Genomic DNA, 72,089 nt, shown 5'->3' on the forward strand with positions numbered 1-72,089 from the left:
TCTTTTATATGAAATAATTTACCCATTCTATTTCTCTCTTTCTCTGAGTACATTCCTCCCTTACTCCTTAATTTTATATTTTTTATATATCACTCCTTCATATTCAACTCATACCTGTGCCCTTCTAACTAACTTAATAATGAGAAAGTTCTTATGAGTTACAAAAATCATTTCTCATATAGTAATGGATGCAGTTTAAACTTAGTCCCTTATGTTTTCCCATTCCTGTTTACCTTTTTATACTTCTTTTCAGTCTTGTATTTGAAAGTCAAATTTTCTATTCAGCTCTGGTCTTTTCATCAAGGATGCTTGAAAGTCCAACATCTCATTGAATATCCATTTCTGCCCGAAGGATTATATTCAGTTTTTTGGGGTAGGTAATTCTTGGTTATAACGCTAGATCCTTTGCCCTCTGAAATAATATATTCCAAGCCTTTAGATACTTTCATGCAGCATATGCTAAATGTTGTGTTATACTGAGGAGGGCTCCATCATACTTGAATTATTTCTTTCTGGCTGTTTTAGATATTTTCTTCATGACCTGGGAACTCTAGAATTTGACTATGATATTTTTGGCAGTTTTCATTTTGGGATCTCTTTCAGTAAATGCTTGGTGGATTATTTTCATTTCTATTTTACCCTCTGGTTCTAGGACCTCAGGGTAGCTTTCCTTCAGAGTTTCTTGAAAGATGACGTCTAGGCTCTTTTCTTTATCATGGCTTTCAGGTAGTACAATAATTTTAAAATGATCTCTCCCAGATCTATTTTCCAGGTCAGTTGTTTTTCCAATAAGATATTTTATACTGTCTCCTATTTTTTCATTATTTTGGTTTTGTGTTATTGTTTCTTGATTTCTCATAAAGTCATTAGCTTCCATTTGCTCCATTCAAATTTTTAAGGAATTATTTTGTTTAGTGAGCTTTTGGTCCTCCTTTTCCATTTGGCCATTTCTGCTTTTTAAGTCATTCTTCTCCTCGTTGGACCTTTTTTACCATTTGGCCTAATCTGTTTTTTAAGGTGTCATTTTCTTCAGTATTGTTTTGTGTCTCCTTTACCATACTTTTGACTCATCTCATGATTTTCTTGCAGTCTTCTCATTTCCATCCCAGTTTTCCCTCTACCTTCTTATTTGATTTTCAGAAACCTTTTTGAACTCTTTTCTGGCCTCAGCCCAATTCATACAGTTCTTGGAGGCTTTGGATGTAGGAGCTTTGACTTTATTATTTTCAGAGTGTATTTTTTTATTTTCCTTGTTACTGTGGAAACTTTCCATTGCCGGAGATTTCCCCCCATTGTTTTCTCATTTTCCCAGCCTATTACTTGAGTTATAATTCTGTGTTAAAGTAGGGCTCTGCTTCCAGGGCCAAGGGTACACTGTCCCAAGCTTCAGGGGTTTTGTTGAGTTGTTTTCAGAGATACTTCTACAGACTCATACATTTTCAGTTCTTCCAAGGTAGCATTTTCTAAGATGAGGGATTTACTATTTTCCTGGCCTGTGGTCTTATCTGTGAATGACCACAAGCACTCTTTCCTGCCTTGGGATCATGAGGGGGGTACCACCTCCACTGCTGCTACAATCTCTGCTACACTAGTGCTCCTCCTTGCCCTGGGACTGCCACCCAGGACTGTGACCCAGAAAAGACATCTGTAATCTCCTTCTTACCAGTTGTTTGACCCCTTTACCATCTGTGGGCTCAGAGTTCCAGAAACAGACACTGCTGCCACTACTGATTCAGTCACTTCAGACTTGCTCCTGGTTTGGTGTGGCCCAGGATGTGCTGGCATGGCCTGTGCTGGACTGTACTCCCCTCTCATCTAGGTGTGACAGACATTGCCTGCTGAACTTCTAAGTTATCTTGTGCTGGAAATTTGTTTCAATCCATCGTTTGTGGGTTCTATTGCCCTAGAATTTGTTTAGAGTTATTTTTAAAGGTATTTGGATGAGTTTAGGGGAGAGCTTACATGAGTCCCTGCCTTTACTCCATCATCTTGGATCCACCTCTAAATTATCTTTAATTTGATGGCATGGAAAAGGGGATAGAGAGTTGATCTCACAGTTGCACAGGGTCTGGCTTCATATGTCATCTCAAGAAAGTTTTGATGATGTAGGTTTGGATGATGTAGTATGTGGGATAAAATTCAAGGTAGGATACACTGAAACACCAAATCTGTGAAAATGGAAGCAAAGGAGAAAATATCTGAAGTCAGATTAGTGAGGAAAGGAGAAAGGAGAACATACAAGCAAATGATTTAGAGTTAGATTGCTGCATGACTGCAGCTGACCTCTTTTCATTAGGAGTTTGTCAGGAATCTGTTAATCTCTGATGTTATTCTTTTGCACAAGATGGGAAGAAATGATTTAGCCAACAGAGAAGAAGCTATTACAAAGTAGACAAAAAGGTAATCAGGCATCAAGAAGACCTAGGTCCAGATCCCCACTCTGACTATGTGAGTGACCATGGAAAAATCACAACTTCTCTGAACCTCAATTTTCCTAGTTATAACATGAAGGTAAAAATATACTATCTACTTCCCAGTGTTGTTGGAACTCAAATGACCTTGTAAAATGCTTTATGAACCAGAGAGCATTATATAATTTTCAGATAGTATTGGTAGTACAATAGGTGAATTTTAAAATGATAGCATTAATGGAACAAAATTACTGGAGCTATGTCAAATTTGGTTGGGATCACTAAAGGAGTACCTTAGTGACCTATCCTTGGCTATTTGCTATTCAACATTTTTATCAATGACTTGGAAGAAGGAATGAGTTATATACAAGTGACATGTACCTAAAAGGAATAGCTAAAATGAGAGATAGAGCCCAGGTCTAAAAAGATCTTGATAGTCTGAATTAATGGGATGAATCCGAAAAAGATAAAATTTTAATATGGGTAATTATAAAGCTCTATGCATGTGTCTAAAGAAATGAGTTGTACAAGTACAAAAATTGTAGAGATCTTGCTAGATAGAATTTTATTTTTAGAAATCATTTCAGTTGTTGTGAATTGAAAGTGTAGCATGAGTCAACAATGTGGCATGGCATCCAAAACAGAAAAGAAAATAAAAACTCCATGTGCATTGATAGAGGCAGAGTGTTCACAATGAAGATGGTGATTAAATCCCTCTGTCCTATGCCATGATTAGATACATCTGCAGTACTGTAATGAATTCTAACAATCATGTTTTAGCAAGGAAATTGACAAACTGAAGACAGGAGGAGTGCAATTAGGATAGTGGAGAGACAACAGGACAAAACGAAATGGGCTACGACTGGAGTAATGGATTCTCTCCCTCTTATCGAAGGTCAACAAATATAGGCAAGATGACAACTTATTGTGTATGTGTGTGTGGTGTAGCAGTGGGGATTATTTTTTTGGATATAGATGGGACCAGAGACAGCTAAGGTTATTTCTACCTCCAAATCCTTTTGACGATCTCCTAGACTCAAATGTGGGACTTGATTTCTTTCCTTCCACATGAAAACTGCTAGGAGATAGAGGTTTCACAATCTGCAACAACTTCAGGGTGGGATGAACTATGAAGAGCCCAGAGAGATCATCATTTCATCCTTTTCTCTAATGAGCAGCCATATGATAATCAGGCCCCAAAGGCCCTGGAAGCCAATAAATATTCCAGACTGTATACACAGGAAGACTGTTCAGCTGTAAACATTAAGGATCCAGTATTCTGCTCCTTAATAACGTTTCTCCTCTCCTTCATGGATGGATCTTCAGCTGAATTTTCTCCAAATGAATTTCCAGTCATCCAAATGTTGAAGTAATAGAGTCAATATACAGCTGAGATTGTCCTGAGTATCTAGGTTAGGGCTAAGGATAGTAATGTGAGTCATGCTCAGTGACAAATATATTCCTTCACATACCCCACTAGTACTTGTTCTAATTCCAGCTTAGACTAAGATGTGTAATATCTGTCAGAAAGTAATTAGTGAAATCAGTTACCTGCTTGAGGAAGGGACATGCCTTCTGTGTAAGGGGTGAGTTAAGACCTCAGGAGCCTTCCCCTTTGGAAGGGGGTCTGCAGGACTTGAAATGCTGGAATGTGAGCTCTGGAAGGAAGCATAGAGCATAGAATATTGGCACACAAAACTTCATTTTGAAAAGTCAAGAGAAAACAGAGAATAGGAGGCCATAAGCTTTGCAGAAAATCTCTAACATACTTTCTCTTAAATAACCTCATCATGAGTTAAAGAAATGTTTTTCTGTCCCACAGTTTACACAAGAACAACCCCTGTAATGGTGAGTAACTTGTCTTCATTTGCCCTTCCCATCTACTCCCTCCCACCCCATTCCCAAGGTGTACCAAGAACATGGAAGTAGAAAACCAGACCGTTGTCTCTGAATTTCTTCTCTTGGGACTCTCTGAACAACCAGAGCAACAACTAATTCTTTTTGGGCTGTTCCTGGTCATGTACCTGGTCACTGTGATAGGAAATCTTTCCATCATCTTGGCAATTGGCTCAGACTCACATCTGCATAGTCCTATGTATTTTTTTGTGGCAAACCTGTCCTTTGCTGACATCTGTTTTATCTCCACCACTGTCCCCAAGATGCTGGCAAACATCTGGACCCAGAGTCAGACAATATCCTATGAAGGCTGTCTAACTCAGATGCATTTCTTCATGACATTTGGGGCCCTTGATGATTTTCTTCTGGGAGTAATGGCATATGATCGCTATGTAGCCATCTGTCAGCCCCTCCACTATGCCATGGTCATGAACTCTGGAATTTGTGTTCTACTGATAGCTGTGTGTTGGTTTCTCACCAACTCTGCTGCCTTTTTACATACATTCCTCATGGCTGGCTTGACTTTCTGTGCAGAGAATAGCATTCCCCACTTCTTTTGCGACCTGATCCCTTTGCTCTCCCTCTCCTGCTCAGATACCAACACTAACCAGCTGATGTTGTTTTTTGTTGGATCATTAGTTCTCACTGCTCCCCTGACTCTCATTGTTATCTCCTATGTCCTCATTGTCTCTGCCATTCTAAGAATACCATCAACTTCTGGAAGGTGGAAAGCCTTTTCTACTTGTGGTTCACATCTCACTGTGGTTTCCCTATTCTATGGGGCAGCTATTGGGGTCTATCTGTGTCCACCGTCCACACATTCTGCTGGGAAAGACAGAATTGCTGCTGTTCTCTACACTGTGGTCACTCCTATGTTGAACCCTTTCATATATAGCCTGAGGAACAGGGACATCAAGGGAGCTTTGGGGAAACTCTTTCTTAGTAGGAAAACACTATCTTATTGGAACAGCTAGCTTATCATGAACAGATTATACAAGAACGAACTCATTTTCTTTGTTGACAGCATCACTAGGCTGAATCACATTTTCACCTATATGAGGCAACCTCTACTGGATTCCACCTGAACTTGTTTTCATTAAAGGTTGTGTGAAGAAATAACTTCCCTTAGGATTGATGGAAATTGTATCTGAGCAAGGCATGATCTAGTGCTACTAAATCTCAGAAACAGTGTAGGGTAGTAAAGTGTCCTGGAATTAGATTCAGGAGACATCTTTGAATCTTATCTTTTCTTACATAATAGGTCTGTGAACTTGTCTTTAGCCCCTTTCTGTGCCTCATTTTCCCCATCTATAAAATAAGAGTTGTTTTAAGTCAGAAATTCCTGGCAATCTGATTAAGCCTATGGATCCCTTCTCAGATTAATGATTTTTTAATGCATAAAGTAAAATAATACAATTGCAAAATTATATTCAAATATAGTTGTCAAAATATTAAAAGACAAATTCTCAGACCCTATATTAAGAACCACTAGTACAGATTATTACAAATGCCTAATTCTTTCTGTAACATGCTATAATTCTATGAATTTATGTAATGTAGTGCAATATTTCACAAAGAAGTGATTTCACTAATATGGAAGCTCATGGTATGGGAATACTTTCCATTTATATCAATCAATAAACATTTATTAAGTGATTACTATGTGCCGGACACTTTGCTAAACTCTGGGGATACAAAAAAGTCAAGATAGTCTCTGCCCTCAAGGAACTTACAATCTAATAGGTAAAACAACATGCGAACAAATATATCTAAAACAATCTTCATAGAGGATAAATAGTAAATTGTAACAGAGGAAAGACACTATGATTTTAAAAAGTTAGGAAAAACTTCCAATAAAAGATGGAATTTTAGTCGGAACTTAAAGAAAGCCAGGAAATCAGTAGACAGAATTTGGGAGGAAGAGCATTCCAGGGATGGGAGACAACTAGATAAAATTTCCAGAGAAAAGAGACAGAGTAACTTGTTCATGGAAAAGCCAGAAGGCCAGTGTCACTGAATTAAAGAGCATATGTCAAGGAGTAAGATGTAAGAAGATTGGAAAGCTTCAAGGGGACTAGGATGAAGGACTTTGTATGCCAAACAGAGCATTTTGTATTTGGTTCTGGAGGCAATAGAGAGTAGCCTGAAGCTGTTGAATGTTGTGTGTGTGTACGCATGTATGTGTGCACACATGTGCATGCATGTATATGTGTGAAATGATTGAACCTGCACTTTAGGGAAATCACTTTAGTGACTGAATGGAGGATGGATTGAAGTGGGGAGAGACTTCAGACATGCAGGCTATTTCAGTAATCAAGGTATGAGATGATGATCACCTGTATTAGAATGGTGGATGTGTTAGAGGAGAGAAGGGGATGTATTGGAGAGATGCTACAAAAGTGAAATAGACAGACTTTGACAACAAAATTTGATATGGGGGGCGGGGATGAGAGAGCAAGATGAATCCAAGATAACTCCTAGCCTGTGAACCTGAGGGACTCAGACGATGGCTCAGCAGTAATAGAGATACAGGTCATGATCCATCCATGACTCTGTAATGAAGTTCTAGGGAATTGCCTGAAGTACTAAAGTAGCAGAATTTTAAAAAATTCACAGAAATGATCAGTATGCCTAAAAAGTGGTAACAAAAATGAAGAAGAAAAGATGGAGAAATTCCATTGCATTCAATAGAATATAATTACAGAATGTATGAAATATATCTGGGAGTCAAGACATGGTCAAAACTTATCCAAATAAGTTTGTAAAATGTTCTTTATAGAGGCATAGAAGATTTCTTTATATGGAGGGATGTTCATTGTTAAATGATGAGAAGAGGAAAAAATATTATAGAACAATTCTACATTCCCCCCCCCACCACACACACTGAATGCTAGAAAAAGGTTTCCTTTTTCTTTCTTCTCCCTTCTTGATGTTTCTTCTCCTTGGAAAGGGTATATTTATAGGACTTTTTTCTTTCTCTCTCTGTGTTGGAAAGAGCAGACAGGACTATGTTATTCTTATGCTCAAACACCTTCAATATTTAGAGATATTAAAAATCTCTAGGCTGATTACCTTTCAGTATTCTGCATTTCAACGCATGTCATTTCCTGCTCTCTATACTTTTCTGTGACTCTTCAGGTCTAAAGATCTCTCCTGCCTCACCTCCCCATCTTGAAACTTCACTTTAAGGTTCAGCTCAAATGCCAGTTCTTACATAAGGTCTTCTTCAATTCCCAAGTTATTGGTTCTCTCCCTGAAATTGTTTTGTATTTCTTTTCTATTTGCTTCTCTGTGTTCATGTTGCTTTCCTAAATTGAGAGTTAAATGTCCTAGAGATAGGAATCATTTTGGTTCTCTGTTTTTGTATTCCCCTTGTCTATTACAATGCCTGACTTGGGGTAGGAATCTAATAAATTCTTTTGAAAATTGAAATGCTGAGATGAGTTCAGATGGAGCTTTTTCTTCCCCCTCTTCTTACTCACAAGAGCTCTCTCACTTTATCGGAGAACTTAAAGGCTCAAATAGGCTTGCGTTGGAAAGGGAGTCAGATAATTCTAAATTCAAATGCACCGCACAATGAATTGTCCAATGTGACTTCAGGAAAAGTACCTATTGCTATGTTATATCTTCTTGTAAGTACTTCCACTGAATATTTCCCTCTTTATTTCTTTTTTCTAATAAACTATCTATTCGTGTGAGCATGTCTTCTCCCCCCTACATCTGTGTGTCTTTTCTGCATGAATGTGAAGTAGTAGTTTAGTTAGTACATATATATACATACATACATACATACATACATACATACATACATACATATATGCTGGTTATTTTCCTTCATCTTAGAAAAGGACCAAAATGATATCACCATTGTAAAGTGAAATTTCAGTGTGTCCGACTGTGACTGATCAGACCAATACAAGCTCAGAATGCTCTACCGCAGGTTGGGCACAGATAGTCCATATGAACACTTGGGGTAGATATCCCAAATGTGTGCATCCTGCACTTACTTTATGCTGTCTCAATTCTGCTTTGCTCAAAGAGCACAGCACCTTTTTTTATGTGGGTATGTCATGCTGAGCGGTCCTGTGCCAACGTTTCCCATGTTGCACAGTCAAATCCAAAGTTCTTGAGAAAGACCTTGAGGGTGTCTTTGTATCGTTTCTTCTGAACACCATGTGATTGCCTGTCCCATGCAAGTTCTCCATAAAATAGTCTTTTTGGCAAGCGGACATTTTGTATTCGAACAAAGTGGCCAGCCCATTGGAGTTGTGCTCTCGGAAGCATAGTTTGAATACTCGCCAGTTCAGCTCGAGCAAGGACTTCAGTGTCTTGTACCTTATCCTGCCAGGTTATTCTCAGAATTAAACGAAATAAATATTGTTCTTTGTCAAAGGATTATTTTTCTGCATCTACTAGCACAATCACTTGAAGCAACGAATATATATGGCATACATATAATTAGGCGTTCTTTACACTTCTTGAGCAGTTGAGAGTCATGGTCAGAACTGTATTAAAATCCTACATCCTATGTCCTTTGTTCAGCAAAGTGATTTTCCTAAAGCTCAGTTCTGATCATGTCACCCCACCCCCTAAAATCCTACATACACACACACACACACACCATATTGGTGCCATTTTAGTTCACAATTAATGTGAAATTCATTTTTCATCAAAGAAAGATTTGATTCAAGTAGATAATTAATTTGAATTAAGAAACTAGTTTTACGAACTAAGCTACTAGATCACGTTTATGCAGAAAAGAAACAGATGAGAGATGCATAGGGCTCAGCTCATTGGGAGGGGAGAGCAAAGTGGTGCAATTCCTTGAAATTAGAAAAATGAGAATGGAGTGTCCCATCCCCACCTCCCTGTGTCTGTATTCAATCAAAGGAACAAAAAAATAGTAATTGAATGACAAGTACCAGGACAGTTTTCAGATAAGACATATGGGTTGCTTGAAATGTGTAGTTGTGAGAAAACTCCTTGCATCAGTCTTTGAATATAACTGGGTTTCTGCTTAGCATAAATTAGGTCCTTAGTTAAGGGTCCTTAAGCGCAGGTAGAAGTGGTCCAGCTTTTCAGCTATGCAAGTTTGGTTCAAACAATGTAATAAAATTTTTCTCACAATTCCCATAATTGTATAAAACTTTCTCACAAGACAGAAATTGGACTAGATCCATAACTGAATAAAAAAGAAGCTGAAGTAGATCTAGAATTGAATCACAACACAGAGTCAGTGTGACTCACTGTTTCCACAATTCCCAACACTGTTTGAAGTGAGGAAAGACTAGAAGTTTTCCCAATAAAATACAAGAGTAAAATAATTTCCCTTTTATTTTTTTCAATTTCTAGGGATGTTAGGAATAATTGAAAGGACATTCAATGCTCATGTCTGGGCCATGTCATTATAATAAAATTACAATTTTATTTAATTTAACTTATTTAGTTCTGTACTAATCAAACCATAAAGGGAATACTTTAATGAAATAGCCAAAATAGTAACAAGATTAATTGGGAAGAACAAAAGGTCTAGACTCTCAAGTACATCTAAAAAAATTGAAATGAATTGTTAGATGTGCATGTTGTATTGGATTAATGGCAACCTCAAATAGAAACAGGGCCACAAAATCATATTAAGGACCCCTGAAAAGCTGCATATTGATTTAGGAAGCCGCATGTTCTTGTCTACTTTAAAATATTTAGTTAAATATTTCCCAATTATGTTTTAATCTGGTTCAGGGGCATTTGGAGTCATTGCAATGCAGCCCCTGATGATCAATTAAGTGCCCCCTCTACCACAGGATTCAACATATAAATAGATAAGTATAAATGAGACAATTCAAAAAGGGAAGGAGAACACTGACTAGTGGGATTAAAAGTATGAAGAGGTTTTGCTTGAACTGAACTTCATTGAAGAAATCCAAATATTTCAAGAGTCAGAGATGATGAGGAAAACATTTTAGTCATATTCTAACAGTCTATATTTCAAGAGATCTTACATATTTGACATTTTATGTCACATCTAGCTCTCTATCCTGTAAGTCCATGGAGAGATGATTTAGTGAGCCATTTTCTCTTATTTACCCCAATGCCCTTTCTCTTGAGCCATAGGAAGAAAGATAAAGATAGAGTAAAATCCTTTAGGGAGACATAACAAAAGTTGAGGACAACAAAAAAATAGATCCCTCATATAGGTCTCTCACCAGATCTCTCACATAAATCACAGTAACTATCTGAAAAGCATCCAGAAAGATGAAAAGAAATGAAAGTAAGTTCCTCTCTCCAATTTAGAAAGATGGGCAGAAACTAGCAGATACAGATAGAGGAGCCCCACCAGGGAGGTTAGTATGAGCTCCAAAAAATCAGCTTAATGTCTGCAGGGGTGGGGAAAGGTCAGTCAAGTGTACTTATTAAGTGTTTACTATGTGATGGCCACTGGCATATAGTAAAGTGAGTGATAGGTGTAAAAAAAAAAAAGGCCAAAATAGTACCTACTTATATTGTAATGGAGGGTAGTGTTAAAATGTAAATAAATACATGAGATTTAAACTAAGTAAATAGAAGACAATCTGAAAGGGGAATGTATTAACAATTGTGGGGATCAGGATAGTCTCCCTGCAAAAGATAGAATTTTTAAGTTGAATTTTTATTTTGACGAAATGGCATTTAAGTGCTTAGTAGATGTCAAACCCTATACAAAGTGTGGAGGATACAAATACAAAAGCAGTCTCTGCCCTCAAGGAACACATATTTTTACTCTAGTAGGGAGAAACATCACACATAGGGTAGAAAGGGAATGTAGAGAGGTTCCTTGGTCCAGAATGTAACTGAGAATAAATACTTCTTCCAAGAACAACAGCAGAGTTGATTCGATTATGTTTCCAGAACTAGAGAGGGTATAGAGGAGGCTTTGGTGGCAAGACTGCTAGTGAGTCTGGTAAGAGAAAAAAGGACCAAGCAGTGGCAGATGAAGTGAAGCATAGCTTATGTCTGCCTGAGAAATAATGGGCCAGGAGAGGGAGGTAGTCACCTGCCAGGGCAGCATGGATCTAGGAAGGACACAAGTTCCATAAAAAAAAGAGGTTAAAAATTTCTAGGGCATGATTTCTGGACAGGTGCTGTCAGGAAGATGAATACCACATGGAGATCTGTATCTCAGAAATTAGGAGAAGGGAAGAGTTAGTCTAGGTCATCAATGTGATACAACAGCCCCCAAAATAGAAAGAGGCATAATATGCCAAGTAATGGGTGAAAGTCCCACTGTCCTTTGTCATGGCTAGCCCCATCTGGGATACTATATTCAGTTTAACTTGAATCTTGAAAAAATCCATGGAAACTAAAAGACAGAGATGAGGGGATAGAAAATACATAGCATGGGGGACAGATCATATTTAAAGGCATGAAGAGGGTAACTGGAATGTCATATATGAAGCACTGCATGCGGGGTAGCATTCTATTACAGAAAAGATCCCAAATGGATGAGAGGGCACCCATAGTTCTAAACAGATTTATAAGCCAGCATAGACTCTAGTAATTGGAGATCTAGCAATCTCATCCCTGACCCTGGCCTGTCTGATTACAAATAGGGAAAGAACCAGCCCACAACAAAGAGGTAGGGCATTTCTTGTAGTACTGGAAATGTCAGTAGGAGACAGAGCTATTCAGTCTTGAACACCAGGCCCATGGCATCTGGGAAGGGAATCTGAGACTATAGTGTTAACCAACATTTCATAGGGAATACCATAAAAAACCTATACAGGTTTTCAGAGCCACAGCAAAGGACAGAAATAACTCCTGAATTGAGACTATACCAGGACAAAAAAACCCAAAACATAGTCTTGTCAAGGTCAGAACCCAGAGTGGACTATTGGAAACTCAACTTAACCAAGTATTATAGAGGAGGACTGACCTAAGCACTAAGTTCCAAGGTTAGGAATTAGGCTAAACAATGTGAGTAGGGGCCTTAATTTTTGGAAGGAAGTTTGTGTGGCAGATGAGACTCTGGGAAGCCAATAAGCAGCCCCTTGGGTTTGAAAACCCAGATGTTGGTGTTTCTTTCTCTGATAAAGATTTACCTTTCCTTTTAGAGAAGCAGATCAAAGACCTGTGGCAGCAGGTCCCCCTGTGTATGTTGGGATGCTTACTGATATATTATAGTGATGAGGAAGGGATCTGCATAAATTAAAAGGAAAGTATGGAGACTGGGATAATTGTCTGTCGTTTCCAAGTTGTAGTGGCTATGATTCTGTGGAGCCCCAGGAGGTGGGGGTGGCCAAAGCCAGGGTTCAAGTGGATTAGCCTGGCTCCTGAATATAACAGAGGACTGAAGTCCCTGAAAGTGTATTGCATGTCACAAATCAGAGCACAGCAATGAGAGCTTCGAATGGAGCCCTGAAACCCAAGTGGAAAACTGCCTGCCAAATGACCCAACAGAAGTGGATAATGGCCGGTGTGCTGACCTTGGTGAGGTGAGAGGAATGGGAGCGGAAGTTGAAGTAGAGAGCTGCCTTCATGCAGACCCAGGTGGGAGCTGGGAGCAGCTGGCTCCTGCTGGAGGAGGAGTAGCCCAGGAATTCAAGAGTTCAGTCCTGGGGCAAGATGGACACTGTACGCAAAGCACTGAGTATGCTTTTTTGCAGTGTTCCCCTGGAATAGTTTGGGAACCAAGGGTGGAGTTGCTTATGGTGGGTGGGGGGAAACTGCCATGTACCCCCACAGACCCCACCCTGATGGCTTTGTAGTCCAACCACCATTCAGACCTGGAAGTGGAGGCTGAAGCATTGTAAAGAAGGATTTGACTCATTAGAGTCTGCACCTGAGAATGCAGGGTGAGGAGGACACACTTCCAAAAGGAGTTTGCTTGTACATTTCTGTTTTTGACTGTGAAAGGAGGAATGGGTTGCTCTCCCCTCAAAGAATGCCATGTGGCTATCCTGGTAATAAGGAGTTATGTTATATAGACTGCAAATGTAAATTAATTTGCATTTACTTAAGAAATGTTATTGCCTATTTTTTCCAGGATCCATGGCCATTTGGATTGTAAGGTCAAGGATTCAGAGTGGGTGGAATGTGAGGCCAAGCAAAGTAGGATCTTTTGATGTTTTTGTTTTAGTATAATCAAGAAGTATAATGCCTCTATTTGAATGTGATTAAAGAAGATCCTCCCCACCCACTGGTGAGCCTACCCATTGATGGAAGTTTGATTAGGGGATTTGTTCTGTAGAAGGGTCCCAAGTACCTTTTGTTTTTTTCTATTGAGGCACTGGGTCAGAGGGTCATACCCTCAGGTTCTGAAAAGGGGTCAGAGGGTCATACCCTCAGGTTCTGAAAAGTGTGAAATACTCTGAGGGTGAGGTTTTACTTTGGGGCTTAGTTTGAAAACCCGGTTGTTTGTGCTTCCCTCTCTGGGAAAGATTTGCCTTTCCTTTTAGCGAAGCAGATAAAAAAATCTGTGGTGGCAAGCCCCTTGTGTACGTTGGGGTGCTTACTGATACATATGAATACAGAGTTATGACCAAGATGCTGATTGGATTAAATGTCTTTCCACAGAAAGAAAGACAAGGAAGTCCTTTCATATCTGACAGAGATCTGAGTCATACTAGAAGGAAATAGCCAGAGTTATTTTGAGTTTAATTAAAAAGAAGGGAAAAGACAATATAAAGGTTCTGACAGTTATTTTTAACAAAAAATCTAAGCTTGACTTGAGGAATTGGGGATTCTTAATGCAATAAAAAGGGTGAGAACAAAAACTTGAGAATATAAAGACTTTTTAAAGTCTTTAGGTCCTGTACATGTAAAGTGTTGGTGAAAATCTAGTTCAAGGGGAACAATAAAAATGACTTGAAAAAAAATGTGAGTAGAAAGAAGAAAATACTAAACACAATAAAGAAATGGTGTTAAGAGAAGACTAAGAAGTAAAACCAGAAGAGTGTTGCCCTACAATAACCCCAAAGAGAGCCTAAAAAAGGTAGAATTTTCCCACACAGATTAAAATAGTGGATGGAAGAAATGAACCAAGAGATAAAGAGGAAAATCATAAATGAAGTGAGAGTTTGAGAGGAAAATAATTGGAAGAAGTAATAAACCAGAAGATGGAAAATATTAACAAAGTAGTTGACTAATCAAAACTCAATGACATCATCAGATAACAAGAAATATTAGAACAAAGCTGAAAGATTAAGAAAATATAAGGTATTTACTGCTTTTAAAAAATTGACCTGAAAGAAAGAGGAGATAATTTATGAATCGGACTTCCTGAAAACCATGATCTGACAGAACAAGACCAAACCAAACCAAATCTGGACAACATATTTTAAATCACCATTTATAAAATCCTGGGTCTATTAGAACTAAAAAATAAAATGAAAATAGATTTATCAATGACTACCTGAATGAAGCTTCACAATGAAAATGCATAGGAATGTCATACTCAAAATCCAAAACTTCCACATAAGAGAAAAGATTCTGTAAGCACCAGAAAGATAAAGTCTAAACGCTAAAAAAATTAGTCATGATTACAAAACAGATATAAGCAGCTACTATAGAAAAGGGGAAAAAATTCATTATATTGCAAAACGCAAAATATAAAGGCTTATTATGACTGAGAATAGCTTACATTGCAACATTGAATATTATCCAAAGAAAAAAACAGATTATTAATAGATTAGATTATTTTCAAGAATTTCTGATGAAAAAATTAGAACTGAGTAGAAACTTTGAAATGAAAATACAAAAATTAAGAGAAGATTCAAGTCAATTCACTTGGGAAATTATAAGGGGCTAAATAATGTTGAGAAGGAAATGGCAAACCACTCTAGTATCTCTGCCAACAGATAGGATGATAGGGTTCACAGAGTCACAGAGTCAAACATAACTGAATGAGTGAACAATAACAGTAACAAAATAACGATGAGGTGTTCATTTTCAAATAATGGGAGAAAAGGTGATTTTTCAGAATATTAATTTTTTAACAGTCTCAGAGGGCATTACATAAGATAAATTGAGAGTAGATTAATTCTTTTGGTGGTGGTGGGTTTGAACATAGGAAAGAAAAATGAAGGGAAAATAGTAAAATATAGAATAAATATGGAAGAAACCAGAACTTAATATTTTGAACAAATGGGTGTACTTAAGTATATAAGCATGAAGGAAGGTGTGCGGGGAGTGTATCTCATTTATATATTAACCAAAAAGAAACAGCTGGACACATTAATTTTTTTTCTTTGAATATGTTAAATTGAGCAGGGAAATATAAGGGGAAATAAAAAGGGAAGAGTAGAGTTGGGGATGGAATAAATATAAGCAAAATACATAAAAGGATTATTAAATGAAAAAGTTGGTATAGGAACCAGAGATTGGGTCTGTGTTTGGAAGAGGAACAGAAAAGGAAAGAGACACTTCTTCAATTATTGGTTTCCAATGCCGATCATATTCCTTCTTTCTCACAATTTTGTCTTCTATGTAAAGAGGACAGAATTAAAATAGGAAAAACTATGAAAAGTTACGATTGAGGGAAATACATGATTAATAATTCATGCCAGTCAATGGGAATGGGATGAAATCAATCAGAAAATCAAGATAAATAGTAGAACAGATTAACAGAATCCAACAAAAATTGTTTATAAGATACACATTTGAAATATAAAAGTTCACATACCATCAAAATGAAGGGATAGAACAGAATTTAATACGCTTCAGATGAATTTTTAAAAAGCAGGAGTGGCAATCCTGAACCCAGACAAAGCAATAGTACAAGCAGATATTGTTAAAAAAGATGATCAATGGAATTTTATTATGCTTTAAGGCATCATAGACAATGAACTATTATTATCTAATATATGCAGAGCATCTAAGTATTGAAGGAAAGGGTAACTGAATTACAGGGAGAAATGGATACTAAAACCCTAATAATTTGGAACTACAATTTGTCCATTTTATACCCAGACAAATATTATAAAACGATAAAGAAGAAATTAGATTCGACTCAAGTTTTAAAAAGTAGTTCTGGAGATTACTTAGTGGAAATAAAAAATACATATTTTCAGCTACACATAGCAACTTTACACAAATCAGCCATATATTAGTGCATAAAAACCTTTTAAACCAGGCTGGGCAGGCTGAAGGAATAAAAATCTAGGGACCAGGAAGCCCATAATCAAGGAAGAGACAGGGCCAAGTCAACAGCCAGGCAGCCCCACTTGAGCCATAGCAACAAGACCAAAGCAACATCAAGAGGCTGATGCCTAAACTGTAGAAGATGTGCCTAACATCCTTGACAAGATCATAAAGAAACTGGACCAGCCCAGAACCCAAGAAGTTGTTATCTAGATAGCTGATACCTAAATCCTATCTGTAGAAAGAGCCAGGACAGCATTCAAGAAAGAAAGTACTTATTGACATCTTGCAGGTGATTAGCTACTTGTGCAATTTGCAATTTAACTGGGATCTTCCCAAGTCACAGCAAGAGGTAGAGTCAGTTCCAAGTTCAGGATAGTCCATGGAAAAGGAGATAGAGGAGATATTGAAGTTTAAACCTAAATCAAGCAAACAGGAGACTAAGCCCAAATTGAGGAATTTTTCCAGAGGGTGAAACCTAGTCTTTATCACTTCTGGGAAAAAGTAGGGCTAGTCCATACCATCCAAGAAAAGAAGAGCAGACTATAATGAAAGCATGAAGTCTCAATCTATAAACTGAGGCTATCAATAAGAGTAAACAAAAGAAATGATGAAATATAAATTAAGTGAAAGTCAAGGAGTAAGCTTGGAATGAGAATAACTCTACAAAAAGTCTCAAAAAGGAGTCTTGGAGAAAGGAATATTTTGGTTAAATTTTTTTGTTAGTCTTCCAGAACTAAAAGAATACATGGAAGCAGTGAAGAAAGAGATTCAAAAGGTAATGTTCATTGAAATGAAAATAGGAAAAAATGGGAAGAAGAATTAATAGCTTAGACCATAAGGTAACAAAACTTTCCCAAGAAAAAGATTCCCCCATAATGAGAATGGACCAAATAGGAGGCAGTAATTACATGATATAAGAAATATTAAAAGAAAATTAAATTATTAAAGCAAATAGAAGAAAATGTAAACAGTAGTATTAAAAAAACTGGCCTTGGAAACCGATCAAAGAAATATAATATTCAATCATTGGACTGCCTAAATACCATAATGCTCCCTGCACCAAACAAGTAAACTATATTTCAATAAATAATAAACAAAATACCATCCAGAATCATTAGAACCAGAGGGCAAAAGGAAAATAAAAAGAATCAAACAATTTCGTCTTGAATCAAACACTATCCTGAACTAACATAATTGAAACTCAAAACTTTTGGGTCAGAGAACAAATACTGTAATCATGAAGAAAGAAGAGAATTAAAGAATTAAGGAACCATAATCAGGATCACACCAGACTTGACAGCTACCATTTAAGTTGAGAGATCTTGGAATGATATTCCTAAAAGCAAAAGATAAATCCTTATAACCAAGAATAATTTGCCTTAAAAAACTGAATATAATTTAGCAAGGGGAAATGGAAATTTAATGGAATAGAGGACTTCAAGAGGACTTGATGAAAAGATCAAAGCTGTGTAGAAGCTTTGAAATGCTGTCTTGGAAGTCAGTGAAAATTAAAAAATATATGAAAGTAGTGATATGATGAAGTACTGATTTTTTTTTACTTACTTCAAAGTCTTTTAATTGATTATGATTTTATTCAGTTGTCAATAAACAATGTGGCTAATGTCCAAAAAAGCAAAATGAATGAATGAACAAATAGTTTTGACCTTATTCGGAAGGAGGAAATTCTCTTACTGAAAATGTTGAATACCATTGAAATCACAGGTCTGATTAAAATACAAAAAACTAGAATTGCCCCACACTTCTCATAGGTAAAGTTATAGTTGGAACTAGACAGCTGTGAATAGCAGTTAAAGTAGCACAATTGAGCACAGTTTTCATTACTTCATATTGTGAAGGTGATCATGCTACCATGTCACCTGTGTCCCTGAGGAGCAACACTACCAGTCATGTCAACTGCAAACATGAAGGTTAGCAATATCTATCTATATCTATCTACATCCATATTCACCTATTGGGAAGACATAGAAACAGGGCTAAATATTCAATATAAGTCCAAAAACATTTTTTTGAAACTGTACATAGGAAGAAGGGCAACTAGAAGAAAATGTACTATGTCTGATTATAGGTAAGTGCTTACATTTTAAGAAAAGAAACAAATGTCATTTTAGAGCACTAATGTCTTCAAGGGTTGTCAAAGAAGCCATGTAAAACAAACAAAAGTCTTGGGAGTAGTTTTACTCAATTTTTATTGTCTTTCCGAAGAAAGTAAAGAGCACAAACGTGAATGAAGCAGTGGGATAATGAGTATCACATGAAACTAACTTTCATTTGAGACAAAAGTGGCTCAAACAGCATACATAAAGAATTTAGTGTAAAAACACAATAAGATTAGTAGATGGGAATGAAAAATAGAAATAACAGAGAAATAAGATGTAAGAGAAAAATAGAATTAGAAATGCAGTAGTCACAAGCAAAACAAACTTCAATTTCAGAAGATGGATTTTGAAGAGAGGAAATTTAAAAGGAAGGAAGGAGGAAGGAGGGACAGAGGAAAAGAAAGAAGAAAGGAAAAATAAAGAAAGTAATGAGAAAGTAAGAAAAATTAAAAATCTTCAATCAGAGATGGAGTGAGGGGAATAGAAGGTCAGTGAAGTAGAAACAAATCATTTCAATTATACAGTCTAGAACTCCCCTATTGGGAGGAGGAAATGGTTTACCTGTTGGATCTACGAATAAAGGAAAAATTTAGAACCAAGCAGGAGACAAAGAGCATTATAGGATGTAAATTGAATAATTTTGATTACATTAAATTGGAAAGGTTTTGCAAAAAAACAAAAAACAATAACTGCCAAGTTTAGAAGAAAGAAGCAAACTGGGAGGAAATTATTTTTAGTAAATTTCTCTGAAAAAGCCTCATTTTTCAAATATATAGTGAACTGAGTCAAATTTATAACAAGAATGACTCCTCAATTGATAATGATAAAAGGATATGAACAGGCAGTTTTCAGAAGAAATAAAAGCTATCTATAGTCATATGAAAAAATGCCTTAAATCACCATTGATTAGAGAAATGCAAATTAAACTCTGAGGTACCATCTCATATCTATCACATTGGCTAATATGAAAGAAAAGGAAAATGAAACATGTTGAAGGAGATATAGGAAAGCTGGGACACTAATACACTGTTAGTAGAGTTACGAACTAATCCAACTATTCTGGAAAGTGATTTGCCACTTTTGTAATCAAAGTCTACAAAACTGCGCATACCCTTTGACCCAGCAAAACTACTACAAGGTCTGTATCCCAAAGAAATTTTTAGAAAGGGAAAGAACTTATATGTACAAAAGTATTTATAGCAGCTCTTTTTGTAGTGGCAATGAATTGAAAATCAAAGGAATGTCCATCAACTGGGAAACATCTGAACCATTTGTGGTATATGAATGTGATGGAATACTATTGTGCTATAAGAAATGATAAGGAAGATGCTTTCAGAAAAACATGGAAAGACTTACGTGAACTGATGCAAAACAAATTTAAAAGAACCAGGAGAACATTGTTCACAATTATGGTAATATTGTACAATGATCAAATATGAATGGCTCAGCTATTGCTAGCAACACAAAAGATCCAAGACAATTTTCGAGGACCTATCATGAAAGATGCTATCCAGTTTCAGAGAAACAATTGATGGAATCTGATAAAAATAATATCGTTATTTTACTTTATTTATTTTTCTTGTTTTTGTCAGTTTCTTTTACAACATGACTAATATAGAAATACACTTTCCACGATTGCATATGTATAACTTTTAGTAAATTTTTGGCTTCTCAATGTGGGGGAGAGGAGTGAGGGGGAGAGAGAATTTTGAACTCAATATTGCAAAAAACAAAGGTTAAAATTGTTTTTACATGTAATTGGGAAAATAAAATATTAAAATTTATCTTTAATGATCTCTTATAAAAGAATAGGATGTAGGGAAATAGTGAATGTGAATGAATTCACCCATAAAACAGAAGATTATATAAACATGGATTAGAAAGCGAAAGCCAATAATACATTTTTTATTTGCAAGAAATGTACTCAAAACAGAGACCCATAAAGTTTAGTCAGATTTAAGACAGCAAGAATAGCTGTCAGACAGTTTCTGAGACAAGGAAACAAAAGTAGCAATCATGTTTAAAGAAGTAAAAATGGAAATTGTATTACACTTATAGGTACACTTATAGGTATACTTATAGGTATAGATAATAAATCAGTCTCCATATTGACCATCTATATGCTGAATGGCATAACATCTAAACAACTAATAGCTGTTCAGATAATAGTTGTTTAATAATATCTTGTGCTTGAACAGAGGCCACAGTGGAGCTCCTTTGGAGCCCAAGAAAATACTTCACTCCAGCCTTGCCTCCCCTCCAAAGGGAACCAGATGAAAGATTACCCTTGAGTTGCCTAAGAGTCCCTTGGGATCCAACCAGGGCTAGCTGAAGTTGAAGATGAAGAATTACTATTTGTCCTTAATGAGGAGTTTAGAGGATTGTGCTCCAAGGAGACATTATAATCCAGAGAGACATTCCTAATTTGAACTACACTGTGATTTAGGGTTTGCTCCAAAAGGAAGCCTGTGTGTTCATATTCCACACCCACAACCCATCCCCTCTGTGGCTACACAAGAGATTCTGTGGATCTTCATTGTGAGTTTACCATTATCTAGAGGAGCTATATGGAAGTGACTGAAGCAGTCCCTTCTGTGAGAGCTCATGTAGACCAGCCAGGTAATTGATGGGGGAGAGAGGAAGAATGGTGAAAGTTCAAAGATAAATGAAGGTTTTTATCCCTTTTTCTATTCAGATAGTTAAGGAGTGAGAAAGGGCATTGGAAAGAGGCTCATTTACACAATGAGATTTCTATCTCTCCTTTCCACTAGCACAACCCCAGACTAGCAATTTCTTAAGGCTGCTGTGAGAAATGTCTCTCAGGCCATCCAACCCAATCCAGTGGGTAATAACTAGGTCATAGAGAACTCTGAAAAGACTAGAAACTAAGAGCTCTAAGACCCTAATCCCTTTGTTTCCTTCTAGTGATGAGTTGCTTCTGGCTATTCTAATGTCATACTATTATTTCTTTTCCCTTTCAAAGGAAGTGAAAATCCAAAAAGTCTCTGGGTAATGGGATAATAGTATCACTGGTCAAGGAGATAGGGTGAGAAACTTGGGGAAAGGCCAATAGAAAGGAAAAAAACGGGACCAAAAATAGAGGAATCATAAAATAGTGGAGTGAAGGGGATGGGGGGGGGGGGAATTATATCTTTATTTTCACTAACTTTTATTTGAAATTTAACACTGCTTTCCATTATGAATATAAGTAATAAAAATCATTCTTAGAAGTGGTCCATATGTTTATCCAGACTGTCAAAGGGTGCATGATACAAAAAAAGCAAGAACTCTTTAGATAGATAGATAGATAGATAGATAGATAGATAGATAGATAGATAGATAGATAGACAGACAGACAGACAGACAGACAGACAGATAGATAGATAGATAGACAGACAGACAGACAGACAGACAGACAGACAGATAGATAGATAGATAGACAGACAGATATAGATAGAGTCAAGGGTGTGATTGAGCCAGATTATATGGGCATGTGAGAGTCAATTTTTGAATTTTCATTTACACCTCAGAAATGTTTTATGTCTTGATTTATTGTTTTGTTGATTATCTAGACCAAGAAAGTGATAGAGAAAGGGTTAGTAATACAAATTAAACTTAGAAATTTGTCTTCTGTACATTTTTTTCAGGGAAGTTGCTGTTAAACATTTACTGGAACATTGCTGGATGTATAGACCTCCCCTAACATGTGCTGCCATGCTCTTAAAATATATTTCAAAGAAAAAAATCATAGTCCTATAGAACCAGAAGAGACTTTCTTCCATTTCCTCATTCCTCCATCTGCCTTAATAGAAGGCTTTCCTAAGCTGCTATAGACAAAACAAAACACAACTCTTCCTCCTTTGGTTATCCTTTCACTGATAATACTCTAGCTCACATAATGGGGCTGGCCCTCAAACAACAGACAGAGGATTCAGTGGTGCATTTATATGCAAAGTTTCACTAGTCTGACCAAGTCCTCCCAGAGTTTATTCCCTGCTGTCACAACCTTCTAAAGTCCAACTTCACACGTCCTAATGAAGAATCAAAGGACAACTTTAATAGAAGTATAGAACAAATATTAATTACTCCCTACAACCCCATTTTGGACAAAGAATATTCATAGACCGTAGACCTTTAGAACTGAGACTTTCCAAGTTATCTAGCACAACCTATTTATTTTGCTGATTAGGAAATGGAGGTCAACAAGATTAAGTGACTTGCCTAAAAATCACTGAGCTAATGTAGATGGAACTGGAAATCAAGTCGTCTGAAACCCATGGTACATAGCACTTACCTATAGGTGGGGAAGAGGTTAACAGAGATGTATAACATAGATAAATGCATTACTCATTTGCTCTTTCACACTATTCAATCTCTCCTTCAGTGGCATCTTAATCAGTTTTAAAGCTTGGAAATCCCACTATTATGAGAGATCAACCACACCTGTCTCCTTTTCTGGTCCTTGACTCCCCAGAATCCTATAGCTTTGAGCATGAGCTACAAGAAGGAAATGGATCCTCAACACAGCCCAGAGTGCAACATATCTGGGGAGTTCAGGATGGGAAATTTTCTCCTATAACATACTCTCAAAATTTTTTTCTAGCCTCAGAGTTGCAGGGGATGGGTAGCAATTTGAATGATTTTGTGATTAATTCCTACCTCTAAGGGACTCAAGAGAGGAATAAACTGAAATCTGCCTGTTTTATAGCACCAATAGTGAGGGCAACCCCACCGTAATTCCCAGGACACACACACACACACACACACACACACACACACACACACACACACATGTAGAGGAGTGCACAAAAACACAATCATGGAGGCTAGCATGGAAGCTACAGTTGCTTTTTTTGACTGTTATTGCTTAGTTAAGCTTAAGCTATGCTTCTAGTATATTTTAACTTCCTTTTTAAAAATTATTTTAAAATTAATCTTCTTCCAATTAATAAGATTTTGTTTTCTATCTTTTCTCCTGAACAAAAGAACAAAACTCTTGTAATAATTTTAATGTCCAAATATAGGCTATACTCAGGTTTTATGATCAGAATAACTACCTTAGAAAAGTGTGCTAATTCATCACAACAATCCCATTAAATGAGCAGAACAAGGATATTAATAATTCATTGATAAGAAAGCTGAGGCCCAGAGAGGTAAGATGATTTTTCCAGGGTCACACAGTCAGGATCTTGAGTCTTAAATACCATACTGTCTACAACATGAGATGTGGGGTGGCAGAGAATGGCCTATATTTATACCAACTAAACAATAATCCATTCATTCCTGACCTGGTGAAACTAATCAATTAAATACTCTCCATCCGTTTGATCCCAGTCCAAGTACTTCTTCCTCTTGAAAGCCTGCCTTGTTCTTCCAGATTTCACTGATTTCTCCTTTCTCTGAGCAACCCCATTTAGACTGTACCAACCAACCTAGCACTTGCTTAAAAACAGTCCTAAATTGTTCACAGTCCTAAAAATCTAATCATGTGTATTAGTTTCAGCTCCTCTACTTTTAATCATACCTCACATTTTTAGAGTGCTTTACTCACAAAAACTTCAAAGTTTAGATTACAAATTTGGAGTTCCATTTGCTGATGAGGAAACTGAGTCATAGAGAGGAGAAACAGCTTTTCCCTGGTCACACCACTAGGTATCAACTTCAGTAAGGTTGAAACCCAATCCAAGACAGAGATCATGCCCCTTCCTTCTTTTAACTGAAGACCATAGCAAAAGAGTAGATACAAACAGGAACTCAGTAAGAATTGATTTATAGAGTATTTTCATTTTCACAGACAATGAGAGACACATGGGACAGGAAAACAGAACAAGCATCACTGAATTTATCCTCTTGGGATTCTCTGAATGGCCAGATCAGCAGAGACTGCTTTTTGGACTTTTCCTGGTCATGTACCTGATCACGGTGGTGGGGAACCTTCTTATCATATTAGCCATTAGCTCTGACTCCCACCTCCAAAGTCCTATGTATTTCTTCTTAGCCAACCTGTCCTTTGCAGACATCTGTTTTACATCAACTTCCATCCCCAAGATGCTGGTGAACATTGAGACCCAACATCAGACCATCTCCTATGTTGGATGTATCACCCAGTTATATTTCCTTCTTGCATTTGGGTGTCTTGACAACCTCCTCCTGGTTGCAATGGCCTATGACCGCTATGTCGCTATTTGTCATCCCCTTCACTATGCCTCAGTCATGAGCCCCCAGCACTGTGTGCTGATGCTGAGTGTGTGCTGGGCTCTGACCAATATTCCTGCCCTGACACATAGCATTCTACTGGCCCACCTGGACTTCTGTACCCATCACGTCATCCCCCACTTCTTCTGTGATATTAGTCCCCTGCTAAAGTTGGCATGCTCAGATACCCACATAAATGAACTGATGATAATCATCTTGGGAGCAATATTCCTCATTGTTCCCCTTGCCCTTATTGTCCTCTCCTATGCACAAATCACCTCTGCTATCCTTGGTTTCTCTTCTGAAGGAAGATGGAAAGCCTTCTCCACCTGTGGGTCCCACCTCACTGTTGTCTTACTTTTCTATGGTTCCCTAATGGGTGTGTATTTATTCCCATCATCTAGCTATTCCATTCAAAGGAAGAATGCAGCTGCTCTCCTCTACATGGTGGTGACCCCCATGATGAACCCATTCATCTATAGCCTGAGGAACAGAGACATGAAAGGGGCACTAGGGAAGCTTCTTGGCAATGGAAAAACTCTTTCCTCTCCATAAAAGCAATGCTGCTCCTTATGATAACTTCACCCTACTTCAGTTCACCCAAGTCTATCCCACTCCACTCCATCTTCTCTTGTCCTGAGATTTCCAGCACCATTACCTTGGGCTATTAGGAGAGAGCTATCTGAGAAGTCTGTCCTGGGTGAAGCTTGGACTTGCCAAACCCTACATGGGGAATTGGAAGGAGATTTCCTTCATTTCCCTTTCCTTCATTTATTTATTCAATGAATGTGTATCTATTAGGCACCTATCACATGCACTGGTGATTATATAAAGTTTGGATAAATCATGGTACCTGATCTCATGGTATTTACAGTGTGGTCCCACTATTGTTCCACAAAACAGTACCATTTTATCAGTGCATCAGAGCCACATAGGGAGAAGATCTAGTGCTTTTTCCCTGCCAATATGCTATCAGCCCAGATCTAAAAAACCCCTGGGCTGCTAGATCCCTAGGGTATTCAAGGGGAACAGATTTTAAAGGTGTTTTGAATAGAAAGATTTTGAGTTACTACAGTAGAAGAGTAAAATAAGGCAGAAAAAAAGGTAGTGAGGTGGTAGAGAAGGGGATGGGTGTAGAATAGGGAGGGAGGGGTTGCATTCTTACAAAAATCTTCCCCCTTTAACCTTTTGTTGCCATTGTTCTGAAGTTTTGTGTCTGTCAATTGAATTTATTTTTGCTACCAGTCATGTTTCTAGTGTTTTTAATAAACAAGGGACTATTTTTTTATTTAAAAAAAAGGTGAAGTTAGATGTGTTCACACTCCAAAAGGAATTTGAATTTCATATCTGGAGAAGCAAGGTGAATATTCTGATTTCAGTGTGTGAATAATAAAAGCTATTATGACAGTTTGCTACCAGTTAAAGATATGTGGGAAAAGTTATCAAATTTTATAGTATTGTTTCTTTCAAGAGTGTCTCTTATTGTAAGAAGCTTTTTCCAGTACTCCTTAATCTTAACACTATCTCTCTGCCACTACCCTACCCCCCACATTTATCCTGCATATATCTTATTTGTACATACTTGTTCACATGTTATCTTCCACATTAAATTTTTTATGGACTTCTTGAGAGCAGGGACTGTCTTTTCCCTTTCTTTGCATCCCTAGCATTTAGCTCAGTGTGTGGCACATAGTAGATGTCTAATACAGTAGATGACTGTGATCAACTTTCCTGCTTCAGTCATGAGTTGAACTGTTTTAATAAAGGGTACAATTTTTGTAAGAAAATATGCCTAAGAAAAGTATGCTTTCTCTTCCTTCTATAACCTCACCAAGTAAAATTTTTGAGTAAAATTTTTGCCTATTGACTTTTTCAGTTCAATGCTTGATTCTACGCTCTGGGATTCAGTTTTCTCTGTAAATTAAAGGGGTTGCATCCAAGAACTCCAAGGTTCATTCCAGTAGTAACACCGTGTTCCAACATTGTATGTATTAAAGCCTTTTTAAGTCTAGCAGTCTGAGGTCCCTTTCAGCTCTGACATTCTATTCTCTCAAGCAAGACACATGTAAGTAACAGCTGCAGGATATCACGTAGTAACCTCATGGAAGAAAAGTCTAATTCACTTTTCGAAAGTGAATTGATTTCTATAGGCTTACAGAATCTAGGGCTAGAAAAGACTTTGGGGTTTAATGGTTCCTCCTTCTTTTAGCATATTAATTTCACAGTTCCCCATATGACAGATGTTTTACTTTTAGTATCTACTGATTAAGAAAATGCATGATTTCATGAATTTTTCACACCACTTTCAGATTGATTTATATTTTATTACTCATAAAAGCATTTACATACAGTTGAAAATATTTATAGACATCTGGGGAAGTATATTATTCATTAATTTTTCAGAGGAAAAGTTTGTATACTTATTATAATGAGTTATTTTATGAAATTGCCTACTTGAGGAAACTTCATGGTGCAGCAAGGGTCCACAACTTGGAGTGTGCTAAAACTCACCCAAATTTGCCATTAATAGTTCCTTGTTAAATTTTCTGTGTGAGCATTTAAATCTCAGAAATCAGAAAATTCTCCAAATCAAGGCTTGATCTATTGTTTTGTTAATTGTCTAGACTTAAGAAAGTGATGGAGAAATTTTTAATAATGCAAATTCAACTTAAAAGTGTTTCATGCATACATTTTTTCCCAGAGAGCTCAATGTTATATATTTACCAGTACCCCCCTGTGAACACAGCTACCAGATTAGAAATCACTGATCTAATCCAACACTCTCACTTTACAGATGAGGAAAATGTAAGCCAAAGAAATTTCTTTTTCCCCCAAAGTCCCACAGCTGGTAAGGGGTGGAGATAACTATCAAACCTCTATTTCCTTGTTGAAGGTTCACTGCAAACTGTTGACAACTTGATCTGACCTACATAACATCACAGAGGAGAATATGAAGGTAGGGGATAAAGGTAGGCAATAACCATGACCAGGGGAAGATGGATAGAGACAGGGCCACTGTTGAGGGAGAAGTAATAGTAAGTCCTGAACCAAGCATAGAAGAACGTCCCGTCTTAAAGCACTCTTCCTTGAAAAGATTAGCCAACCACATGTAGTCAGAATTCTTTTTCCTGACATATAATAGGAGCTATTGAAATTATCCTAACATCCATTATTATTCATATATCTCATTTAGGATATTTGCCTTGCCTTTCCTAATATGAAATCCATTCAATAAGATTTGTTAAATGCCTACTAGGTGCAAAGCTCAAGATGATGACTGACATTTATAAATCTCTCTAATTGGCAAAGTGCTTTTACATCCATGATCTTATTTAAACTTTATGATGAGCCTGTTACCTAGGTGCTATTAATCAGCAAGAAGCATTTACCAAGTGTTTACTTTGTGCGAGGCATTTTACTAGGGCCTAGAGATGGAAATATAAAGGCAAAGCAGCTCCTACCCTCTGGAGATTTGCATTTTACTAGGGGAATATAGCATGTTCATAGGTGAGTAAATACTGGTTTTCAGAACATACAAAATTTTACATACAGGCTATATTTGTCATATAGGAATGTTGAAAGTTTTCTTTACATGTAATTGGAAAAAACAAAATACTATTAAAAAAAGAAGGTGGCATGAGCCAAGTCTCAAAAGAAAAGAAGGGGATTAAGAGGTATGGTTGAGGAGGGTGAGCCTTTCAGGCATGGGGGACAGTGTGTGCACAAGTATGGAGGCTAACAGTGGATTTTGCAAGTTCCAAGGTTTGGTAAATGAGATGAAATGTCTTGTATTGGAGAATGGCAAGTAGACCAGACTGGCTAAAACATACAGTGTAAAGTGGCAGTAATGTGCAATTAGTCTAGGGGTAGTGACTGTGTTAGGAGAAAAAAATGAACAGACTTGAGATATTTGGAGGAAGTGCAACTGATAAGACATAGAAATATATAGGCTATGGGTTTGAGGGAGAACAAAGAGTTAGAGAGGACTCCTAGACTCTGAAATTGGGTGATTGGAAGGTTATTGCCCTCTATAGGAATAGGAAAGTTAGAAGGATAGGTAAGTTCAGGAGGAAAGGTAATAATTAGTTTTGCTTTGTATATAATTAGTTTGAAATACTTGTGGAACATCCAAATGGAGATAACAAATGGGAAGCAAGAAGTATGGAGCTAAATTCAGGAGAGAGATAAGAATTGGCTATGTTTACTTGGAAGTTATCTTCACAGAGACTGCATTGTATAAACTGAGAATTAATGAGATTATTGAGAGAGCATAGATAAAGAAGAGGAGAGGTCCCTGTACGGAACCTTCCATATATGTGGATGTTTCTTCTTTTTAGCTCTTACCAAATGGCTGTACTTTTTTTAAAGTTACATCATATTCACATCTACCCCAATATTTCTTACAAACTACCTAATTACTAATAACAATATTAGATATATGCTTTACATTTTACCTACATAAAAAGTAAACAGTCTGTAATTAGTCTTTGGGATGTACCTTATATTTCCCTTGGTTCTTGTATGTCAAATCTAGTAAGTTAAGATAGGTTGGGTTTTTTTTAAAACAAAGTTCTGAAAGTCTGACAATTCATTTAATGTCCCTTTTTTCGTTCAAGATTATGCTTAACTTTATTGGATATGATATCTTCTGCTGAAACTCCAGTTCTTTGCTCTTCCTCTTCCATATAGGGTGTTCCATGACCTGAGGTCTTTTAGGTAGGTGCTGCTAGGTCTTGTGTTATTCCAATTGTTGTACCATCATATTTGATTTTTTTTCTTGTTGCTTTCAATATTTTATCTTTGATCTGGGGATTTCAGAATTTGACTATAATATTCCTATGGAATTTCCTCATAGGGTCTCTTTCAGGTGGTAATTGGTGGAGTTTTCTATTTCTTCTTTCCCCTGTTGTTCTAATGCTTCAGGGCAATTCTCTTTATTTCGAGTATTATTATAAAAATATTATTTTTTTGATTATAGCTTTCAGGTAGTCTGATTATTCTTAAGTTTTTGTCTTCTTGATGTGTTCTCCAAATCAGTTATTTTTTTATGAGATGTTTCACATTCTATTCTATTTTTTAATTCTTTATATTTTTTTTTATTATTTCTTGGTCTCATAACTTTGCTGGCTTCCACATACCCAATTCTGATTTTCAAGGAGTTGTTTTCTTCCTTAAGATTCTGAATCTCTTTTTCTTATTGGTTGACTTTCTTTTCATAATCTTCTTGTTTTTTTCTTGGATTGTTTTTTTTCAAAATTTTTCCTTACTCTCTCTCATTTGATTTTTAAAGTCTTTTTAAACTTCTTTGGCAGTATGGAGCCAAGATGGCAGTGTAGCAACATGGACCCGCTTGAGTTCTCCCCACAAAGCCCTTAAAATACCTGTAAAAAAAAGACTCAAAACAAATTCTAAAGCAGCAGAAACCACAAAAATGACAGAGTGAAACAGATTTCCAGCCTAAGGCAGCCTGGAAAGCTGACAAGAAGGTTCCATTGCACTGGACTAGACCACAGCCCAGTCCAGCATGGACTATGCCAGCACAGACAGGATTGGAGCAGGCTTCAGGGCACTGAATCATGGGAAGCTACTGAGATCTCCAGATTTCTCAACCCACAAACACCAAAAACATCTTCAAAGGTCAATGAGAAACTCTTCCCTGGGGGAGAGGGGAATGTGGTCCAGCCTCAGCCCGAGCATGGTGGCAGCCAGTGCTGTAGCAGCAGCCACATCTGCAGCTCTAGGCATACAGACAGTGGGGAAATAAAGGAGCTAATCTGGGTCTAAGTCCTGAGTGGCAGTTCTGGTGTGAGAAGGAGCTCTGGCATGGAGAAGCTGTTGGCAGCCATAGAGAGGGAATCCTACTTGCAGTTCCAGGTCATAAAAGACAGCTTGTGGTTGCTCACAGAGCAGAGCACATGCCAGAAGAGGAGGAAACACCTCTCCCTTGACTATGCCACTTTGGAAGAATTGAGAACTTACAGGTTGCTAGAGATATCTCAGAGAATAGCTGCACAAAACCTCTAAAGCCTGGGGTCGTATTCCCTCCACTTAACAAAAGGCTCAAAAATCAAGTAATTGACTGGGAAAATGACCAAAAGGGGGGAAAATAAGACTACAGAGGGTTACTTTTTAGTGAAAGGGTATTTTTCTGCCATCCTTTCAGATGAGGAAGATCAAAGCATGCAACCAGAGTAAGACCAAAGCATACAAATCGAAGAAGAAAACAAGGCCAAGACTCCTATGTCCAGAACCTCCAAAAAAATATGAAATGGTCTCAGCACATGGAAGTACTCAAAAAAGATTTTGAAAATCAAGTAAGAGAGGTGGAGGAAAAATTGGGAAGAGAAATAAGAACAATGCAAGAAAATCATGAAAAATGAGTCAACAGCTTGCTAAAGGAGACCCAAAAAAATGCTGAATAAAATTAACACCTTTGGGGGCTTACTGATTGCAAGTGTTTGTTTGGCCAGAGGAGACTCTGAGCAGCAGAGGCTAAGGAGCCCCCCAGGAATTGAAAACCCAGAAGCTGGTTCTTCTCTCTCTGGCAACTATATTTGAAAGTATATGTGGGGGTGGAACCAAGATGGCGAAGTAGAAAGACGCACATACACATAGCTCCGAACCCACAAACCACAGAACGGCAGAGGGGACTAACCCAGGGCGAATTCTGCACCCAGAGACCACGGAATATTGGAGCGAGGGAGATTTCTGTTCCAGAGAAACCTGCAAACCTCTCACGGGGGGTCCTTCGGCTGTGGACTGGGCGCCAGGGCGGGTAGCAGAGAGCAACCATACCGCAGCAGCGACACTGTGAGAAAAAGATCCATATTTTTTCCAATTTTCACTGACACCGGGACAGGATCTCCAGCGGCCACGCGGGTCCCCCCACCCACAAAGGGACCAGCAAACCTCTCGCAAAAGGTCCGTCGCGCTGCAGACGCGGTGCCCAGCCCGGACCTGCGGCAGCGGCGGCGGCCATGGCTCCGAGAGGCACAGATCTGAAAGGGCTCCGGAGGCGGGATCTTCAGCGTCAGCACGGGCCCCCCCACCAACAGGTGACTGACGGGGGTAGGTGAGAGAGTCTCTTTGGAGGGTTGAGAGGGGAGTGAGGTGCCCCCAAGGCTCAGGCCCCCCTGGGAGGTGGGGGCTGAGAGGCGGCTGTGGACAGGGGCTTCCCAAGTGAGCGGGAGCCTGGATCCATTGTGGAAGGTCTGTGCATAAACCCCCTGAGGGAATTGAGCCAGAGAGGCGGCCCTGCCCCTGACCTCAGCACCTGAGCCTAATTTAACACTGAATAACAGCCCTGCCCCCGCCAAAAATCCTAAGGCGGGAAGCAGCATTTGAATCTCAGTCCCCAAACGCTGGCTGGGAGGACCAGGAGGCGAGGTGGGTGTGAGGAGAACATTCAGAGGTCAGGCCACTAGGTGGAGAAAATGCCAAGAACAGGGAAAAGAAATAAAACTATTGAAGGGTACTTTATCGGAGAAAAAACACTTCCTCCCTTCCTTTCTGATGGGGAGGAACAAGGCTTGCCATCAGGCAAAGACACAGAAATCAAGGACTCTGTGTCCCAGCCCACCCAATGGGCTCGGGCCATGGAAGAGCTCAAGAGGAATTTTGAAAATCAAGTTAGAGAGGTGGAGGAAAGCTGGGAAGGGAAATGAGAGGGATAAGGGAGAAGCATGAAAAACAGATCAGCTCCCTGCTAAAGGAGAACCAAAAAAATCTTGAAGAAATTGGCACCTTGAGAACTAGCCTAACTCAGCTTGCTAGGGAGGTGCAAGGGGCCAATGAGGAGAAGAATGCTTTCAAAAGCAGAATTAACCAAATGGAAAAGGAGATTCAAAAGCTCACTGAAGAAAATAGATCTTTCAAACCTGGAATGGTACAGATGGAAGCTTTGGACTTTTCAAGAAAGACAGATATCTCAGAACATACTGCGCAGATTCGAAAAATGGAAGATAATGTGAAATATCTTATTGGAAAAACAACTGACCTGGAAAATAGAATCAGGAGAGACAATGTAAAAATTCTGGGACTACCTGAAAACCATGATCAAAAGAAGAGCCTAGACATCATCTTCCATGAAATTATCAAGGAAAACTGCCCTGAGATTCTAGAACCAGAAGGCAAAATAAATATTCAAGGAATCCGCAGAACACCGCATGAAAGAGATCCAAAAAGAGAAACTCCTAGGAGCATTGTGGCCAAATTCCAGAATTCCCAGGTGAAAGAGAAAATATTGCAAGCAGCTAGAAAGAAACAATTCAAGTATTGTGGAAATACAATCAGGATAGTACAAGACCTGGCACCTTCTACATTGAGGGATAGAAGGGAATGGAATAGGATATTCCAGAAGTCAAAGGAACTAGGACTGAAGCCAAGAATCACCAACCCAGCAAAACTAAGTATAATACTTCAGGAGAAAAAATGGTCTTTCAAAGAAATAGAAGACTTTCAAATTTTCCTGATGAAAAGACCAGAGCTGGAAAGAAAATTTGACTTTCTAACACAAGAATGAAGAGAACCATGAAAAGGCGAACAGCAAAGAGAAATCATAAGGGACTTACTAAAGTTGAACTGTTTACATTCCTACATGGAAAGACAATATTTATAACTCTTGAAACATTTCAGTATCTGGGCACTGGGTGGGAGTACACACACACACACATGCACACACGTACACATACATAGAGACAGAGTGCACAGAGTGAATTGAAGAGGATGGGATCATATCTTAAAAAAAAAATGAAATCAAGCAGTGAGAGAGAAATATTGGGAGGAGAAAGGGAGAAGTTATATGGGGCAAATTATCTCTCATAAAAGAGGCAAGCAAAAGACTTATTAGCGGTGGGATAAAGAGGGGAGGCAAGAGAAAAACACGAGGTCTACTCTCATCACATTCCACTAAAGGAAAGAATATAATGCACACTCATTTTGATAGGAAAACCTATCTCATAATACAGGAGAGTGGGGGACAGGGGCACAAGCAGGATGGGGGGGAGGATAGAGGGGAGGGCATGGGGAGGAGAATGCAATACAAGGTCGACACTCATGGGGAGGGAAAGGACCATAAGAAAATAGAAGTAATGGGGGACAGGACAGGACGGAGGGAAATATAGTTAGGCCTATACAACACAACTAGTATGGAAATCATTTGCAAAACTAAACAGATATGGCCTATATTGAACTGCCTGTCTTCCAAGGGGAAGGGGTAGAGAGGGAGGGAGCTAAAGAAGTCGGAACTCAAAGTGTTAGGACCAAATGTAATGTTCTTACCACTGGGTAACAAGAAATACAGGTTAAGGGGTCAAGAAAGCTATCCGGCCCTACAGGACAAAAGAGAAGACGGAGACAAGGGCAGGGAGGGAGGATAGAGGAGAGAGCAGATAGGTCACAGGGGCAATTAGAAAGCTTGGGTCTGGGGGGGGAGGGAAAAAAAGGGGAGAAAATTTGTAACCCAAAATTGTGTGAAAATAAAAGTTAAAAGTTTAATAAAAAAAAAAACACACACACAAAAAAATTAACACCTTTAAGAATAGACTAACCCAAAGGATAAAAGAGGTGCAAAAAGCCAATGAGGAGTAGAATGACTTAAGAAGCAGAATTGGCCAAATGGAAAAGGAGGTGCAAAAGTTCACTGAAGAAAATGGTTCTTTAAAAGTTAGAATGGAGTAGATAGAAGCTAATGAGTTTATGAGAAATCAAGAAATTTTAAAACAAAACCAAAAGAATTAAAAAAAATAGAAGAGAATGTGAAATATCTCATTGGAAAAGCAACTGAACTGAAAAATAGATTCAGGAGAAATAATTTAAAGATTATTTGTCTACCTGGAAATCATGATCAAAAAAAGAACCTAGACATCACCTTTCAAGAAATTATCAAGAAAAACTGCCCTGATAGTCTAGAACCAGAAGGTAAAATAGAAATGGAAAGAATTCTTGGAAACAGTGGATCACCTCCTGATATAGAACCCAAAAGAAATACTCTTAGGAATATTGTAGCCAAATTCCAGAGTTCCCAGGGCAAGGAGAAAATATTACAAATAGTCAGAAAGAAATGATTCAAGTATTGTGGAAATACAAACAAGATAATATAGTATTTAGCAGCTTCTATATTAAGGGATCAAAGAACTTAGAATATGATATTCCAGAGATCAAAGGAGGTAGGATTAAAACCAAGAATCAAGAATTAAAACCAGAAAAACTGAATATAATATTTCAGGGGAAAAATGGAATTTCAACGAAATACAGGACTTCCAAGCATAATTGTTGAAAAGACCAAAGCTGAATAGAATATTTGACTTTAAAATACAAGCATCAAGAGAAACCTGACAAGGTAAACAGGAAAGAGAAGCCATAAAGAACTCATAAAAGCTGAACTACTTACCTTCCTACGTGGAAAGATGACATTTGTAATTCATGAGACCTTTTTCAGTATTAGGGTAGAGGGAATACACAGATGCACACACACACACACACACACACAAGTGTGTGTATGTATATGTGTAGAAATATATATGTATATGGGTGTATATGTGTATTACTTGCATATATATATATATATGTATACATAAATATATATATCTACATATACATACATATATACATATACACATAGATATAGATATAGATAGACAACAGGCACAAGGTGACCTGCATATGAAGGGAGAATACCTAAAAAATAAAATTTACTGTTGAGTGGAATGTACTAGGAGAAAGAGAAAAGGACAGGTAGAGCATATAGCAAATCATCTCACATAAAAGAGACAAGAAAGAGGTTTTACAATGTAGGGGGAAAGGGAGGAGATGAAGGGGAAAAAGTAAACATTACTCTCATGGGATTTGGCTTAAGGAGAAATAACAAACTCAGTTGGGTATGGAAATCTATTTTACCCTACAGGAAGGCAGGGGGGATTGGGATAGGAGAGGGAAGTTAATAGAAGGGACAGGAAATTGGGGAAAGGGATAATCAGAAGCAAACACTATTGTGGGGGGACAGGTCAAGGGAGAGAATGTAATAAATGAAAGGCAGGACAGGACAGAGGGAAATGTGGTTAGTCTTTCATAAAATGAGTGTTATGGAAGTGTTTTGCATTGTGTTTGTCCTTTGTTGCCAAAAAAGACAATGCCATCAGAGAAATTATGACATGACTTGCACTTGACTTTGTTTTGAGGGAAGGAGGGCTGTGCAGATCCCCAGCCTCACTTCTCCTCCAGAGTCATCTGAATGCTGTGACCAGATATTCATCAGGATGACAGGAGATAACCCAGGATGCACTGGGAGACCTTGGGCCCTTTAGGTCAAGGTCTTTGCAGGTACTCACTTAGGGTGAGATAACATCCATTCATTGAATAGGACTGTTTATGCAGTAGCCAGGGCATGGCCCCTTTAATGAGGCCAAAAAAAAAAAAAAAAAAGACAGGCTGGGAGAGAAACAGCCACAGTTACTACTGATAATCACTCTAAAACTAGGAGGGCCCAGAAGAGCCCTTAGGCAAGGGCCCATTGGCATCCTGGTTTCACAGTGTAGTAAGTTTATGATTTTGGTAAAGGAAAGACAAGAAAGAAAAGGACAGGAAAGGACAGGAAGGGAAGGGAAGGGAAGGGAAGGGAAGGGAAGGGAAGGGAAGGGAAGGGAAGGGAAGGGAAGGGAAGGGAAGGGAAGAGAAGGGAAGGGAAGGGATGGGAAGGGAAGGGAAGGGAAGAAAACTGGTCAGTAAAACCCAAGTCAACTGGACATCTTTTGGCCATCCAAATTTACCTTCCTTTGGAGAAAAGGAAGGGGAGGAGGAGTCAGACAGGAGAGGAGGAGCTGAATTACCCAGCTAGCTGGGTCCCTATTCAGCCAGCTGCTTCTACTCACAGGATTGTGTTCATCCTTCATTGCCAAAGAAGACCATGCCATCAGAGAAATTACTACATGACTTGCACTTGACTTTGTTTTGAGGGAGGGAGTGCTGGGCAAGTCACCAGCCTCACTTCTCCTCCAGAGCCATCTGAATCTAGTGACCAGATATTCATTAGGATGACTAGAGATGACCCATGGAAGTATTTTGCATAGCTACATATGTATGACCTGTATCAAATTGCTTTCTTTCTCCATGAGGGTGGGTGGGGAGGGAGAAAGGGAAAGAATATGGAACTCAGAGCTTTAAAAATGAATGTTAAAAAGTGTTTTTTCATGCACTGGGAAATAAGATGTGCAGGTGATAGGATATAGAAATCTATTTTGCCCTACAGCAAAATAGAGGGAAGGGACATGGAAGAAGTGGGTTGATAGAAAGGAGGACAGACTGGGGCAAGGAGTGAATGGGGTGCATGCTGTCCTGGGGTGGGAGTGAGGAGAGATGGAGAGAAAATTTAGAATTCAAATTCTTATGGAAGTGAATGTTGAAAACTGAAAAATAAATAAATAATATATTTTTAAAAATAAATAAACTTCTATGAATTCTTTGTGAGCAGGTGACCATTGGATGTTACTCTTTAGAGGAGATGAGGGTTTCTTTGCTTCAGTATCCTCCTCTGAAGACAAACCCTAGTCTTCTCTGTTCCCAGACACCCAACCCCCCTCATTATCCTAAGGGTAAAAATTCCTGCAGCTGAGACTGAAACACCCTCCCAATCCAGATAATCCCCTGGCTTGTTGCTTAAGTGGACCTAGGACCTAACCAGGAAGCACCCAAAACTTACATTTACCTAAAACTAGGTCTCAAAACAGCAAGGCAAAAAAGCCTGAAGTTTGGCAAAGTGCCTCCCCACCCCCTAGATGTGTAGAGCCCAGCCTCAATATAGTGTTCAAAGTCAACAAAAAGCTGGAAAAATGAGCAAACAATAAAAAATCATGACAATAAAAATTTATGATGGTGGTAGAGAAAAGCAAGATATAAACTCAAAGGAAGACAGCAATGTTTTTTTTTTTAAAAGCTACAAACAAATCCTCAAAGAAAAAAGCTAATTGGACTCAAGTACAGCAAGAATTCCTGAAAGAGTTTTTAAAAAGAGAAAGGATTGTGAGAGGAAAAGTTAAGATAAGAAATGAGAGTGATGCAATAAAATTATGAGAGAATTAAAATCTGGATAAAATAAGCTAAAAAATATGAAAGAAAATACCTCAAAAAATTGGCCTAATGATCAAAGAAACATAAAAGTTCATTGAAGAACTCCTTAAAATCAGAATTGACCAAATGAAAAAAAGAGGTAACTCCATGACACATCAAGAAATAATCAAAGTTGAAAGAATGAAAAATTAGAAAAAAATGTGAAATATCTTATTGAAAAAACCAATTAAGCAGATCCAGGAGAAGTAATTAAGAATTATTTGACTACCTGAAAACCATGATCAAAAAATAGCTTAGATATCATACTTCAAAAAATTATCAAGGAAAACTTCTTTATATCTTAGATGTAGAAGGAAAAGTTTAAAGAGTCTACCAATCACCTCTTAAAAGAGATCCTAAGATGAAAATTTCCAGGAATATTAGAGTCAAATTCCAGAGCTTCCAGGTCAAGGAGAAAATACTTCAAGCAGCCAGAAAGAAACTATTATCCTTCAGTTGAAGTGGATTTATTTAAAGCATTTGAAACTAAGATATTTAAATAACTTGAAACAGATGACTAGAAAAGAAAACATTTATCTCTAGAAAAATTTAATGATCCTTAATGGAAGAGATAATGCATCATAGGGAAGAGTTATAGACCTGGTTTCAGGAAAACCTTGGTTGAAATAGTGCCACTGTCCCACCTGTATGACATTTGGAAAATTATTTAGCTTCTTTTCATCTGTTTTCCTCATGTGTAAAATGCAAAGAATATTGCCTACTGTATCTAACATTTAAGGTTATTGTAAGGATTAAATTATTTCAGATCTATAAAAATCTTGGCTTAAAGTACCTTTAAGTACCTTAAAGCACTGCCTTAGTTTCAGCTGTTATTACATTCTAAGGTTGTCATGAAGTTCAGATGTTATAGAGATTCCAGTTTAAAATAAGGGAAAACTTTCTATGAATGAGACCTTTCCTCAAGTGGAAAGAACTGCCTTTCAAGAAATAACTTCCCCATCACTGGAGGTCTTTGATCAGGTAGTACTTGTTCTATATGTTATAAGAAGGTATTCCTTTTAAGAGACAGACTAAAGTCAATGACTCTTAAGTTCCCTGTCAGCATCAGGATTTTATTGTTCTGGATGCTAGAAATAGTAGCTCTGAACTTGGGCACGAAGAGAACATGGCAGTCATGTACAAGCATTCAAAGGACTGTTTTGTGGAGGAGTAAACTGAGTTACTTTATTGGGTCTAAAAGGTAAGAACCAGAGACAAGGAATGGAAGTCATAAAGAAGCATACATATAATTGATGTCAGAAAAAAGCTTTCTGATACTTAAATCTCTCCAAAAGTGGAATGGGTTGTTTCCTTGAAGATTATCATGCTGAGGTTGTATATCTTGTTGGAAGCTATGTTACAGTGGGAATGCCTTGAATACGTGGATTGAAGTAGATGTTTGTTAAGTCCACACTCAACTCTCTAAATCTATGATTGTGTGAATATTGGGAACCACATCTCTGATACTCACATTTAAGTTTTGTTTGAAGAGTAGAGGGTGAAGCACCAATAGGAGGTTCTAGAAAAGCTCACTTCAGGCCTCTGGGTAATGGGACTTATTCCCAAATCTTCCTGCAGAAAAGGAATCTCCACCTGAAAGAAACAGTATTGCCCCAGGGACTCAGAGGCAATTACTCCATTTTTGTCTTTAAGGAGGAGCTCAGGGCGTCTGAAGCCAGTAAATATTCCTTGTGTAGAACCATCAGGTTGTCTGCATCATAGTAGTCTCAGGTAGCTCCTCTCTGGGAACTCCTCTACTCCAGAAGAAGACATTCCCTAAGCAACACTGTCAGACATTGCCTCAGCCCAGCTTGGTAAGTCCTGGATAATGCTCATCTCATTTTAATCTCCTACCATCTAAAGAGGCATGAAGAGACATTCAATTGTCCATAAAGAACACAAGACAGTCCTGCTGTCCTCTGTCTTAATCAGACCACATCTGAAGCACTACATTCATTTCTGGGTTCCACATTTTAGGCAGGACACAGACAACCTGCAGTGTGCTGTCTAGAGGAGGGTGACCAAGCTGATGTGGGAACATATCACAACATATGGTTGAACCATTGAAGAAAGGGAGGATGAAAAATCGGAAATGGGGGAAATAACTCTCTTCAAGTATGGACAGAGTTTTATTGTGGGGATGGATTCAATTGATACTTATTGTACTCAAAGGAAAGACATGAGAACAGTGTTTCAGGGGAGCATATTTTGGTTCAGTGTAATTAAAACTTAAAGAAAATAACTTGGAAATTTCTAACAAACAGAGCTGTCTAAAAGTGAAATGGTCTGCTTTTGGAAGTCTTTTAACAGAGTCTAGAACCCTCTAGATGGCCACCTATCAGAGACAGTGTAAAGAAAATAATGCAATTTTTTTGAGCAGGTGGAAAGCATAATAGTGGGAATTTGCTTAGCACCTAGATTTCAAAGCACTTCATACACATTATTTCATTTAATTCTCATTGAAAAACCCTGTTAGGTATTAGAGAAAATGCTTATATCTCCATGTTATGGATAAGAAAATGAGTTCCCCAAAGAGGAGATTCCTTAGCCAAGGTAAATGGTGGAGACAAAATTCAAACCCAAGTATTACGATTCAAATGAAATAAGTGCCAGAAACCTGTACATCCGATAGACATGTCTCAGGGCAGGCATGATTCTGTGATCCCATGTTCATTTACTATTTTTACTTCTTTAAAAACTAAAGACATTAATTAAAAAAATTATTGTGTGTAGTATGTGCAGAGTACTGTCTAAAGTGGGCAAAGAAAAATACAGATTGAATGGAGCCCTTGAATAGGTTGTCCACAGTCTACACTTGGAATGAATTCCTTCCTCATCTCCATCTCTTAGAATTTCTGAGTTTTCTTCAAAGCCCAGATTAAATACTACTTCCAAATTTCCCCTTGCCTAGCTGTTAGCTCCTCCTCATTTACCTTGGATTTATTTTATATTTGCATATGCATATACAACGATATAGTTAGATATCTACATGCTGTTCCTATTGATAGAATGTGAACATCCTATGGCCAAGGAGTATTTCTTTTATGGTCTTTGTATCCTTCATACTTACCACAGTACCTGATACATAGTAGGTCCTTAATAAATGCTTGCTGATTGACTGACTGATTAATTGATTGACTGGAGGCAGTAAGGTTTTGTGGAAAGCACTAGGTTATCCCTCTGCCCCACAAAGACACAGAATCTAGTACCAGCTTTGCCTCATGTAAGTTGTGTGACCTGGTGAAGGTCGTTTTGCCTCTATGTACCTCACTTTTCTTATGTATAAAATGAGATTGATCATATGGACCCTACCTACTTACCTCAAAAAGTAGTTGTGAGATACTAATGAAAGAATGGATGTAAAGTATTTTGTAACTTTTAAGTACTCTGCCAGTAACAACTATTATTAATAGCAGGTGCTTATGAAATTGTTATCTCATTCTCAACTGAAAAAATGCAAACTTCTTTCTTTGCAAAGAAATTCTGGGAAGATGAAGACTAGGAGGTGTAGTAGATATTCTCTAAGGTCCCTCCTTTCTAGCTTGACATTCTATGTTCTAGAGTCTTTTCTAGCTCCAATACAATATTTTTAATCATTTATAGCTCTAACATCCTTTGTTCTACTCTCTAATGTTCTCTCCAGAGCTAATATTCTGTCTTATGTTTTAACATCCCATGTTTAAAAGTTCTTCCCCTAGAAACATTCTGTATTCTAGTATTTTGTATTTTAAGGCTCCTCTTGATGCTTGATAAATGTTCATTGTTATTATGACATCCTGCCTTTCTTTTCCTCAGTTATACCAGAAAATGGACAGAGGAAACCAGACAAGAGTCTCTGAATTTCTCCTCCTCGGGCTCTCGCAGCATTTGGAGCAACAGCTGATTCTCTTTGGGCTATTTCTGGCCATATACCTTGTTACAGTAGTGGGGAATCTTCTCATCATATTGGCTATCTGCTCTGACTCCCACCTCCACACTCCTATGTATTTCTTTTTGGCCAACTTCTCTTTCACCGATGTGTGTTTGTCTTCCACCACAGTGCCAAAGATGTTGTTCAACATTCAGACTCAGATCCAAACTATCCCCTATGGGGAGTGTCTTACCCAGATTTTCTTCTTCCTGTGGTTCATTGGGTTAGATGTCTTCCTCCTAGGGGTGATGGCATATGACCGACTTGTTGCTATCTGCCACCCTCTCCACTATACTATTTGCATGAGCCCCCAACGGTGTTTCCTACTGGTGGCTGGGTCATTGGTCCTGGCTCATTTATATTCTTTGACTCACACCCTCCTTCTAATTCAATTACACTTCTGTGATTCTAATACTATTTCCCACTTCTTCTGTGAGTTGCTCCCTTTGATGAAGCTCTCCTGCTCCCAACCTTATGCCAACCAGTATGTGCTAATGTACTGGGGTGGGGCCTTAACCATTTTGATCCCCCTAATGATTCTTGTTTCCTATGTCCGCATCATGACCACCATACTACGTGTCCCTTCAGTGAAGGGAAAATGCAAAGCCTTCTCTACCTGTGGCTCCCACCTCACTGCTGTTTGCCTGTTCTATGTGGCTGCCATTGGTGCGTATTTCATTCCCTTTGAGGCTGACTCAGCTGCAAAAGATAGGTTGGCAGCTGTGATGTATGCTGTGGTGACCCCCATGCTGAACCCCTTTATATATAGTCTGAGGAACAAGGACATGAAAGAAGCCTTGGGAAGGCTCCTTACTAGGAGGTCTTGACTATTTCAGTAAGATAGAATGCAGAATTTGGGGGAAGTCTTGAAGACAATTAGATTTATCCAAGCCAACATCACGGAATGTGAGACAAGGAATAGTCACATCTCTGGGACTACCCTGAAAGGTCTAGAGCAGAAGAAAATGCTTTATGAAGAATGAGGAGTTGGAATAGGAAATAGAAAAGGTGAAAGATAATTATGATGGAACCATAGAATGATAGAATGTTAAAGCTAGAGAGATCACCTTAGTGATTCTGGAATATAGACTCAGAAGGGAACTGAAAGATCATCTAGTCCAATTTCAAATCCCCACCCCTACTATTTACAGATGAGGAGACTGATGTTCAGAGAAACTAAGTACTTACCTAAGGTCACATCATTCATAAATAGCAAAGTGGTGACTTGAACTCAGGTCTACATGAATTCAGTCTAGGGGTCTTTCGAATATAACACTTAACTTTGTTCAATGATGAAAGAAAAGTGACAGAAGAATCTTTTTTCAAATGTAGGAAGAGTAGAAAGAGAAAGGAGAAAGGTTAGAATAGAGAAAGAAAAAGAAAAGAAAACCCTAAGAATGAAATGTTATTCCATCCCTAGCAGCTAAAGAAATACTAAGCCTTAATGCCACCTACACAAATTACTTTCTTTCTTTCTCTTTCTGTCATCTCCTCAAAGATATTATCAGTGTCCTACCACACTGGCAAATACCTTTTTCCACTTTCCTGAATGAGGACCACATAGTTGAAAAGAATATTGTTAAACTCAAAAGTTCCTCCAGAAAAAGGAGCCCAGAATATGGTGGACTCTTCAAACTATGCCATACAGGAATAAATGAAAAGAAACAGAGAAGAAAAGATCTAGAAGAGACAGGTAACATAATACATAGAGGGGTGAACTTGGAGTCAGGAAAACTAATGTTCAAATCATACCTCAAATACATACTAGCTGTGCAACCATGAGCAAATCATAAACTCTCTAAGCCTCCCTCTGTAAATGGGGAAAGTAATAGCACCTAGCTCTCAGAGTTGTGAGGATCAAGTGAGACAACATGGAAAGGACTTGGCTAACCTGAAAGTACTATATAAATGCTAGCTATTCTAATTTTGACATATTAAGGATTAGAAATCAGGACTTCACGTCTGGAAAAGATGTTAGACATAATATAGTTCTAACTCTCATTTTACTAATGAGGAAACTGAGGTTCAGAAAGGTTTGTTGACTTGCCTGAGGTCACAAAGACAATAAGTGGCAGAGTCCAGATTTACACCCCAAGTTTCAGACTCTAGCTCTTTCCAAACCACTGCTTTGGGTCCTTTGGAAGAGAGATTTTACTTGCTATAATTGGCTTCAGAGGGCAAAATCAGTTAGACTAGATTACCTCTGATAATTACACTGGGAAATCTAGGCTGGGCGTTATTATACTGTAATAATTCAACAGGGAGAGGAGACAGAATGGGATTTAGAAAGGTTGGTATTCTGATAAAATGTCAAGGGAACTGTTGTAGCAAGCACAGTGACATATCCAGGATGGTCTTCTAGCACAGTCCTTAAATCTGCTTATCTAAAAGGAAAGTAACTTTTGAGGGGTCAACAATCTTCTAATTACGTATATTAACAGAGAAAATACAAGCAGAGAAATAAAGACCAACAGACAGGGCTTCTCATTGTCTGATCATAAGCAATACATACATCACAGATCAACAGACAGATACAACTGTCTGACCATTACATGCATACATAGTTACCAGAGACAGAAGCACCATATGTGAGTTTTCAAACTGTGGGTCTCCTTAACGGCTACCCAGAGTCTCATCTGGCACATAGACCTTCTTCCAGGTCCCAAAAGCCAAAGCTCATCTCAGAGTACATATATAATTTTCAGAGCCAGTGAGCATCAGGACCCTCATGATCCAGTTCCTCATTAACAGTTAACAAAAGGTGTGGGCCTTTCTACAAAACAAGCCTCGTCTAATCTGATGCCCATTAATGGGCAGGACAGATCTTTGCATTGCAGGAAGCAATAGTATACTCTCTCTTATATAGCAGTTGCTTCTGCTTCCATTCCCTGAACCTGAAAAGGAGAAAAACTCCTCTTTGGGTTACAGATTCAGCAACGCGGACTTTTAATATAAGATAGGACTTTGCAACTCTCAGAATGGCCCAACAATAGAATGAGATGCTTTGCAAGCTAGTGAGCTCCCCTTTATAGAAATGTGTTCAAACAGGGGCTGGATGACCACCTAATATAAACACTGTAAAATATATTCATGTATGCCAGTGGAGTTAAACTACCTGACTTCTAAATTGCTTCCTGCTCTAAAAAAAAAAGCTGTGGTTTAACAGTGCAATTAGGTCTCAACTTATAATAGGATTGCTCTAAAATTTGATTTGCACATTTAGCAAAAATATGCAAAAAAGTCAACTTTTTGGGACCTCAGAATGTGTTTGTCATAGAAAATGGGAGCATAGTACAGTGAAAGAGCACAGATTTGGATTCAGAGGATTTGGAATTGCTGAAATATCATCTCTGTTGCTGAGCACTCTTCTCTATGAGTTTCAGCTTCATCTGTAAAATAAGAGGCCTGAACTAGGTGATCAGATGATATCTGAGACTTCCAACTCTACAATTTGACAATCTGATGTTATGAAAATGCATTAGGTTCCCAGGCTAGCTTACAGCAGCTTATTTAACTCAGATTTGACCTGAACTATAATACCAATAGCAGTCCTGTCCCTGTGGTCTAGACAGAGTGTTTGTAAGTGAAAAGTTTATTAAAAACAGGGAGCATTTCAAGTAAGATAAGTTCTGTAAAATGTTTTGGAAATGTAAAGCACTATTTAAGTGTTTTATTATTATTATCTGTAGAATGTGTGTTTCACCATTCTAACCAGCTTCTAGGATACTTTGAAACTTCCTGAAGACACTTCCACACCTTGAAGAAGAAAATAATAAATTTTTCATTTATTTCTCCTGGTATTAAGGAAATCTTATGAGCTGGGTGTCCTTGATAATTTAAAAGGCAAAGTATAACAGAAAGAGCTCTGGTCTGGGAGTCTAGAGACCTGAATTCAAATTCTGACTTTGCTACTTACTGCTTATGTGAACTTGGCAAATCACTTCCCCATCATGAGTATCAACTTCTTCATCTGTAAAATGAATCATAATTCCTACAACTGCTTACTTTGTACAGTGTTTGTGAAGGAAATGCCTTATAAATATAAAGTGCTATATAAGTGTGTGTTATTATCAATCAATAAGCATTTATTGAGTTCCTACTGTGTGCCAAACACTGTTTCTCATAGCCGTGGGTATTCTGATGTTCTCACTCTTTACACAAAATTCTAAAAGAATGAACAAACTATCTCCTGCATGCTAGGTTGAAATATTTTTGAGAAATTTCAGAACTATACAGGATAAGGCATGAATTTACATTGATTTTCAACAAGAGAAGAAGAGAGTAGTCATATCAATAACATCACAGATATATAAAATCATCTTTTTCTCAATCATCCTGATCCTTTTTTAGTCAACTCAATTTTGATTTCTTTTTGTCAATCCTCTGACAATCTAAAGTTCACTCTGACCACCTGTCTTTCCCATAAATATGCATGGTAGCATATGATTTATCCTATGACATCTATGGATTCAATCTCTGGGTAAATGGCCTGCTTACAATTAATGTGTGCTTATAAGATCAATAAATGTTGATTTGAATTTAATTGAATTGCCTATGGAATGGCTTCCACCTATGCCAGAAAGAGGTATGAATGCTGAAGAGAACACTGTTCAAGGGTCTATAGACCCTGGAGAAAGCAGAATACTAAAACACAAAGAAAGGAGGGAAATGAGGAGAAAGGAATGATTAAGAAACCCAGATGTTGTTGAAGCCTATGTTGTCTGGATGGAGAAGGGTTGGCTCCTGTGTTTATTTTATTTCCTGAGCATGTCCTTGCTTTTCACCATATTCTACAGTGCTTCATAAGAGTGAACTAAGGACCAGTGGAAGCACACTAGAAGTTTTTGAAATCTAGGATGTTCTCCTTGGTGAAGGGGTGGTGGTGGAAATCTCCCTTCCAAAAAAGTTTGAAAGAATGTCTGGGCTTGATAAAATATAAATGACTCTGAGTATGTGGAGTCAGAAGCTAGGGCTCTTCAGTCAGTAGCAATACAAAAGCAAACTCTAAAGTTATGATTCTGATTTCTTTCAGATATAAAAGTGCAATCCCTTCATTTTAGAGAGGAGTAAATTAAAGCTCAGAGAGATCCTTTGCTTGTGCTTGAATTGCACTAGATAATCTCTAACATTTCTTCCAATTCTATATCTTATACTTCTATGATATTGACTTAAGTGACCTTGGCCAGTGGAGCTGTTTAGCAGAACAAAGGGAATAACGAGGGCAAGATCTCAACTACTTCATTATATAGAGATTTTATAATTCTTCATTTTAGGAGAAACCAAAGCAAAAGATAAAGTCTTATAACCAAAAATAACTTGCCTTGAAAAACTGAATATAATTTAGCAAGGGGAAATGGAAATTTAATGGAATAGAGGACTTCAAGAGGACTTGATGAAAAGATCAAAGCTGTGTAGAAGCTTTGAAATGCCATCTTGGAAGTCAGTGAAAATTGGAAAAAATATGGAAGTAGTGATATGATGAAGCACTTATATTTTTTTTACTTACTTCAAAGTCCTTTAATTGATTATGATCTCATTCAATTGTCAATAAACAATGTGGCTAATGTCCAAAAAAGCAAAACAAATGAATGAATGAACAAATAGTTTTAACCTTATATGGAAGGGGGAAATTCCCTTACTGAAAATGTTGAATACCATTGAAATCACAGGTCTGATAAAAATACAAAAAACTAGACTTGCCCCACACTTCTCATAGGTAAAGTTATAGTTGGAACTAGACAGTTGTGAATAGCAGTTACAGTAGCAAAATTGAGTACAGTTTTCATTAGTTCATATTGTGAAGGTGATCATGCTAACCATGTCACCTGTGTCCATGAAGAGCAACACTACCAGTCATGTCAACTGCAAGCAACTAATAGAGAAAAATAATTCAATTAGAAGAAGAAATAGTAGAAGTACATAGTGTTGACCTGAAAACTTGGTTAAAGAAAAGGCAACAGGCTAAATGTATACATTTTATGATTTAATTAATTAATTGATCAATTCCCTATTAGAGAAAATGGTAACATAATGCATTATGGAGCCAGAAAAATGTCCTGGCTACCCAGTACAGAAATCTTCTGGCTTATATATGTTTTGCCATGAGAAAGGAACTCTCTTAGTTGAATAAATCATAAATTTAGTAAGACAAGAAAGCTTACAAAGTAGTGTCTGTTGGGCCTTGCAATTCCAGGCTGTGTAAACATATGTCTCTGTGACATACGATAAGAAAATCCCACCAGGCTTCCTGTCCTAAACAGACCTTTGAAGTTGTGGTATCTTAACAGAGTTGACAAAGCTGAAGTTACAACCCAGGCCTTATCACTAAGATGCCAGAAGAAGGGTCTGGTAAGGAAGTTCCATTTGCTTGCTTGACATCAAAAGGTATCCTCTAAGTTAAACAAAGGGGACTATTAGGTCCAGGCTCTTCTTAATTCAAACTTTGACCCTTATTAAAGTCTAAAATTTATATTAAATATTATCAATAGTCAAAGACCATAGTGCATTCTTTTCACATCTAGAAAAGTCTAATAAGATTATAACAAAAAAGGAGTTAAGGACCTGGATAAAATTTTAGAAAAGTTAGATATGATGGATCTGTGAGGATTATGAATGAGAATAGAAAAGAATATAATATACTTCTTAGCTTGGCAACTTTACCAAAATTGGTCATTTATTAGGACATAAAACATCACAAATAAATGGGGAAAATAAGAAATATTAAACATATTTTACCAACCAAGTTAAATAGTATTCAATAAAGTCATTGAAGAAAATATTTAAATTAGACTAAGTAATTTAATCCTAAAGAACTGTTGAATCAATGAATAAATCATAGAAATAATAGATTATTCAAAGGAAATTACAACAATGAGACAGTATACTAAAATGTCTGAGATACAATTAAAATATTCCTTATAGGAAAATTTGCATCTCTAAATGCTTTCATACACAAATGCGAAAAAGAATACATCATTTAATCTGAAGACTATTTTTTTTAAGAAGGGACAAACAACAAATCAGAAAATCCCAGGTAAAGACTAAATTTGAAATTTGAAAAATCAAAGACATTAGCAAAATTGAAAACAAAGACTCAGTTTGATAAATGAAACAAGTTTTAAATACACATACACTGACAAATATAATCTGGTTTTAAGAAGAGGACACCAAAATGTCAGTATGGAAAATGAAATAGCAAAATTCACATCTGTTGAGGACTAAATAAAGGAAACTATTAGAAACTATTTTGTCCAATTATATGACAACAAAAGAGATAACTTTTGCAAGAAATGAAAAGGAACAAACATAGTAATTAGAAATCATTTTTACTCAATTATATACCCTAATGAGGGTAGTTGAGTATCTGAGAGTTTTGCCTCAAGTAGACCCTTTTTAGCATATTATGGCAGAGGTATTACACAAGCAGTACGTGGACCACCAACAGCCTGCAACATTCCCAAATGCAGTCCTCACCAGATTAAAGAGTAATTGGGAAATATTTAGCAAAATAAACAAAAATACAATCAAGTCTAGAAAATGTTACTATACCATTTTCTAAGTTAATGTGCATCCTACAGGGATCCTTACGTATGACTTAGTGGCTCCTTGTTGCTATTTGTGTGTGACATCATTGGTCTGTGGATCCTTTTTCAATTTTGCAATCTTTAGATTCTGTGATATTTACTATCACTCTATGAGGAAAGGAAGGCATGTATTTTTATCCCCATTTTACAGATCAGGAAGCAGTGATTCATATATACCCAAATTCTCACAGTGTGAAAACCATGGCCACAGTATAGCAGGAATTAAATTTCTCAGATCTATGCTGTGCCCTGATGATGATATGGGGAAATAGAGGCAGTGGGTATTTGGAGGCTTAAAGAGAAGGAAAAGGAGGCCCACCACTGAAAGACTGGCTGGCATTTGTGGATCCTTGTGGCAAATTAATCTACTTTCAGTGAGACAATAAGACCTGCAAAGATGTGGCTGTGGAGTTGTTATTCTTATGAGCTGTCCCTGATGGATATTTATTTTTTTGTCTATAGCCTTCAGTAAGCAAACCTTCTGGAAGATACATGATGGAGTCATATGTAAGCCTGTTTCCTCTTTCTTTTTGTAACTTGTATGATGTGGTTTTGCTTTGTATTTTCCCAAGCTCTCGTGGGGTCAGTTTTATATTATGTTAGATTGTGATAATGAGGTTTTCCAGAGACAGACTGCATCTCAGACACAACAAGTTTCTAAGATTCTAACCAGGAAACCTCCAGATGAGTTTGAGTCTCATACAAAAATAACATATAAATAGTAAGTGGTAGAGTCATTTTAGTAATTCATCTCTTCCAGTTTTCAAATGATGCATTCTTTGTTGTATTCTTGGCTTGGGCATAATCCAGAAATGTGGGAAAGTCTCCTGGCTGTTTTACCTCATGGTCTGGCATTAACTCTCTGTTTGTTGACCATGTGGAAGGTTTTATTTAAAGAAGCAAAACCAGAAAATATCCTACAAGAGAGAACTTGCTGTAACCCAGTTCCTAATATTTCCCAATGAGTGTTTCCTGGTGTCACTTTCAGAGTTAAGGAGAAGACTCATTTTTGTACTCACACTCGTGTTATCAGCACCTTGGCCAGTGATTGTGGTAAAGCTGAGAGTAGTTGGCAGCTTCATTACTGAAGCCTGGCCTTCATGTAACTGAGTGACATTGTGCCATTACCATCATATGGCATGTGGGGGCAGTGTTACCAAAGGCTATTATAGGATGTGACAAATTTAATCTGGTGTATTTTTGGAAAGGGTGCTGCTCATCACATGTGATTGATAGGAATCATTTCCCTGCACCCAATCAGGAGAGAGAGAGAGAGAGAGAGAGAGAGAGAGAGAGAGAGAGAGAGAGAGAGAGAGAGAGAGAGAGAGAGAGAGAGAGAGAGAGAGAGAGAGAGAGGAATTATCTGCCTGGGCTTCTTCTCTGAATGTTTGATGTGTGGAAGCTCTTCATTTTATCCTTTTATGAGAAGGGTAAGGGCTGAATCTGTGATGAGAAGGCTGTTCAGACAAAACTTACCGTGGCATTTCTAATTTAGCACTGGTTCTGCTGCAGTATCCTAAGTGCATGTTTTAAAAACAGACATAATCCTTGCTACCTGCTGATACTGATTCTCTGATGTGCTCTCCTGTCATTTCCCTCTGATCTATGTCCTCTTTAAGCTTTTCAGAGTATTATTTTTGGAAGCTCAAAGAGGAAGATTGATAACTCTCCTTCCCTGACTTGGACAAATCACTCCACCTTTGTGGGCCCAAGTTTCCTTTATATAAAGTGAGAGGGTTGGACTATAAACTATCCAAGATTTCCTCTAGCTTGAAAATCTAGTTCTTTGGGTTATATATTTGACTCTTTTGACTTCATGCTTTTGTTCTTATTGTTTCTTATCCCTGGGATTCTCTTTGCCATCTGTTTATTGAATTCCTACTTATCCTGTAAAGTCTACCTTAAGTCCCATGTCCTACAGAAAGTGTTTTCATCCATCTCTTTAAAAGTAACCTTCCCCCTGGGCCTTAATTTGATCTCCAATACTCTAAGGCATTCAACAAAGTATAGCAAAGTATGTATTTGTGCTGTATGTATTATATTGCACATGATCTATTATGACATATAATATAGTCTGTTAGAGTTACCTCTCTTATTCCCCTCCTAGACTATAAATTTCATGAAGGCAATTGGATACATATAAGTTATTAAGTTTAGAGTTTATTGGTCAAGCACTGTGCTTTGCACACAGTAGATGCTTAATGAATGTTTGTAGGATAAATGAATGTCAGTGTTACAGAGTAACACTACCTCTTTCTATTTGAATGTCCATCCCGGAAATTTTTAGTCATTAGTGGTTTGCACCTTTGAGGAGCCATATGGTTATTGAAAAGGATCTGCAAACCCAAATGCTCATCTAGCATTATAATGTTAATCTTTATGTAGATCTAGCAAGATGCACATTGTGAGCTCTGTGTATAAATTCCATTGAAATTCACAAAATGAAAAGTTGTTTAAAAGAACTATTGAATTCACTGAAGCTTTCTGTCACTAAATGTTCACTACTTTTCTTAAGCAATACACTTCAAAAACACAACTACTATACTGGCTGTGGGGGATGATGGTGGGGAGAGGCTATGAGTTTTTTTCAAGTTAAAAAGGTGCTTTTATATCTGAAAGAAATCAGAATCATAACTTTAGAGTTTGCTTTTGTACTGCTGCTGACTGAAGAGTCCTAGCTTCTGACTCCACATACTCAGAGTCATTTATATTTTATCAAGCCCAGACATTCTTTCAAACCTTATTGGAAGGGAGATTTCCACCACCACCCCTTCACCAAGAAGAACATCCTAGATTTCAAAAGCTTCCAGTCTGCTTCCACTGGTCCTTAGTTCACTCTTATGAAGCACTGTAGAATATGGTGAAAAGCAAGGACATGCTCAGGAAATAAAATAAACACAGGAGCCAACCCTTCTCCATCCAGACAACATAGGCTTCAACAACATCTGGGTTTCTTAATCATTCCTTTCTCCTCATTTCCCTCCTTTCTTTGTGTTTTAGTATTCTGCTTTCTCCAGGGTCTATAGACCCTTGAACAGTGTTCTCTTCAGCAATCATACCTCTTTCTGGCATAGATGGAAGCCATTCCATAGGTAATTCAATTAAATTCCAATCAATATTTAATGATCTTATAAGCATACATTAATTGTAAGCAGGCCATTTACCCAGAGATTGAATCCATAGATGTCATAGGATAAATCATATGCTACCATGCCTGTTTATGGGAAAGGCAGGTGGTCAGAGTGAACTTTGGATTGTCAGAGGATTGGCAAAAAAAAATCAGAATTGAGTTGACTAGCAAAGGATCAGGATGATTGAGAAAAAGATGATTTTATATATCTGTGATGTTATTGATATGACTACTCTCTTCTTCCCTTGTTGGAAATCAATGCAAATTCATGCCTTATCCTGTATAATTCTGAAATTTCTCAAAAATATTTCAACCTAGCATGCAGGAGATAGTCTGTTCACTCTTTTAGAATTTCGTGCAAACAGTGAGAACATTAGAATACGCACGGCTATGAGAAACAGTGTTTGGCATATAGTAGGAACTAAATAAATGCTTATTGATTGATAACAACACAGACTTATATAGCACTTTATATTTATAAGGCATTTCCTTCACAAATACTGTACAAAGTAAGCAGTTGTAGGAATTATGATCCATTTTACAGATGAAGAAATTGATAGTCACGATGGTGAAGTGATTTGCCAAGTTCACATAAGCAGTCAGTAGCAAAGCCAGAATTTGAATCCAGGTCTCTAGACCTAGAATTAAATGAAATAATATGTATGAAGTGCTTTGAAATATAGGTGCTAAGCAAATTCAAGTTCCCACTATTATGCTTTCCACCTGCTCACAAAATTACATTATTTTCTTTACTCTATCCCTGATAGGTGGCCATCTAGAGGGTTCTAGACTCTGTTAAAAGATTTCCAAAAGCAGACCATTTCACTTTTAGACAGCTCTGCTTGTTAGAAATTTCCAAGTTATTTTCTTTAAGTTTTAATTACACTGAACCAAAATATGCTTCCCCGAAACACTTCTCACGTCTTCCCTCTGAGTACAATAAGTATCAATTGAATCCTTCCCCACATTAAAGCTCTGTCCACATACTTGAAGACAGTTATTTCCCCCATTTCCGATTTTTCATCCTCCCTTTCTTCAATGTTCAGCCATATGTTGTGATATGTTCCCACATCAGCTTGGTCACCCTCCTCTAGACAGCAAACTGCAGGTTGTCTGTGTCCTGCCTAAAATGTGGAGCCCAGAAATGAATGTAGTGCTTCAGATGTGGTCTGATTAAGACAGAGGGCAGCAGGACTGTCTTCCATTCTTTGTGGACACTTGAATGTCTCTTCATGCCTCTTTAGATGGCAGGAGATTAAAATGAGATGAGCATTATCCAGGACTTACCAAGCTGGGCTGAGGCAATGTCTGACACTGTTGCTTAGGGAATGTCTTCTTCTGCAGTAAAGGAGTTCCCAGAGAGGAGTTACCTGAAGACTACTATGGTGTAGACACCTGATGATTCTACACAAGGAATATTTACTGACTTTAGAGGCTCTGAGCTCCTCGTTAAAGACAAAAATGGAGTGATTGCCTCTGAGTCCCTGGGGCAATACTGTTTCTTTCAGGTGGAGATTCCTTTTCTGCAGGAAGATTTGGGAATAAGTCCCATTACCAAGACTTTTATAGATTTGAAGTAATTTAATCCTCACAATAATCTTAAATATTAGATACAGTAGGTATTATTCTTTGCATTTTACACATGAGGAAAACAGATTAAGAAAGGCTAAATAATTTTTCAAATGTCATACAGCTGGGTCAGTGGCACTATTTCAACCAAGGTTTTCCTGAAGCCAGGTCTAGAACTCTTCACTATGATGCATTATCTTTTTAATTAAAGATCATTAAATTTTTCTAGAGATAAATGTTTTCTTTTCTAGTCATCTGTTTCAAATTATTTAAATATCTTAGTTTCAAATGCTTTACATAAATCCACATGTGTTATATGAGTAAAAAGATTTAACTTGCTGTGGAAGAGGGGTATAATTTATGTACATTGGAATGAAATGAACTGACTTAAAAATCATCAATGCTCAGTTCAATTATTGTGTTTAGCTTAATTCAAGATAACTTGTGATTAGGCTTTAAATACAGATTTGGACATAACTGAAATGACTGAACAACAACAATGTAGAGAGATTTGATTTCTTCTTCTGAAATCTGCCTGTTCATATCTTTTGATGATTTATCAATTGGGGAATTATTCTTATTTTTAAAAATTTGACTCAGTTTCCTATATATTTGAGAAATGAGTCTTTTATCAGAGAAGTTTGTCCTTAAATTTTTTTTATATTACTTCATTGTTTATGGTATCCTTTAGAAAAATTTGGTTTCCTTGCATGTCTCTTTGAATTAAGTCTAATTTTCCTTTTACTTTGTCTGAGGTCATGATTGCTAAGCCTGACTTTTTTACTTCAACTGAAGGATAATAATTTCTTTCTGGCTGCTTGAAATATTTTCTCCTTGACCTTGAAGTTCTGGAAATTTTCATTTTAGGATCCCTGTTAAGAGGTGATTGGTAAATTCTTTCAACTTTACTCTCTGCATTCAAGATATCAAGAAGTTTTCCTTGATAATTTTTTGAAATATGATATCTAAGCTATTTTTTTGATCATGGTTTTCAGGTAGTCAAATAATTCTTAATTACTTCTCCTGGATCTGCTAAATTATTTTTTCAATAAGATATTTCATATTTTCTCCTATTTTTTCATTATTTTGACTTTGATTATTTCTTGATGTGTCATGGAGTTACCTCTTTTTCCATTTGGCCAAATCTGGTATTAAGGAGTTCTTTTCTTCAATGAACTTTTACATTTCTTTGGTCATTAAGCCAATTTTTTGAAGTATTTTCTTTTATATTTTCTGGCTTCTTTTATCCAGATTTTAATTCTCTTTTCATAATTGTATTGCATCACTCTCATTTCTTATCTTAGTTTTCCTCTCACACTCTTTTCTCTTTTTTAAAACTCTTTCAGAAATTCTTGTTGTACTTGAGTCCAATTAGCTTTTTCTTTGAGGCTTTGTAGCTTTTTAAAAAAAACATTGTTGTCTTCTTTTGAATTTATGACTTGGTCTTTTCTACCACCATTGCAGATTTTTATTGTCAAGTTATTTTTTACTGTTTGCTCATTTTTACAGCGTTTTCTTGACTTTGAACACTATATTGAGGTTGGGCTCTGCACATCTTGGGGGTGGGGAGGCACTTTGTGCCTGCTGCTTTCGGAGCTAGGTTTGGGTAAATGTAAGTTTTGGGTGCTTCCTGGTTAGGTCCTAGGTTCACTTAAGCAACAAGCAACAAGCCCTGGTATTAGCTGGGTTGGGAGAGTGTTTCAGTCTCAGCTGTAGGAACTTTTACCCTTAGGATAATGAGGGGGGTTGGGTGTCTGGGAACAGAGAAGACTAGGGTTTGTCTTCAGAGGAGGATACTGAAGCAAAGAAACCCTCATCTCCTCCAAAGAGTAACATCCAATGGTCACCTGCTCACAAAGAATTCATAGAAGTTTATTTTTAAAAACATATTATTTATTTATTTTTCAGTTTTCAACATTCACTTCCATAAGAATTTGAATTCTAAATTTTCTCCCCATTTCTCCTCACCCCCATACCAGGACAGCATGCTCCCTATCCACTCCTTGCCCCAGTCTGTCCTCCCTTCTATCACCCCTCTTCTTCCATGTCCCTTCCCTCTATTTTGCTGTAGGGCAAAATAGATTTCTATATCCCATTGCCCACACATCTTATTTCCCAGTGCATGCAAAAATAATTTTTAACATTCATTTTTAAAGCTCTGAGTTCCATATTCTTTCCCTTTCTCCCTCCCCACCCACCCTCATGGAGAAAGAAAGCAATTTGATATAGGTCATACATATGTAGCTATGCAAAACACTTCCATGGGTCATCTCCTGTCATCCTGATGAAAATCTGGTCACTAGATTCAGATGGCTCTGGAGGAGAAGTGAGGCTGGTGACTTGCCCAGCACTCCCTCCCTTGAAACAAAGTCAAGTGCAAGTCATGTAGTAATTTCTCTGATGGCATGGTCTTCTTTGGCAATGAAGGATGAACACAATCCTGTGAGTAGAAGCAGCTGGCTGAATAGGGACCCAGCTAGCTGGGTAATTCAGCTCCTCCTCTCCTGTCTGACTCCCCCTCCCCTTCCTTCTCCTCTCCAAAAGAAGGTAAATTTGGATGGGCAAAAGACGCCCAGTTGACTTGGGTTTTACTGACCAGTTTCCTTCCCTTCCCTTCCTTTCCCTTTCCTTCCCTTCCCTTCCCTTCCTTTCCTTTCCCTTCCCTTCCCTTCCCTTCCCTTCCCTTCCCTTCCCTTCCCTTCCCTTCCCTTCCCTTCCCTTCCCTTCCCTTCCCTTCCCTTCCCTTCCCTTCCTTTCCCTTCCCTTCCATCCGCTCCCCTTCCCTTCCCCTCTTTCCCCTGCCTTTCCTTCCCTTTCCTGTCTTTTCCTATCCCAAAACCTTAAACCTATTGCACTTTAAAACTGGGATGCCAACTAGCCCCTGCCTAAGGGTTCTTCTGGGCCCTCCATGCTTTAGAGTGATTTTCAATAGTAACTATTGCTGTTTCTCTCCCAGTCTGATGTCTTTCTTTTTTTTTTTTGGCCTCATTAAAAGGGCCATGCCCTGGCTACTACTTAAACAGTCCTATTCAGTGAATGGACTTTACCTCACCCTAATGGGTACCTGCAACGACCTTGACCTAAACGGCTCAAGGTCTCCCAGTGCATCCTGGGTCATCTCCTGTCATCCTGATGAATATCTGGTCACTGCATTGAGATGGTTCTGGAGGAGAAGTGAGGCTGGTGACCTGCACAGCTTTCCCTCCCTCAAAACAAAGTCAAGTGCAAGTCATGTCATCATTTCTCTGATGGCATGTTCTTCTTCAGCAATGAAGGATGAACACAATGCAAAACACTTCCATAACAGTTATTTTATGAGAGACTAACCACATTTCCCTTTGTTCTGTTCTGCCTTCCATTTATTACATTCTCTCCCTTGACTGGTCCTCCCACAATAATATTTGCTTCTGATTATCCCTTTCCCTAATTTCTTGTCCCTTCTATTAACTTCCCTCTCCTATCCCAATCCCCGCTGCCTTCCTGCAGGGTAAAATAGATTTCCATACTCAGTTGAGTTTGTGTTATTTCTCCTTAAGCCAAATCCCATGGGAGTAAGGTTTGCTTGTTCCTTTTCATCTCCTCCCTTTCCCCCTACATTGTAAAACCTCTTGCTTGTCTCTTTTATATGAGATGATTTGCTATATATTTTACCTCTCCTTTTCTCTTTCTCCTAGTACATTCCACTCAACAGTAAATTTTATTTTTTAGGTATTCTCCCTTCATATGCAGGTCACCTTGTGCCTGCTGTCTATCTATATCTATGTGTGTATGTATATATGTATATATATATATATATTTGTATACACAAGCATTATGCATATACACCCATATACATATATATCTCTACACATATACATACACACACTTGTGTACCTTAATACTGAAAAATGTCTCATGAGTTACAAAGGTCATCTTTCCATGTAGGAAGGTAAGCAGTTCAACTTTTATGACTTCCTTATGGCTTCTCTTGTTTACCTTGTCATGTTTCTCTTGATTCTTGTATTTGAATGTCAAATTTTCTATTCAGCTCTGGTCTTTTCAACAATAATGTTTGGAAGTCCTGTATTTCATTGCCATTCCATTTTCCCCCCTGAAACAGTATATTCAGTTTTGCTGAGTAGGTGACTCTTGGTTTTAATCCTGCCTCCTCTGACCTCTGGAATATCGTATTCTAAGTTCTTTGATCTCTTAAGGTAGAAGCTGCTAAATACTATATTATCTTGTTTGTATTTCCACAATACTTGAATCATTTCTTTCTGACTATTTGTAATATTTTCTCCTTGATCTGGGAACTCTGGAATTTGGCTACAATATTCCTAAGAACATTCCTTTTGGGGTCTCTTTAGGAGGTGATCCATTGTTCCCAAGAATTCTTTCCATTTCTATTTTACCCTCTGATTGTAGACTATCAGGGCAGTTTTTCTTGATAATTTCTTGAAAGATGATGTCTACGTTCTTTTTCTGATCATGGTTTCAAGGTAGACAAATAATCTTTAAATTATCTCTCCTATTTTTCAGTTCAGTTGTTTTTTCAATGAGATATTTCACATTGTCTTTTATTTTTTTTAATTCATTTGGTTGTGTTTTATAATTTCTTGATTTCTCATAAACGCATTAGCTTCCATCTGCTCCATTCTAATTTTTAAAGAACCATTTTCTTCAGTGAACTTTTGCACCTCCTTTTCCATTTGGCTAATTCTACTTCTTAAGTCATTCTATTCCTCATTGGCTTTTTGGACATCTTTTATCCTTTGGGTTAGTCTATTCTTAAAGGTGTTAATTTTATTCAGCATTTTTTTGGGTCTCCTTTAGCAAGCTGTTGACTCATTTTTCATGATTTTCTTGTATTGTTCTTATTTCTCTTCCCAATTTTTCCTCCACCTCTCTTACCTGATTTTCAAAATCCTTTTCAAGTTCTTCCATGTCCTGAGACCATTTCATATTTTTTTTTGGAGGTTCTGAACACAGTAGTCTTGACCTTGTTGTCTTCTTCTGGTTGTATGCTTTGGTATTCCTCTGGTTGTATGCTTTGCGCTTCCTTATCTGAAAGGATGGAAGAAAAATACCTTTTCGCTAAGAAAGTAACCTTCTATACTCTTATTTTCCTCCCTTTTGGTGATTTTCCCAATCATTTACTTGACTTTTGAGCCTTTTGTTAAGTGGAAGGAATCCTACCTCAGGGTTCAGAGGTTTTGTGTGGTCATTCTCTGAGATATCTCTAGGAACCTGTAAGTTCTCAATTTCTCCAAAGTGGCATAGTCAAGGGAGAGGTGTTTCCTCCTCTTCTGGCGTATGCTCTGCTCTGTGAGCAACCACAAGCACTCTTTTTTGACCTGGAACTGCAAGTAGTATTCCCTCTCTACAGCTGCCAACAACTCTTCCATGCCAGTGCTCCTCCTCAGTACAGAACCACCACTCAGGACTGAGACCAAGATTAGCAGCTGTATTCCCCACTGTCTGTTTGCCTAGAGCTCCAGAAGTGGCTGCTGTTGCAGTGGCTGCAACTATGCTGGGGCTGGGGCTGGACCACATTCCCCTCTCACCCAGGTGAGAGGTTTCTCATTGAACTTTGAAGCTGTTTCTGTGTTTGTGGGTTGAGAAATCTGGAAATCTCAGTAGCTGCCCATAATTCAGTGCCCTGAAGCCTGTTCCAGTCCCATCTGTGCTGGCATACTCCATGCTGGGCTGGGCTGTGGTCCAGTCCAGTGCAACAGAACCTTCTTGTCAGCCTTCCAGGCTCTCTTAGGCTGGAAATCTGTTTCACTTAGTCATTTTTGTGGTTTCTGCTGCTCTAGAACTTGTTTTGAGTCCTTTTTTACAGGTATTTTAAGGGATTTGGGGTGAGAACTCAAGCAGGTCCATTCTTCTACTCTGTCATCTTGGCTCCATACCCACTAAGAAGTTTAAAAAGACTTTAAAAATCAAATGAGAGAGATTAAGGAAAAACTAAAAAAAAATAACAACCCCCAAAAAGCAAGAAGACTATGAAAAGAAAGTCAACTAATAAGAAAAGGAGATCCAGAATCTTAAGGAAGAAAACAACTCCTTGAAAATCAGAATTGGGTATGTGGAAGCCAGCAAAGTTATGATACCAAGAAATAATAAAACAAAATATAAAGAATTAAAAATGAGAATGTGAAACATCTCATAAAAAAAACTGATCTGGAGAACTCATCAAGAAGACAAAAATTTAAGAATAATCAGACTACCTGAAAGCTATAATCAAAAAAAGAATCTTTTTAAAGTAATACTCGAAATAAAGAGAATTGACCTGAAGGATTAGAACAACAAGGGAAAGAAGAAATAGAAAACTCCACCAATCAGCACCTGAAAGAAATCCTATAAGGAAATCCCATAGAAATATTGCAGTCAAATTCTGAAATCCTAAATCAAAGATAAAATATTGAAAACAACAAGAAAAAACAATTTAAATGTGATGGTACTACACTTGGAATCACACAAGACCTAGAAGCAGCTACCTAAAAGAACTTAGGTCATGGAATACCCTATATGGAAGAACAAAGAACTGGAGTTTCAGCAGAAAATATCATATCAAGTAAAACTAAGAATAATCTTGAATGAAGGAAAGAACATTTAATGAACTGTCAGACTTTCAGGACTTGTTTTAAAAAAAAAATGACATACTTGAACTTACTAGATTTGACATACAAGAACCAAGGGAAATATAAAGTCCACTCCAAAGACTAATTACAGACTGCTTACTTTTTATGTAGGTAAAATGTAAAACATATATCTAATATTGTTATTAGTAATTAGGTAGTTTGTAAGAAATATTGGGGTGGATGTGAATATGATATGACTTTTAAAAGTACAGCCATTTGGGAACAGCTAAAAAGAGTAATTATTTTGAACAAATGAGGTGCAAGAGGAAGAACAACCACAGAACACTTAGATGGAGGAAGAGAACTGTTGGTTCTGGAAAACTACTTTTATCAGGAATGGGTTCGAGAAGGAACAACAGACACAGATGCAGAAGAGTATGAAAGTATTCTAAACTCAGAAAGAAACAAAATGCTAAGGGGATAGAGAGGGAATAAGTTAAAGGAAGGATGTACAAGAGGATTTAAAGTAATGAGAAGGGGAGAACAATGAAGGAACCTTGGAGGCATAAGGGAGGGATCTTTAGAGGGAAGAGTGAGAGAATAAGTCAAGGGTGGAGACAGAAGGGTGCTTAAATGTATGGAAATGGGTGGATGTGGGTAAGATCCTTGGAGGAGGGGTAGGTTAAGTAATAGGAGGATAGGATAGTGGGCAGAAAGAAGTAAAGTATAGGATTTAGAAGGTGTTGTGGAATTAAGAGATATGCACAAACACAAAAACAAAGATCAGAAGTAGTATTTGTTAGGGAAAGTATATATCTATATATGTCTATATGTATATGTGTTATTGGTATATCAATAAATAAATATATCTGTGCTTAACTGTAGCCTTCTGGGGGGAAAAGAGTGGGGAAAAAAGAACAAAGTGAAAAGTATATGAGAGAGAACAAAAAACTAACAAGGAAGCAAAGAAAAGATAGATAGCTCTCAATAAAATGCACAACATTTATTATATAGACTTTCTCAAAATGGAAATTTATTGCTATATATTTTGAATCCTCTCATGTTTTGTTGTGTACATGAAATGATCTTTTCCCCCTTTTATTATTTTGTATTTATGTTTCATTAAAAAATTAGCCATAAAAAATCAGAAAGAATCAATGCACTCTCTGAAAGCTATGAACAAAAGAAGAACCAATCTGTCATATTTCAAGAAATCATGAATAAATAACATTCAGAGGGCCAAGTGAAAATTGAAAGAATCTTACTGTAATCTCTTGAAAGAAATCCATTAAAACTTAAACTCTTCAATAATGTCCTTACAAAACTCAAAGCTTCTAGATCCCAAATAAAAGAAAATAATGAAAGGACTTCCAATGTCAAGATGGAGTGAAGCAGGAACACACGTAAACCCTCCAAAATTCCCCTCTCAACAATTTTGCAATAACACAGTGGAACCAGTTTTGGATCTTTGAACAGTTTTACAGCCCAACACAGCTTGGAAGAAAGATCTTTCTCACTTGGTTAGGAGGGCATCATGGTTTGGGGAGCAAACTAGTGACAGACCACACCCCAGGGGGCTAGCAGAAGCACCAAACCCTGGGACTAGACACCAGTGAGCCTCTTCCTCCTACAAAAACCAGCAGCCAGACTTTAAGCACCAAGGCAAGACAGCAACTGGTATAGGTTGCTGAGCTATGCTGAACCCCCAGTAAAAGTAGAAGAAAGGCCCCCAAACCCAGGGAAAGTTGTGAATGAGGTCCCAAATGCCAGGGCAAGCCACCCACAAGGCCTAACCCTTAGTTCAAACCAGTAGTGAAGTCCAGAGCCCTAGGACAAGCCAGCAGCAAGGCCTCTGCACCTAGTAACCCTGTCATAGAAAAAGAAATTGAACAAACCATCAGTGAAATCCCAAAGAAAAAATCCCCAGGGCCAGATGGATTCACAAGCAAGTTCTATCAAATATTTAAACAACAATTAATTCTACTAATACATAAACTATTTGGAAAAATAGGTAAAAAAGTAGTCGTACAAAATTCCTTTTATGACACAAATATGGTGTTGATACCTAAACCAGGAAGAGTTAAAACAGAAAAAGAAAATTATAGACCATTTTTCCTAATGAATCCGGACGCAAAATTTTAAAAGTAAAATACTAGCAAAGAGATTTCAGCAATATATCACAATATGGCAATGGCAATATATCACAAGGATCATGCACTATCACCAGGCGGGATTTATACCTGAAATGCGGGGCTGGTTCAATATTAGGAAAATCATCAGTATAATTGACCACATCAATAACAAGACCAATAGAAATTATATGATTATCTCAATAGATACAAAAATAGCCTTTGAGAAAACACAACATCCATTCCTACTAAAAACCACTAGAGAGCATAGGAATAAATGGAACTTTCCTTAAAATGATAAACTACATCTATCTAAAATCAACAACAATCATTATCTATAATGGAGAGAAGCTAGAAGCCTTCCCAATAAGATCAAAGGTGAAGGAAAAATGTCCATTATCATCACTATTACTTAGTGCTGTGCTAGAAATGCTAGCTACAGTTGTAAGACAAGAAAATGAAATAGAAGGAATTAGAATAGGCAAAGAGGAAACAAACCCATCACTCTTTGCAGATAGGATGGTATACTTACAGAATCCTAGACAATTAACTAAAAACTACTTGGAATAATTAACAACTTTAGCAAAGTTGAAGGATATAAAATAAACCTACATAAAACATTGACATTTCTATTTGTTACCAGCAAGATCCAACAGCAAAAGGTGGAGAAATTTTATTAAAAATAGCTGTAGGCAATATAAAATAGTTAGGAGTTTACTTAAGACAAACCAAAGAACTATATGAACACAATTAAAAACACTTTCCACAAAAATAAAGTCGGATCTAAACAATTGGAAAAATAGTAATTACTCATGGATAGACCAAGCTAACATAATAAAACTGACAATTCCACCTAAATTAATCTACTTGTTCAGTATCATACCAATCAAACTACCAAAATACTATTGTATAGCACACCATTTGGTAGTACAAATAACCAAAAAAATAATTTTGGTGGTTACATTTTTATTTATTTTAATGATGAAGAGTGAAATAACCAGAGCGAGGAGACCTTGCAAATAGCAGCAGCAATATTGTTTTAAGAACAACTTTCAGCAACTAAGTCATTTTGACTATTACAAATGTTCGAATTAACCACAAAGGACATGTGAAGGAAGATGCTATCTCCATCCAGAGAAAGAACTGATAAATATATGAAATAGTTTTGTGTGTGTGTGTGTGTGTGTGTGTGTGTGTGTGTATGCATGTGCCTGCATATGCACACGCATGTAATGGCAGTTATCTCTTTGAGGGAAGGGAGAGAAGTAAAAAAGGATAAAAAAGAAAAAAATTTACATAACTTTACTATATATTTAAAGGGAATAACAAATTGTACATAACAGATTTGAAGTTCTGTTTGCAATCATTTTTATTACACTATATTATGAAAATGTTTGTTTTATTCCATAAATTAAAAATAAACTAAATTGAAATTAAATAAAAGTATAACCACCAAAAATAATTTTTGGTAATTTGCACTACCACATGGTCCTCTGCATAGTAATATTTTGGTACTTTGATTGGTATGACACTGAGTAAGTGGATTGAATTAGGTAGAATTGTCAGTTTTATTATATTAATCTGGCCTAACCATGAGCAATTAATATTTTCCCAATTGTTTAGACCTAACTTTATTTGAGTGAAAAGTGCTTTTAATTGTGTTCATATAGTTCCTTGGTTTGTCTTGGCAGGTAAACTCCTAACTACCTTATATTGTCTACAGCTGTTTTTAATGAAATTTCTGTACCTCTTGCTGTTGGACCTTGTTGGTAATATATAGAAATGTCAATGTTTTATGAGGGCTTATTTTATATTCTGCAACTTTGCTAAAGTTGTTAACTATTTCAAGTAGTTTTTATTTGATTGTCTAGGATTCTCTAAGTATACCATCATATCTGCAAGGAGTGTTGGGTTTCTTTCCTCTTTGCCTATTCAAATTCTATTTCATTTTCTTGTCTTAACGGCTGTAGCTAGCATTTCTAGTACAGCACTAAATAGTAGTGGTGATAATGGACATTTTTCCTTCACCTTTGATCGTATTGGGAAGGCTTCTAGCTTCTCCCCATTATAGAAAATGATTGCTGATGGTTTTAGACAGATACTGTTTATCATTTTAAGGAAAGTTCCATTTAGTCCTAGGCTCTGTAATGTTTTTTTTAGTAGGAATGAGTGCTGTGTTTTCTCAAAGGCTATATTTGCGTCTATTGAGATAACCATATTATTTCTATTGGTTTTGTTATTGATGTGGTCAATTATACTGATGATTTTCCTAATACTGAACCAGCCCCGCATTTCAGGCATAAATCCCACCTGGTCATAGTGTATGATCCTTCTGATATGTTTCCAAAGAGGAAGTTCTTATTTCCATTCTTTTGTTGCCACATTTATTGGCCTTTTCTCAGGTCTCATCCCATGTTGACTTCTCTGCAGCATTTGATTTTGTGGATCACCGTTTCCTCCTTTTGGAGTTCTTGTAGGACTTCTTTGTTATTTCTCTTTCTCTCTATCGGGCCTGATCTCAGGCATCTTTGCAGAAGAAACATACATATGTATGGAGGGTTCTGTACAGGGACCTTTCCTCTTACTTATCTACACTCTCTAAATAATCTCATTAACTCTCAATTTATACAATTCAGTCTCTAGGAAGACTCCTTTCTAATTCTTTGTTCTCTCTCATCCCCATAGCCTATACATTTCTAAGTCTGGTCAATTGCACTTACTCAAAATATCTCATGTCTGTTCATTTTTCTCCTAACACAGTCACTACCCCTAGACTAATTGCACATTACTGCCACTTTACACTGTATGTTTTAGCCAGTCTGGTCTACTTGCCATTCTCCAATACAAGACATTTCATCTCATTTACCAAACCTTGGAACTTGCAAAATCCACTGTTAACCTCCATACTTGTGCACACACTGTTCCCCATGCCTGAAAGGCTCACCCTCCTCAACCATACCTCTTAATCCCCCTCTTTTCTTTTGAGACTTGGCTCATGCCACCTTCTTTTTTTAATAGTATTTTATTTTTTCCAATTACATGTAAAGACAACTTTCAACATTCCTATATGATAAACATAGCCTCTACATAAAAATTTGTATGTTCTAATATCCTGTATTTACTCACCTATGAACATGCTATATTCCCCTAGTGAAATGTAAACCTCTAGAGGGTAGGAGCTGCTTTGCCTTTATATTTCCATCTCTAGGCCCTAGTAAAGTGCCTGGCACAAAGTAAGCACTTGGTAAATGCTTCTTGCTGATTAATAGCACCTAGCTAACAGGCTTGTTATAAAGTTTAAATAAGATCATGGATGTAAAAGCACTTTGCCAATTAGAGAGGTTTACAAATGCCAGTCATTGTCTTGAACTTTGCACCTAGTAGGCATTTAACAAATTCTTATTGAATGAATTTCATATTAGGAGAGGCAAGGCAAATATCCTAATTGAGATGTGCGAAGAATAATAGATACTAGGATAATTTCAATAGCTCTTATTACATATCAGGAAAAAGAATTCTGACTATATGTGGTTGGCTAACCTTTTCAAGGAAGAGTGCTTTAAGACGAGACATTCTTCTATGCTTGGTTCAGGACTTACTCTTACTTCTTCCTCAGCAGTGGCCCTGTCTCTATCCATCTTCCCCTGGTGATGGCTGTTGCCTACTTTTATCCCCTACTTTCATATTCTCTTCTGTGATGTTACGTAGGTCAGATTCAGTTGTCAACAGTTTGCAGTGAACCTTCAACAAGGAACTAGAGGTCTGATGGTCATCTTTGCCACTTACCAGCTGTGGGACTCTGGGGGGAAAGCAATTTCTTTGGCTTACATTTTCCTCATCTGTAAAGTGAGAGGATTTGATTACATCAGTGATTTCTAATCTGTTACCTGTGTTCACAGGGGTGTACTGGTAAATATTTAACATTGAGCTCTCTGGGAAAAAATGTATGCATGAAACACTTTTAAGTTGAATTTGCATTATTAAAAATTTCTCCATCACTTTCTTAAATCTAGACAATTAACAAAACAATAGATCAAGCCTTGATTTGGAGAATTTTCTGATTTCTGAGATATAAATGCTCACACAGAAAATTTAACAAGGAACTATTAATGGCAAATTTGGGTGAGTTTTAGCACACTCCAAGTTGTGGACCCTTGCTGCACCATGAAGTTTCCTCAAGAAGGCAATTTCATAAAATGACTCCTTATAATAAGTATACAGACTTTCCCTCTGAAAAATGAATAATATACTTCCCCAGATGTCTATAAATATTTTCAACTGTATGTAAATACTTTTGTGAGTAATAAAACATAAATCAGTCTGAAAGTGGTGTTAAAATTCATGAAATCATGCATTTTCTTGATCAGTAGATACTAAAAGTAAAACATCTATCATATGGGGAACTGTGAAATTAATAAGCTAAAAGAAGGAGGAACCATTAAACCCCCAAGTCTTTTCTAGCCCTAGATTCTATATGCCTATAGAAATCAATTCACTTTCGAAAAGTGAATTAGACTCTTCTTTCACAAGGTTACTAAGTGATATCCTACAACTCTTACTTAAGTGTGACTTGCTTGAGAGAATAGAATGCCAGAGCTTAAAGGGACCCTCAGACTGCTAAACTTCAAGAGGCATTGGAACATTCAGTGTTGGAACATGGTGTTACTACTGGAATGAACCTTGGAGTTCTTGCATGCAACCTCTGTAATTTACAGAGAAAACTGAATCCCAGAGGGTAGAATTAAGCATTGAACTGAAAAAGTAAGTAGGCAAAAATTTTACTCAAAAATTTTACTTGGTGAGGTTATAGAAGGAAGAGAAAGCATACTTTTCTTAGGCATATTTTCTTACAAAAATTGTACCCTTTATTAAAACAGTTGAACACGTGACTGAAGCAGGAACATTGATCATAGTCATCTACTGTATTAGGAATCTACTATGTGCCACATACTGAGCTAAATGCTAAGGATACAAAGAAAGAGAAAAGACTGCTCTCAAGGAGTTCTCAGAAAATTTAATGGGAAAGGTAGCATGTGAACAAGTATGTACAAATAAGATAAATGCAGGATAAATGTGGGGGGTAGGGTAGTGGCAGAAAGATAATATTAAGATTAAGGAGTACTGGAAAAAGTTTCTTAAAATAAGAGACATTGTTGAAAGAAACAATACTATAAAATTTGATAACTTTTCCCACATAGCCTTAACTGGTAGCAAACTATCATAATAGCTTTTATTATTCACACACTGAAATCAGAATATTCACCTTGCTTCTCCAGATATGAAATTCAAATTACTTTTGGAGTGTGAACACATCTAACTTCACCTTTTATTTAAATAAAAAAATAGTCCCTTGTTTATCAAAAACACTAGAAACATGACTGGTAGCAAAAATAAATTGAATTGGCAGACACAAAACTTCAGAACAATGGCAACAAAAGGTTAAAGGGGGAAGATTTTTGTAAGAATGCAACCCCTCCCTCCCTATTCTACACCCATCCCCTTCTCTACCACCTCACTAACTTTTTTTCTGCCTTATTTTACTCTTCTAGTAGAGTAGCTCCAAATCTTTCCATTAAAAACACCTTTAAAATCTGTTCCCCTTGAATACCCTAGGGATCTAGCAGCCCAGGGGTTTTTTAGATCTGGACTGATAGCATATTGGCAGGAAAAAAGCACAGGGTCTTCTCCCTATGTGGCTCTGATGCACTGATAAAATGGTACTGTTTTGTGGAACAATAGTGGGGCCACACTGTAAATACCATGAGATCAGGTACCATGATTTATCCAAACTTTATATAATCACCAGTGCATGTGATAGGTGCCTAATAGATACAGGTTCAATGAATGAATAAATGAATGACAGAGAAATGAAGGAAATCTCCTTCTAATTCCCCATGTAGGGTTTGGCAAGTCCAAGCTTCACCCAGAGCAGACTTCTCAGAAATCTCTCTCCTAATAGCCCAAGGTGATGGCACTGGAAATCTCAGGACTAGAGAAGATGGAGTGGACTTGGGTAAACTGGAGTAGGGTGAAGTTGGCATCAGGAGTAGCATTGCTGTTATGGAGAGGAAAGAGTTTTTCCATTGCCAAGAAGCTTCCCTAGTGCCCCTTTCATGTCTCTGTTCCTCAGGCTATAGATGAATGGGTTCATCATGGGGGTCACCACCATGTAGAGGACAGCAGCTGTACTCTTCCTTTGAACAGAGTAGCTAGATGATGGGAATAAATACACACCCATTAGGGAACCATAGAAAAGTAAGACAACAGTGAGGTGGGACCCACAGGTAGAGAAGGCTTTCCATCTTCCTTCAGGAGAAGAGAAACCAAGGATAGCAGAGGTGATTTGTGCATAGGAGAGGACAATGAGGGCAAGGGGAACAATGAGAAATATTGCTCCCAAGATGATTATCATCAGTTCATTTATGTGGGTATCTGAGCATGCCAACTTTATCAGGGGACTAATATCACAGAAGAAGTGGGGGATGGCATGAGGGGTACAGAAATTCAGGTGGGCCAGTAGAATGCTATGTGTCAGGGCAGGAATATTGGTCAGAGCCCAGCACACACTCAGCATCAGCACACAGTGCTGGGGGCTCATGACTGAGGCATAGTGAAGGGGACGACAGATAGCCACATAGCGGTCATAGGCCATTGCAGCCAGGAGGAAGTTGTCAAGACACCCAAATGCAAGAAGGAAATATAACTGGGTGATACATCCAACATAGGAGATGGTCTGACGCTGGGTCTCAATGTTCACCAGCATCTTGGGTATGGAAGCTGACGTAAAACAGATGTCTGCAAAGGACAGGTTGGCTAAGAAGAAATACATAGGACTTTGGAGATGCGAGTCAGAGCTAATGGCTAATATTATGAGCAGGTTCCCCGCCACAGTGATCAGGTACATGACCAGGAAAAGCCCAAAAAGCAGTGTCTGCTGATCTGGCAGTTCAGAGAGTCCCAAGAGGATAAATTCAGTGATGCTTGTTCTGTTTTCCTGTCCCATGTGTCTCTCATTGTCTGTGAAAATGAAAATATAAATCAATTCTTACTGAGTTCCCTGTTTATATCTACTCTTTTGCTATGGTCTTCAGTTAAAAGAAGGAGGGGGCATGATCTCTGTCTTGGATTGGGTTTCAACCTTACTGAAGTTGATACCTAGTGGTGTGACCAGGGAAAAGCTGTTTCTCCTCTCTATGACTCAGTTTCCTCATTAGCAAATGTAACTCCAAACTTGTAATCTAAACTTCAAAGATTTTGTGAGTAAAGCACTCTAGAAATGTGAGTTATTATTAAAAGTAGTGGAGCTGAAACTAATGCACATGATTAGATTTTTAGGACTGTGAACAATTTAGGACTGTTTTTAAGCAAGTGCTAGGTTGGTTGGTACAGTCTAAATGGGGTTGCTCAGAGAAAGAAGAAATCAGTGAAATCTGGAAGAACAAGGGCAGGCTTTCAAGAGGAAGAAGTACTTGGACTGGGATCAAATGGATGGAGAGTATTTAATTGATTAGCCTCACCAGGTCAGTAATGAATGGATTGCTATTTAGTTGGTATAAATATAGGCCATTCTCTGCCACCCCACACCTCATGTTGTAGACAGTATGGTATTTAAGACTCAAGATCCTAACTGTGTGAGCCTGGAAAAATAATCTTACCTCTCTGGGCCTCAGCTTTCTTATCAATAAATTATTAATATCCTTGTTCTGCTCATTTAATGGGATTGTTGTGATGAATTAGCACACTATTCTAAGGTAGCTATTCTGATCATAAAACCTGAGTATAGCCTATATTTGGACATTAAAATTATTACTAGAGTTTTGTTCTTTTGTTCAGGAGAAAAGATAGAAAATAAAACCTTATTGATTAGGAAAAGATTAATTTGACAATAATTTTTTAAAAAGGAAGTTAAAATATACTAGAAATATAGCTTAAGCTTAACTAAGCAATAACAGTCAAAAAAAAAGCAGCTGTAGCTTGCATGCTAGCCTGAATGATTGTGTTTGTGTGCACACCCGCACACATGTGTGGGAGAGTGTGTGTGTGTGTGTGGTGTTCTGGGAATTCTAATGGGGATGCCCTCGCTGTTGGTGCTATAAAACGGGCAGATTTCAGTTTATTCCTCTACTGAATCCCTTAGAGGTGGGAATTAATCACAAAATCATTCAAATTGCTATCCATTCCCTGCTGAGGTTAGAAAAAAAAATTTGAGAGTATGTTGTAGGAGAAAATTTCCCATCCTGAACTCCCCAGATATGTTGCACTCTGGGCTGTGTTGAGGATCCATTTCCTTCTTGTAGCTCATGCTCAAAGCTATAGGATTCTGGGGAGTCAAGGACCAGAACAGGAGACAGGTGTGGTTGATCTCTCATAATAGTGGGATTTCCAAGCTTTAAAACTGAGCAAGATGCCACTGAAGGAGTGATTAAATAGTGTGGAAGAGCAAATGAGTAATGCATTTATCTATGTTATACATCTCTATTAACCTCTTCCCCACTTATAGGTAAGGATTATGTACCATGGGTTTCAGAAGTCTTGATTTCCAGTTCCATCTACATTAGCTCAGTGATTTTTAGGCAAGTCACTTAATCTTTTTGACCTCCATTTCCTAATCAGTAAAATAAATGGGTTGTGCTAGATAACTTGGAAAGTCTCTTTCAGTTCTAAAGGTCTATGGTCTGTGAATATTCTTTGTCCAAAATGGGGTGGTAGGGAGCAATTAATATTTGTTCTATACTTCTATTAAAGTTGTCCTTTGATTCTTCATTATGATGTGTGAACTTGGGCTTTAGCAGGTTGTACCAGCAGGGAATAAACTCTGGGAGGACTTAGTCAGACTAGTGAAGCTTTGCATATAAACGCACCACTGAATCCTCTGTCTGTTGTTTGAGGGTCAGCCTCATCATTATGGGCGCTAGAGTATTATCAGTAAAAGGATAACCAAAGGAGGAAGAGTTGTGTTTTGTTTTGTCTATAGCAGCTTAGGAAAGCCTTCTGTTATGGTAGATGGAAATATAATCAGCATCAAGGGAGGGAATGCTCACAATGAGGAAATCACAGATCCATGGATTACTAAACTATTGAAATAAGTATGAAATTATACACTCTGAAAGGACAGAAAATGGCAGAGTGGAAAGTTCATTGGACTAATAGTGAGAAGGTCAATCTGGCTTCGAGTCCTGACTCCCCCACTTATTGGTGATTCTAATCTCTATTTGTCTGAGCTTACTCATCTCTAGAATGAGGAAATGGAAGAAAGTCTCTTCTGGTTCTATAGACTATGATTTTTTCTTTCAACCATATTTTAAGAGCATGGCAGCACATGTTAGGGGAGGTCTATTTATCCAGCAATGTTTCAGCAAATGTTTAAC

The 72,089-nt window shown here is 37.6% G+C and overlaps 4 protein-coding genes across 4 annotated transcripts; 3 read left to right on the forward strand and 1 right to left on the reverse strand.

The window, feature by feature from the left end:
* The first annotated feature begins 4,327 nt into the window (after window positions 1-4,327).
* Window positions 4,328-5,281, forward strand: LOC140518241 (olfactory receptor 1N2-like). Its single transcript, XM_072630215.1, has one exon. It carries the CDS (start codon window positions 4,331-4,333, stop codon window positions 5,279-5,281), a length of 951 nt encoding a protein of 316 aa, XP_072486316.1. The 5' UTR covers window positions 4,328-4,330.
* Window positions 5,282-24,349: 19,068 nt separating this feature from the next.
* LOC140518246 (olfactory receptor 1N2-like) lies at window positions 24,350-25,291 on the forward strand. The gene has a single exon (XM_072630223.1). It carries the CDS (start codon window positions 24,350-24,352, stop codon window positions 25,289-25,291), a length of 942 nt encoding a protein of 313 aa, XP_072486324.1.
* A 16,353-nt stretch (window positions 25,292-41,644) lies between these two features.
* On the forward strand, window positions 41,645-42,574 carry LOC140526592 (olfactory receptor 1G1-like). Its single transcript, XM_072642945.1, has one exon. The coding sequence runs from the start codon at window positions 41,645-41,647 to the stop codon at window positions 42,572-42,574; it is 930 nt and encodes a 309-aa protein (XP_072499046.1).
* Window positions 42,575-68,714: 26,140 nt separating this feature from the next.
* LOC140526599 (olfactory receptor 1N2-like) lies at window positions 68,715-69,871 on the reverse strand. The gene has a single exon (XM_072642956.1). The coding sequence runs from the start codon at window positions 69,722-69,724 to the stop codon at window positions 68,780-68,782; it is 945 nt and encodes a 314-aa protein (XP_072499057.1). The 5' UTR covers window positions 69,725-69,871; the 3' UTR covers window positions 68,715-68,779.
* Between the last annotated feature and the right edge of the window lie 2,218 nt (window positions 69,872-72,089).

Source organism: Notamacropus eugenii, chromosome 1, assembly GCF_028372415.1.
Source record: "Notamacropus eugenii isolate mMacEug1 chromosome 1, mMacEug1.pri_v2, whole genome shotgun sequence".
Lineage (NCBI taxonomy): Eukaryota > Metazoa > Chordata > Mammalia > Diprotodontia > Macropodidae > Notamacropus > Notamacropus eugenii.

Bases quoted from the DNA above. Each gene is read 5' to 3' on its own strand.
- LOC140518241 (XM_072630215.1), top strand. From the start codon at position 4,331: ATGGAAGTAGAAAACCAGACCGTTGTCTCTGAATTTCTTCTCTTGGGA.
- LOC140518246 (XM_072630223.1), top strand. From the start codon at position 24,350: ATGGGACAGGAAAACAGAACAAGCATCACTGAATTTATCCTCTTGGGA.
- LOC140526592 (XM_072642945.1), top strand. From the start codon at position 41,645: ATGGACAGAGGAAACCAGACAAGAGTCTCTGAATTTCTCCTCCTCGGG.
- LOC140526599 (XM_072642956.1), bottom strand. From the start codon at position 69,724: ATGGGACAGGAAAACAGAACAAGCATCACTGAATTTATCCTCTTGGGA.